Genomic DNA, 66633 nt, shown 5'->3' with positions numbered 1-66633 from the left:
AGTTATGCTTGGACCGAAGTTAAACCAAACCAATAAAATTAATCTTATCCCCAAATTGGATTAATTGCAGGCCACTTTGTAGATGAAATTCTCTTACCCTCCCCTCACTCGAAAATGTCAACTAGTAAGGTTTCAAAAATAGAAAACTTGTAAAGTCAACAAATTTTACACGAATGGAATACATCGTTTCAATTCTTTTTAAAGACCAAGTGACCACCACTAGTAGATAGTGATTTATGTTGCGTGGTCAGCTAGCCAGACCAAGACGAGAGGAGAGGGAAAATAAATACCATTTTGATTAGGATAATTTACGTGGTGTGACTGGTGTCTCTACTTATTTTTGGATAAAAATCGTAGATCATACGTAATAATGTATCATTTTCAGTATTGTTTTTCTCTCTTCTTTACTCCAGTTATCTTTAATTCTGTAAACAAGTGCTGATCACTAAATTTATCGACTACCTAAAACTACAAAGCTGGGTCCTGGCTTAGAAAGCTTCAGTAATCAGTACGCAACGCCTTTGCGCTAGTTACCACTCTTACCAGAACATTAACAAACACAATTTCAATTGGAAAGTTATTTAAGCAAGCTTAAATGTAATACGGACTACGGAGTAAGAATTTAAGCTTTCGCGGGTTATAAGTAAATTTCAATGTTGATAACAAAGGCCTTGAAACCCTTGATTGATACTCCTTACAATACTTCGTAAGTTCGTTTGATACTCCTTACAATACTTCGTAAGTTCGTATTTTGTTGTTAGGAGGTACTCCGTAACATATAACTAAGGTGTCATATTAGTTTATCCTTTATGTGTGTTCAATTTATGCGTAAATGACTAACATTTTAACCACCTAGGTGGCCTAGGACTCAATAGCATAAGCAAAAGGTTTTTCTTACTGGCCTAGCACTCAACAACATAATCAAAAGGTAAATTTTCTTACTCATATCATATATTCAAATGTTCTAAATCTAGAGGTGATCATCAAAGGCCCAACCCATTAGCCTAATCCAGCTTGGTTCAGAAAAAATACGAGTCTAGACAAGCCTAAACACATATTTTAATTCAAAATCGAATCTCAGATTGAAAAGCCTAGAAAGCCCAACATTATTTTACGGGTTGGACACAAGATTTTATACAAAAGCTTAGCCTGACCCATTTTTTTAGAAACTCCACAAGCTAAATCCAATTGAAATTATCACGCACCCTGACAAATTTCCTAAGACAAGTAATTGAAGAAAACAATAGCATAGCAGCATAAGACATCCTGAGTTTGGCCAGCAAAAGTAGCACATACCACATAGTATATCTTCCAAGATACAGAACAACTAACAGGTTTAATATTAATATAGTATACAACTAGTATACTACTTGCATGATACAAGTACAAAATAACTGGAACAACCAATTACTTTAGTCTTGTAGACTGTAGTTCAAATATAGAGCCAAACTGATGCTAATTAAATGTGTAGTTTGTCAAGCAGAGAAAAAAGGGTGATTAATTCCCAACTTCAGACTTCAGAGATGGTCTGCAATGCAGGCTTCCAATGCCCCCCACCGCCATGATGTCTACCTCCTCGCCTGCTGCTACCGCTCCTGCTGCTGCTGCTCCCAGCCTCGTTACCATCTTTCTCTGTCTGCAAAGCATATAGATGCGGGTGATCACCACTAGAATATGTACTCTGTTACATTTTTGCACCTTCCAAGGGAAATTGCATTACATGATGAAAATCTATATGCTTTTCAATCAGCTTAACATGTTCTACTGATAACCAAGTTAAAGTTTAAAACAAAACATTTTGAGATTGAGGAACATATATTACAATTAAATATATATATCAAGAATAGTTAAGCACTTAATAACTAGATTGTAGGAAGCATTCTGTAGCTCAAGGAGCAGAAATATCGTTTAGAGATTGCCAAATGAAAAATCTAATTGCTTAACAAGTTTCGTCTATACTACATCTACCTTTGGCTAAGTAAGAGTGAGCAAATCGACACACATAACAGACTTTTGCCTCTACTAATTAGTTGCTTAACTGTTAGGCGATTAGGTGAATTTGGCAAGCTCATTCGAAAATAGTTGTCACAAGAAACACCAAAATTTTATAAGCCCGTAATTTCATTAAACATAGACATGTAATCGCTTTCTTTCAACACTATGTGCTACCTTGACCAATGCATAATAGGACCTTGCAAATTGCAATTGCTCAAAACAATACGAATATATTACACTAATGCTTCATTTCCCTACACATAAGAGTCAATTAAACTTTATTTTTCTTTAACCATAACCCGTCACACTGCTCATACGGCCTTCGTGAAATAAAATTTAATGGTTTAGAGCTACGATATGAATCATGTACATTAAGTATTTGTCAATTATTCATTTTGAAATACAGTGAGTACAATTAAAGTTAAAAATGACGACCTATGATCCTATGGAGTATTTCATATTACTCCTATAAATATTATTTTAAAACCCTGAGATGACATGAAGAACACTAGCCAAGAACAATAAACAATTTAGATTGGTCCCTAGAATCCCTAAACATCCAATGATTTCACAACTATCAAGGTATGCAGACAAAATCATGATTAACATGCTTTTTCATAAAGGAATAAATCAGCTGTCCTCTCGACTATATATGATTCTGTTCAAAAAATTATTCAATGTGGACCAGCATGTAAAAATGTAAAATCAACATGAATTATTCACTAATCACATTTAATTATTAACCACGAATTTATTGAATTAAATAAAAAATTATTACCTGGGTTTGATCGAGTTTATTACTAGATCCCTTGTCAACAGGCAAAACACCACTTTCCTTGAGCAATTTCCCTAGTTTCACAGATTTCTTCGTTGTAAACTCCTTGATAACATCTACAAATTAAAAACAATAAAATATAATACTCGTACAATTTAATATAATAAAATTAAAATTAAGGGATTTGAACGATTTGATATGATATACGGAGTAGTTTTGAATAAATTAAAAACCTTCAAAGGTGATGAGACGATAGACGTGACCAATGTGCAACATGTCAGTAGGCTTAAGAAGTTTAAGTTGTTGTTTCACAACAACGTTACCACTGACATTAGGTGATTCTACGACAAATGCGACGTAGTGGCCAGGGTTTGATCTCATGACTTCATTAGCCTTGACCGGCAAGTACATTTTATCAACCTTGCCGTCTTTTCCTGGATGTTGAACCACCACGGCCGCCGTAACCTGTGTTGCCTGGCAATTCCCCATTTTATTTAATTTGTCTTAATGACAGGTAATTACTGTATTAGACTAATTAAAGAGAGAAGAATGAGTGAGTGCATTATATATTGGTCTGAGAGGAGATGGATTGGATCAAATAATGCAAAAAACCTTTCATTAATTTACTAGGGTTAGGATATTGGTTAATCTCTGTCCGTTACAATTTGGGTTATTAAAATGATATCTAATATTTCCAAAATTTGATTATTGGATAGGAACGAATTAAAGACGATAAAGGAGAAGATACGTTATACATGATGTCAGCGTAAGTATTAAGGTGAAATAGTAGTGAACTGGTAGGGAGAGGAAGGTGTGGCGCTTGTTGACAATAAATAAAGGAGAATAGGAGAAGGGTTAAGTGATTGTTAGGGAGGTTTCATATGGTTTCGGATTTTTATACCTTTGTGTCATGAATCAACAATATGTGCCTATGTAATCAGTTTCTTATACGAAATATAGTTTGACTAGAATTGAGTATTGTCCGCCAAAAATAGTTGTAAAGTACAAATCTTTAGACTTGTGTACTAATCATCATTTAGAGCAACCCAAATGTGTTGATACAAGATGTTGTGTGGGTTGCCACTTAGACTTTCAAGTCACAAACTTCCCTAATGGTTGGCTATAACAATTGTAGCAATTGCATGTGTAATGTGGTCCTTCGATGCAAGAATATTAGAATAATGTTATTTTTTTTTTCTCTCCAATGATAAACTTAGCTTGTAGCTTCACAGTAGATCTTAGACCACTATTTTATTTCTGTGTATAAAATAAAATTAAGCAAGCAACTGACAACATAAAAAATAAAAAATAAAAAAAAAATTCTGAAATAAACTTTTGCTATTGTTACAGATTAATTTTTACATTAATGTATTTTTTTCTAGCTAATTGGCTATTCTCACCAAAGATGATTTTGTTGGAAACCTTTGGGCTGAATTGTTGTATTGATATTAACTTTTGGGCCTACTTATGTGAAGTATTTAAGTATGAGAGTTTGTAACATATTATGGGAAGCTTTGGGCCTTTGGCATAGGGTAAAATATTGCATAGTATGTAGTTGGTATTTTGGTAGGTATTTGCATGAATATTTGTTCTTCACTTATAATATTTGGTTACTCATAGTCTCATACTCCCTCAATCTTGACTCCCCAATTCATGATGAAATTAATTCTTCCTAGCTATGATGCAAGCAAACATGAGTCATGTTACATGAGTTACATGATCACCATGAAGCATGACCCGACCATGACTACCGCCATCCGGACTCCACCCTAGTACTAGCCTCGGGGACGTCTTACCCCAACACAAGTCTCCAACAATAATCATAACAAACAATATTTTCTCTGATGAGTGGTGACCCAAAAATTCTCCAAAAATTAGGCAAAGAAACGAACCATTACATCAGAAAATAACAAGCAAGTAGGGAAATACCTAAACTAGCTATTCTTTAGTGGTTCCACAATGTTGAGCTTCATTGAATTTCTACCTGAACAAGCTTCAAAAATGCATTTAACCAAATATTCCAACCACTTTGACGGCCTTAAGTGAGACGAAATAATTTGACATCAAATCATGTTACAACAATATTTGGCAGCTCCAATGCATATACAAGGCCAATTTTCTCCATTACATAATGAGTTGCTTACTTAGCTTGTATCACGTGCATGATGAAAGTTACTTATGTTTTCCATTTATTCTCTATCAATTACTTTCGGAGTTACATATGTTATTCACTCTAAATTATATTCATGAAATTTATTCAACAAATTTTGGAGTATCTTGTGATCAATTTATTAACCCCTATAAAGTGAAAAAAAATTTATTCCTATAATTATACAAGTATTAAGAATTGAACTAACTATGCATACTCATATTCGAAGGTAGAGGTGTTACCATGTGTAATTTGCATTTAATTTTGATATAACATTGATGATAGAGTCTTTAGTCGAAATTAATTTACAATGTCCCAATAAACTTGCTTAGGGACCAATATATAATTTTTCCTCACATGTGTCACCCTTCTAATACACTCCATTCCAACTAAAATACTGTATTAAAAGTCAAGCCAATTATTTATTCTAATTATTAAACATTCTTATAAACTAGTAGTTCTAATCGATCCAATATTAACTGTGATTAAGATTACTAAGTAGTGAAGCAAAACAAGTGAATCAACTAACAACCATCCGAACAATACCATGATTCATATTTTTGGCCACATTGACGAGCAAAATTTATGAGATGAAAATTTAATTTCAATCCTAAACAAATTGAAACAAGCATTCAAATATGATCATGCAAAATTTATGAGATGAAAATTTGATTTCAATCCTAAACAAATTGAAACAAGCATTTAAATATAATCGTGCATTTACAGATATACCTTACGTATTCTTATGCAATGTGGTTTAATTACTTTGGTCAGTTATACTAGTAACTCGAAATGTGGATGAATAATTACCTAACCAATTTGAAATTGGTAAAATAGAAGCACAACTATGGTTAGTTTGATGTAGACTAGTTAAGATGACCCACTATTTGAGGTGGAATTATATGCTCACGAGTAATGAGCCTCATGACCTTTTACTCAATCTCCAAACAAAGTAGAAGAAAAAAGGTGCATGTTCTTTTTTTTTTTTTTTTTTTTTGGTATAAATCTTTCTCCTCTGCTGTTAAATTAGGGGGGTGTTTAGAGACTCTAGAGAGTAGAGTCCCTAATTGAATAAGTTTAGACTTTTACGGAGAATGACTAAAACCAAAAAGACCAAAAAAATAATAACGATATGACTAAATATCATAATTAAAAGCACTAGCACCTATACAAATCGATCAATCCAAATCTGTTGCATTTCTATTTTTAATCAATCTCAATTATTGTATTTTATTTTTCAATATAGGTTTAAATTAAAATTATTTCAACTACGTCACTAAATCAAGCAAAGAATTAAACACAAAAGCTAGTAGAACTAATAGTACAAATCAAAAATCAACAAAATCCAAAATCCCCACTAATAATAAATCATATTCTTGTTATTTTCATCTTTTTCAAGTTAGAGCTTGTTTTCCTGTAATAATAAAGGTCTCGAAAAGTACCAATATTTTTTGACACATTAAACCCAAAAAAAAAAAAAATAAGAAAAAAAAAAGACATGGTCAATAATAACATTTGTAGAACTACTAAGCCATTACTCGTAAATATTATAATTAATAAAAATTCATAAAAAAAGGGGAGGCAATATTATTGGAAGGCATCTTCGCATCTGTAACGAGTATAACTAACATTTGTAAACCCAGATTCCCCCCTTCACTCACTTTCTCTCTCATCTTCTTCTCTTTTTATTAATAGCGCTTTCAAATACAGATTTACAACTTTAATTACGCCGTTTCTTTCATCACCTAACTCTCTCAATCAACTTAAATCCTCAGCTTTCTCTTACTTCATTCTCTGCATTTCTTCCCAGATTTTCTCTCTCTTAAATCCCATTTCAATTTCTGGGTTTCACTCCAAATCCTCTGATTCAAACTGGGTTTTTTTTCAATCATTCTTTTCCTCTTTTTTTCTATGAGAAAATCAGGGGAAATGAGTAATCATAATCAGATTAATGTTCAATGTATGAAACAGAGGAAAGGGAAAGGGAAACGGAAAGGGCAAGGGAATGGGAATGGGAATGGGAATGGGAATGGGAATGAGAAAGGGAAAAGATTATGGAAGAAAGTCAAGTATCAATTAGTGGAATATCATTCATTACCAAGTTATTTGAGAGATAATGAGTATATTAAGGGACATTACAGAGCTAATTGGCCATTAAAACAGGCTTTTTTCAGCATCTTTACTCTTCATAATGAGACCCTTAATGTCTGGACGTAAGATTCCTGCAACCTTCTTGTTTCAATTATTCTTCTTTACTTTTGTCTGTTTTTAGCTGTTTGATCTATTTTTATTATTTTATTAATATTATATAACACGATCTTGATTTGCTATTTCTATTTTAATATTGTTTTCTTGGTGGGTTTCGGAATTAGTCTTCGTCTTAAATCTTGTTCACGAGGTAAAGTTGCGTGCATCTGAACCTCTCGAGTCTTGAATTAGCGAGTCTTAATAAGTGTAAAAGCAAATCTTGGATTTCTGTTTTTGGTGAGGAATTGCCCGATTAGATCATTTTTCCTTTGTCAAAGGATTAATGTGAAGGTTATATAACTAATATGAAAGGCCCATTAATATGAAACTAACTAGTAAATGATGCAATTGTAAATGATTCTACTTTTGCAAAATGGATTGTCCTGACATTCTGCAGACTCTTTTAGGGTAGGAACGAATGTGGCCAGGTGGTCCAAGCTGCATAAAATGTGTGCAATTTCTTTTTACTGTAGTTTAATTCTATAACCAAAATGTCAACAAATTTATGTACTTGCTACTTTAAAGATGGGTTATTTTTAGAACGAATTAGTTAGTTTTGAAAATTTAGGTGTAATTATTACCACATTTGCATACTTGGTTGTTGCTTTCTGTTACTCCCTTCGTCCATTGGAATTGCCTCGTTTGACTATTTTTGTGAGAGGCTTTTTGAGTCAAATGGAACAATTTTAGTGGCATGAAAAGAGTACATTACATGAAGTACTTGTAATTTAGTTCTTGGATTTCTTCTGTGAGATGAATCTTTTGATGGACTAATATCTGTTACTGGTACCATAATCATGACGCAGGCATTTGATTGGATTCTTCTTTTTCCTTTGCTTGACAATATACACTGCCAAGAAGGTTCCTGAGGTTGTGGATCTCCATTCTATTCAAAATCTTCCTGATGTAATCAGAAGAGCAGATCTGCACAAAATGCATGCTGATATATTGACATGCTTGCCTTCATTACCTGACATGTCTGATCTCCACAAGCTTCGCGAAGAACTGAAAACATCACTGCCATCAATGGATATGCTTCAGTCGCTGTCTGGTTGGCACATAATAGAGCTCCTCTCAAAATGTTTGCCAGAGCGCGTTTTAAGTGGAAACCACACGGATGTAAAGGTTCTGGTAGGTTCCTGATTTTTAGCCCTTGATAATGATGAATTTTCTCTGTAGGAGTAATACCAGATAGTTTGTGTTGGTTATTCATTGAAAGGCTTTAAGTAGCAGAAAAAGGAGGTTTTAAATGCAATGAACCTGTTTCTAATATTCTAAATGTTACTTGTATATAGGAAAACTCATAACAAATGTTCTTATTAGTCTTTTCATTCATAGGTATATTAAAAGGAATTTTATGTTGATTGCCAAGATAATTTTTTCTAGATATCTCTCTATGTAAGCAAGCATTCTGTATGTAACAAGTGTGTTCTGTTGCTGCAGCATAGCGTGACAGATGAGTTGGCAAATGTAATACCCTTAATAAGGCAACCAATAACTCGTTGGCCATTCTACGCCTACTTAGGAGGAGCCATGTTCTGTTTGCTAGCTAGCAGCGTATGTCACCTCTTAACCTGTCACTCAGAACGCTTAGCATACATCATGCTCAGGGTGGACTATGCTGGGATCGCGTCCCTAATATCAACATCCTTCTATCCTCTGGTCTACTACTCCTTCATGTGCTACCCCTTCTTTCGCAATCTTTACATGGGCTTCATCACTATTTTGGCAGTCGCGACAGTTCTGCTTTCTCTCCTCCCAGCCTTTCAGAATCCAGAGTTCCGAACCATACGAGCTATTCTATTTTCTGGAATGGGGCTGTCTGGCTTACTGCCAATTCTGCACAAAAATATCATATATTGGCAACAGCCTGCAGCACTCTACAGTACTGGTTATGAGCTTTTGATGGGATTGTTTTATTTCCTTGGAGCCCTGGTTTATGCAACCAGAATTCCTGAGCGATGGATGCCTGGGAAATTCGACCTTGCAGGACATAGCCATCAATTGTTTCATGTACTAGTGATTGCTGGGGCGTACAGTCATTATTGTGCAGGGTTGGTATATCTCCAGTGGAGAGACATGGAAGGTTGTTAGGCAAAGTTTCTGGAAAAATCTAGGTCAGTATCATTATTTGTAAACATTCTTCATTCTCAATTGTAATTAGTGGATTAAGGCATATGATGTTCAGTGCATCAACCTTTCTGTAGCTATTGAATAGGTGACACAGATTAAAGTGTTCCTCTTTGAATATTGTACTAAGGGCTTTTGCAGGAAAACAATTATTAATGTGCTTGTTAGTTTTTGCAAAAAAAATTCATGTAGATCATACATTTTCGAATCTCTTTTGACCTGATTTTTGTTTATGTGTTCATAATCAACATGTTGCCAGGCAAATATATACGCTACTCAACTCTTCATTTCTTTTCACTTACTCATGCTAAATCTATAATGCATTGTAACATCAGTATAAACACTTGAAAAAAAAAATGGATAAAATTTCTATATTAAGCCTAGTCTGACAATTGGAACCCACGTCTGACGTGAGTTTCCGATATAGATCAATAAGTCCCACTTTGAATAGGAAAAGTAAAATTGATGTGCTCTAATGTACGAAGTATAAACTTAATGAGTTACACTTACTCCTGCCTTTGTCAAATTTTTTTTGAAATAGAAACTCATTTAAAGGTTATGTACTTGTGCAGTTGGACATTTATCAATGTCTAGAGAAAATTATTTACTGAAGACAAGTAATTGTATCATTGTATTCAATTATTTACTGGGCTATGGAATTCTGAGTTGGCAGTAAAGAAGATATATACATAGCAGAAAGTAGCAGTAAGGCTAATAACTTGGTTTAAAAGTAAAGGAAATGGGTTGAGATACTGGTGAAAAAATGCAGAACAGCAGAAGCTCATAATGTCATATAGCAGCTGAAACAGTGAGCAGGACAGAAAAAACTTGCCCCTTGCACCTTATAGCAATTTCAAGTATTTGGAACTTTGGAAGTAAAAAAAATAAATTAAAGAAAAGTTACACACTTTCATTGAGATCATTTGGATGATTACATGTTTCAATAGATTTCATGTATGACAATCACGGTAATACAGTATTGTGTACTGATATTTATACTCCTATAATGTTATTGAGCTAATGTCTATGATCAATTGATTTTGGGATGAAACCTTGTTTTTTCATTGAGTCATAAACATCCCCTCAAGGCCTCGACCATACAATATTTTTATTACTGGAAAAAAAAAAAAAAATCATAGATACATTATAGAGATGTAGGGAGTCTTGTTTGCAACATTTTACTTACATCTTAGATTACAAAGTACAATCGCATAATGAGCTATTAGAGGGTTGATATGATAGCTTGATCCCAAAGGTCGAAAATATTATTGGTCACTTCACCCACCCTCATTTTCTAAAATACGACCAAGTACGTGACTACACTATTTCATTGATATCCGAGATCTACTAGGAGCTCCTTGATAATACTAAGACTAAGCTTTTGGGTAGTTGACCTTTAACTCTTTAAGGATGTTTAGAGGGATGCAAGTATGAGCTGACATATGAAGAGCAAGTTGTGAGAAGAAATCTGTCGGTTCATTTGGACGTGATGATAAGTGGTATATAATTAAAATGGACTATAATATTGGGCCAGATCTCAGAACATTAATGAGCAGTCCCACAACTTTGGGTATCTGGGTAGGAGATTCAGGCCCATGATTCATTTTAATTGTGGTCAATTTTTGAACAAGTTAGTAACTCGCCCTACAGCACTGCCCACCTCACCATTCTCTCCATGTGAAGAAGTTCCCTCTTTTGTTAAGGAATTAACTTGCTTGCTTTGCTTCACTTTACTTTACTGGTACCAATATTATTATTGAAGTTCCCCTACTTCCACTAGCCTGTTGTATCTCATTCATTGAATTATTAAAGCAACCAACATACATACTATGGCACTCAGACACGTAGAAACTATTAACTGGCTTGATTCACTACATAGCCAACCCGTACAAGTTTAATTATATACTATATCTATCTCCTAATCAATCTTTAAATATAGTATAATTAATCATTTTACACGAAGTTGAATTACCTCTAAAATAAAAACAATGTACAATCACAGTTCTCTCTTTCTTTTCCTTGAATTAGGAGCACCTATCATATAAGTATATTATACAAGAGCAAATTTCATTTATGGCCTCAACCACCTCACATCTTCATAAGAGTCTATGAATTTGAGACTATGCACTTAAGTCTACATCATAATTTATGGAGACTATTAATTATTCTAATGTGTGCACATCAAACGTCAACACGGGTGAATTGACGTGTGATGTGTACACTAAACATATATGTTTACGACGAATAGGGGTTTATTATGTGTACTGTATGATATCTATACGTAAGAAATTGAGATTGGATTTCTACTTAATTCCTATGATCTCTATTAGTAGCAAGATCAGGTAGGATCTTTATAATCTTTCCACAATAAGACCTGTAAAAAAGCCAAAATTGTTTCACAGGCAATCCCCTTTCTAACAGGCAATTTATCGTGAAAAGCGACTTATTTGTCCCCAAAATTTGGCATGCCCAATAAAACTGTGTCGGTTACCAAAGCACCAAATAGAAAACACAGTGAAATTCTAACATTCATTTCCACGCGTCCTCATCTTACCTGTTTCTACTTTATTTTCCAGCATGAACAACAACAGACTTAACCAACCTCTCTCACTCTTCTCTCAAGAGTCAAGACTCATCATCAGTCCTCAGTAATCAACATTCAACAAATTTAAATTTCTTTGGACCACTACTGCCACGATTACGAGTATGATTTTGGAATAGAACCTCCTTCCTGGTTTATATTTAGCACCGGTGACGTCTACGAGTATAACTTTAGTGGGACCAAACTTTAATTTCCTCTGTTAGTGCAGTTTTCTTCGTTCCTCAATTTACTGCTCCACTCCTTTTAAGAGAAAAGGCAACCCTCATTCTTTCCTTGCCTCACTCCTAATCTCTCTTTTCTTTCCCAAATTCTCTCTTTTTTTTTCATCCAAACACAAAACACACACAACTATGGTAAACCCAGAAACACCATATGAAACGCCACTTAAATCCAAAATCTCCGTCTTCCGCCAAAAAACGACGTCGTATTTCTCCGACGTCGTAATGTTTTTGGGTGGCTCACTTGTTGCTTTCCTTCTTCTATGGTCTCTCTGGTGCTTCACAGCCCCTCTTTCTTCTTCCTCATCCTCCACCTTCTCTTCCCCATCTCAACCCACCGAAACCCGACCCGACCCGACTACATTCTACGACGACCCGGAATTATCCTACACTCTCCAAACCCAAGTCCAAAATTGGGACGAGAAGCGGAAACAGTGGCTTGACCGGAACCCAGAATTTACGGGTCAAAACCGGGTTGTTATGGTAACCGGGTCACAACCCGGCCCGTGTAAAAACCCAGTAGGGGATCACTACCTGCTGAGATTCTTCAAGAATAAAGTGGACTACTGTCGGATTCACGGCTACGATATATTCTACAACAACGTGTTATTGGATCCAAGAATGTTCACATTTTGGGCCAAGTATCCGGTTATAAAGGCCGCAATGTTGGCCCACCCGGAAGCCGAATGGATCTGGTGGGTTGACTCAGACGCAGCCATTACTGACATGGACTTCACCCTCCCACTTGAAAAGTACAAGGCCCATAATTTAGTAATCCATGGTTGGCCCAAATTGGTGTTTGAGAAGAAGAGCTGGACTGGGCTCAATGCTGGTGTTTTTCTGATCAGAAACTGTCAATGGTCCATGGATTTGATAGAGAAATGGGCCAGTTTCGGCCCATTAAGCCCAGACTACGAAAAATGGGGGGCAATCATGAAGTCAGTGTTTACTGATAAGTTATACCCGGAATCAGATGATCAAACAGGGATAGCTTATCTAATGGTGAAAGAAGGGCAAAAATGGAAAGACAATATATACTTAGAAGATGAGTATTATTTTGAAGGGTATTGGGTAGAAATTGTAGATAATTTGGATAACATTACGGCGTATTATAGCAAGGTTGAGGCGAAGGAGCGCAGGTTAAGGAGGAAACACGCGGAGAAAGCAGGGGAAGACTATCGTGCGCAGTGGGAGTATAGTATGGAGAAAGAAGGGGTGAAATTGATGAAGAGACCATTTATAACACATTTTACAGGGTGTGAGCCATGCAGTGGGAAACATAATGAGATGTATAGTTGGGAATCTTGTTTAAAAGGGATGAATAAAGCATTGAATTTTGCTGATAATCAGGTGCTTAGGAATTTTGGGTATTTTCGTCCTGATTTAGATAAATCTTCTTGGGTGCAGCCTCTCCCTACTTAACTATTAGCTGCATTTTTATGTTACTATATAAAGTATATGCTTCATCCATTATTTTTTGTTTGTTTGGTTTATAGTTTTTAGTACTAGTATTAGTTGACGTAGTAAGGTTTAAGAGGATATGTACATATATGAGCATCTGAACAATTGGATTGGTGTGTAATTTGAGCTAGTAATACGGCAGAGGTAGTAATATGAATTTGCTCTTGCTTTAAGACTACATTAGATGTAAGTGCAATGCAGTAGCTATTCTAAGAAGTACTAGTACTTGGGCAGACATGAACAGTTATTTGTGAGTATGGGATGAATTTTAAAATAAATAATATGAGCAAGGAGACTTAAGTTACTGACACTGAGCTAACTGGCTGCTCTGTATTTGTAATTGTACCCATGCTATTAACTTTATGAATTTTGCCAAACAACAGAGAGATTTAATACGAAGTAAGAACACAGCTAGCTATATAGATATGAAATATAATGATTAACATGTCAATCACCAAATCAATCATATATACAAAGTATATACGAGTACTCTGCATTTATTTAATTAATCATTGATATACTTATTCTTGAGTTGATTGAAGTTTTCATTGGAGTGTAATTACACATTTACAGTGGAAATTAACTTTTTGAACATATAATCGAGTGTTAAGAGTTCTAACATATTAGCCAAATAACCTGATCTATGGATAATGTTGCATAATTATAGTACAAGAAAAGGTAAATAAATACTTAGTATTTACGTGAAAAACACTAATTTAATTCCCAGCTCTAACCTGTCCTTACGAACAGCTTTAGCTGAACCATGAGTTGCAACCATGATTCATAATTCAGTGTCATTTCAATTGGATGCCTCTGTAACATAACCTGCATAAGTGAGTATGAAAATTTAGCTCTCGAGTCAGGTAGAATTTGAAACACCATTGAAAGCGAAGCTGCGTAAATTAAGGACAATGCACTACTTAATCCCAGACAAATGTACATTATGAAGGATCTTTTACAATTTAAAGGTCTTGTGGCCCAAGCTACTAGTCCTACTATTGTGATTTGATTATATTATGATTATCATTGAAATTATGTCATGTTTTATTGACGCTAATTGAGTTATGGTGCACTTAATTACTGATATTCTTATGATATATTACTCGTAATGATAATCAACACAAAAGGCATCCGTTTATTGTGGACTGCACCTGGTAGTTTATGTCCTGTAGCACAAGTTTGATTTAAGAATAGAAGAGCTATTGTGGGCTCAATACTAAGGTGCTGTATTGGGCTTTTGGTTGCAATCCTTTGTTTCCTTCTTTCAAGGCCCATCAAATGCCCAACATCACAGCTTCTCTCCCTCATCTCACAGTCTCACCCCTGGTTAGTACTGCAACCTGCTTAAAGTATAAGACAGGCCGGGAAGGAGTGCTTACCATCTGAACTAAGGCTGCCTTTCAGATGATCCTATTATAGTCATCAGACCAGTACCAAGCTCGTCATGTCCGAGCATGATTTCTGTGAAAGATTATCCTTAATGGTTAGGCATCATCATCTATTTCACTACTTGAAGTCTTGCACTGAATTAACTACTGAACCTCATGCAGAAATGAGATTTACATACTTCTTTGTATAGGGCTAGAGTGTATAAACAGTATCCTTTTCAGCAGTGTATGGGTTTCAGCTCTTTGATTGTCATCCATTGCAAAGTCAAGTATTTGAGGTAGTATTATTATGGTAAAGTAAGAGGCAAAATCATTCGATCACAATTGGGTGCACTTAATAGTTAAAAATAAATACGGTATATAATTCATTATTAGTAATAAGATCAACCGAATTAGTTCTTAATGAGATCAAACAGACACATCATCTGTGTTTCTAAAACAAATTGACAGTAACCAAGTAACGGAGCTTCATGGCTAAAATAGCTTAGACCTTCAGGCTCACTGCCATTGATTTAGTACCTAGATTAATTAGGATGGGGTATGCAGTCGGTTCTATGATTCGATTATTCTAGAAAAACCCTCTTTTAAACTACTGTCAGGCTATTTCTAAGATGAAGGCACGATGGCAAAATCTAAGAAGAATTTCTATTTTTACCAAAGCTCGTAAATAAACCTGATGTCAATACAATTCTGGGTTCATAAACTTGGTATTAATTCATGCAGATACACTACAACCAAATTAAGGTCTCCTGCAGGCTGCAGAGAAAAATTTTCTTGGTTGACCGATGAATTCATTGATACGAAGTTATTATAAAACTCAAAAGATCTAACAGTCAATTTCTATACTAAGTTATTTTTGTTTCTTATCTTACGAAATGTCCATCTTCCTTGCTCAAACTTATTAGAGAGTTTAAGACACATAAATAATAGACTCATGAAGAATCTTACTGCAAGAAGAACAAATTTGACATAGCCAACATCATTATTAAGACAAATGCAAGCTAAACAAGAAAGATAACAGACAGCAGACTAGAAGGCATGACAGACAGACAGAGTAGTGTAAAGCAGAATCTAGATAAACCGCAAACAAGAACAAATTCAAATATCAATTTGAATTCCACAATCTCAACTAAAGAATAGGTATATAGGAGCATGAGATCAAGTATGCTGCTGCAAAATTTGCTAAGCACAGGCGCGCAGCACAGTAGTAGGTCAGTAGCACCTCAGCAACTTTAAAGAAACAAATCATTTAGACGGTAAAATATAAGCTATATATAATTATAATCAATTAACCATGTCCAATAAAGGTGCCATGCATGAGTGGTATAGACCATAAATACTTAAATCGGCCATGAAATAAGGTATTTGTTAACAAAATATCGGACGCTAAGTGATGGCTGACTCGGAAACAAACAGACTCTGGAGTGCCGGACCCCAGGGAACTTGAAGCAGTTGACATTGCATGATGCAACATATTTAAGTGCTTTGTTAAATAATTAGCTATAAAACAATAACACCTAGGTCATCTCGCCGCCCCCACCCAATAATTAACTAAAAAATGGTATTCTGGACCCAACAAGGCACCAATTAGTAGTTAATGGATTGCAAACATCAGCTCATTTTTACAGGTTTTATAAACTTTTGAGTCACCTGGAAAAAAGCATTAGCAATTTAGCATATTGTTTAGCAACGTAATCAGATGTTAGGAAGTACCACACCTTACAAACCAAATTATTGTGGGGAAAGGGGTCATTCGGAACCAAATAAGAAAAGCACTTATCAGTTATTGATTGCTTACTTCAGAGTTCTGAGCATCTGTACTGTTTTAGTTAAAATATTACTGATATTATGTTATGAAAAGAAAAGCAAGGCAATTACGAAGTATAACATAATGGTTACATGTTCAGAAGTGGCAGAATTAACAATCAAGATAATTAATTGAAGGGAAAGAGGCATTCTGGATCTATGCAGAAAGCACTTATCAATTAATTGGTTGCTTACTTCATACTCTTCATATCATCCCAACTTTTATATTAAAGCATGGAAATTACATGTTGGTTTACATATTCGAAACTTTTGAATGTTGGGAAATGTAACACCTAATGATTCATATAACAAAAATAGGGTAGATACCAAACAGCTTAGTGAAGAAGGATATCCAAGACCTAATATCACAACTTGTTTACTCTACTACGGAGTACTTTGTATTTCTTTGGAAGAATACACAAACAATGAGCAAACTGTTTCACCATATACACTCTTTTAATGAAATTGCTAAAAAAAAAAATGAAAGAGAGAGATAGGCCATTCATAGCCCCATAGGTTTGTTTGACAGCATAATCCAAATAAGGAATATTTTAGTAGTGTTTAATTTTTAAGGGTTATGTTAGATTCAATCAGTATTTCAATAAGAATGAATTTTCCATCCTAATCCTCTAATAGGGACGTGATTTGCACTATAACATTATACAAAGGATTACTGAATATTTTATTTCAAAGATTTGATCCCAAACTAAAAAATAAACACCATATTATGAAAGTCTACAAATTAAATTAAGATGCAAAGTCATTGAAGATTACTAATAAGTCACAATAAGATATAGATTGTGGCTATGGAGTTGCCTCAAGTATCTAGTCACAATATTTTGAATATTTTTTTTCTATAGATGATTACGCTTTTTATTTTTATTTATTTTGATAGGACGTTAACGGAAGTATTATTACTATTATTATCATTATTATTTAAGTTGATGAGATGTTTACGAATTAATTTCATTACAAATGGCAGACAACTTTCTATCAATGACATATTATTCGTCCTTAATAAAAGTAGTAGAAAAATTTTATAAAAAAAATTCAATATTTCATAGAAAAGTTGCTGATCTCATCATTTTAACCAAATTATCCACTAAAATGTCTCCTTTTCTTCAGCAGTCCATGAGTCTATTGTCTAACCAATCCATCCACTAAAGTTTGATCATTACTGTGTGTATTTGAAAGGTAAAAGAAAATAAAATAAGGATTTGTTTTGATTGACTGAATTGAACTGAACTGAATTGAATATTTTATGAGAGAAGGAAATTATGACTTGAACTGAACTTAACTTAACTTAACTTATTGGAACTGAACTGGACTGAAAATAATTTGAAGAGAACAGGTCCTGAGTGCTTATAAATTTTTAATTTAATTTTCTTCAATTTGAATAGTTCAAACAAGTTAGTACTTATATTTTTGTACTGTGTTTAAACCTAAGCAAGTTAAAACTGCAGAAAATTCATTCCAAATGCTACAAAAAGTCACGAAGTACAGAAGTATACATATGTAAGAGACTAAAATGTGATTTAAAAAAAAAAGGCAATCTCTTACATAGCACATCATCTTAAGGTTTTTTTTTTTTTTTTTTTTTTTTGGCGGGATCTGGGGGGTTTTTTTATTTTCCTAAACGGAGTAGTTTTTAGTTCTTAAATTTTATTTTCTAAAAAACTAACCACTACTAGTATAAATTTTTTTTATATTTTGTTACCAGTTTTTTAAAAAATAAAATTTAAGGAAAACACTATAATCACTAATAGTAGTGGTTTATAATTTTTCTTATAAAAAAAAAAATTAATTATAAACAAAAAATTATAATTCTTCTTATATTTTAAACATTCAGATTTATTATATTTTAGTAAAACAAAAATACAGTCAAATCAAAAGAGACCTGATTCACGTGATCATCTAGTAAATTACGTAAGAAAAATAAATAGATGAATTCAGGAAAACACTAAAATGGACTTAGCTTAGTGAGTGATATGAGCTTGGCACCTTCTAGAATAAATTGTTAGCCAAATGGTGTAAGAAGAATATAACATGTGTCAGTGTAAAATCAAGCTATCGAACAAATGATAAGACGGAGAAAGATGGGAGCACATTCATTCAACTTGTATTATTGAATTATCAGATGGATAATGTTTTTGAACCTTGATTACCAACTATGTAGCTACACGTTTAAGCATTGTACAGTTGGCTCAATTATTCCTTCCATTATGATCAACGACAGTACAGCTGAGATGCCAATTCTCACTTATCCTAAACTACATTAGCTCCGTCTAATTTTTTTTTTTTTTTTTTTTCTTAAAAATAAAATATTGGTGGATAAATCATTCATTTTTAATGTTTGCTTCATATACTACGTACTTTTTTTTTACAGACTAAATTACTCGTTTGATTGCTTTTTTGGTGTTTATAGAGCCACAAGGACAGGGTGAGAATCGATCTCAGAATCACTAGGGACCGGAAGAAAAGTTCTAATCACTTGGGCTATCCCTCACTCTCACTCATTCGATTATTAATATCGTAAATTAAGTGTTAGTAAAACTTAAGAAAAAAAAAAAATACGCAGTTATTACTATGAAACTACATGGAGGGAGTATATAATACGGAGTATATAATTTCAATTTTAACTCTTTTACAAAATTAGTGATTAATAATCACCTAACTCATTATTAATGTGCGATTTTCTAGCATCAACAACCAAAAAATCATACAGATAAGTTTAAACACTTGGGAAAAAAAATTAAAAAATAAACTCATCACATAATATTGGGAAGTAGTTGAAGTAGTCTTTATTCTCTCCTCTTGTTAGATCACCTTATTTTCCTGTTTTTTACAAACAAATCCATAAAATCCAATCATATACTAATCAAATTAAAAACATGTACCGACTTTTTCCAAATATTGTAAAACAAATATATAAAAATTGCAATGCAATAAGTTGCCGGATATTAGGTATAACAACACGTAGTCAGAATTATCAGCTACAGAACTTTATAAGACGAATCAACAATAATGCCAAGAATATTCGATTAGTTTAGAATAGCATTTATTTATATATTTATTTATTTTTATTTTTTTATGAGGAATAGAAAAGCATATTATTAGTTCACAAGTAGTGTAGATCTATTTAGACACAAAATTACCTCTTCTTTAATTCTAATAGCCCCTAATAGTTGACTAATATTTCGGTTAGATGCGCGAACTTGAAACCGCATTTTCTATCAAGAAAATAAAATATAGTTTGCGTACTGACTAATTCAATCTAATTACACCCTTCTAATTCAGCTCCAGCTCATTCTCACGTGGTTTCAAACTCATAAGTCATAACTTCTGCTTATTTGTCTCATACCCTAGTCAGCATTCACCACCCACCTTACATTATTTATCACATTTTTTTATAAATATCACCTTATTATAATTTTATTATATGCTTTTTATAACCCCTTATATAAGACCATTTCGGCTTATCAACAGATACGGTCATAGACTTCTCAGTTCTCACCCAAAGAAAAAAAAAACCTTTTTTCTTTTACTCTGAAATCTTAACTGAAACCTAAAACAATGCCAGAAAGATACTTCTCTGGGAAATACAAGCTCACCAAGCTCCTAAGCAACGGTGCCTACGCTAAGGTCTACCAAGCCCGGGACACTCGTACTGGGGAGACCGTGGCGATTAAGTCGTTCGAATCGGCCGACAACCTTGACGTGGTCGAGATACAGGCTATGAGCCGGCTAAATCATCAACATGTCACCAAACTTGTCGAAGTCATAGCTGCAGCTGGAAGCGGCCAAGTCTTTGTCATAACAGAATTTGCAAAATGCGGCGACTTGTTTGAGATGATCGCAAAGCGAGGTCCTCTTGCGGAGGATCTCTCACGTCATTACTTCCAGCAGCTGATCTCCGCTGTCAAGCACTGCCACTCCCGAGGGGTTTTCCACCGCGATATCAAACCCGAAAACCTCCTCCTAGATGACAAGTGGAGCCTCAAGCTATCAGATTTCGGCCTCTCAGCGATCTATGATGACCCAACTCAACCCGGACCGATGCTGACAGAACCTTGTGGGACTGTCGAGTATGCGGCACCGGAGGTGATCATGGCGGGGAGAGGTGGAGGGTACGATGGAGCGAAGGCGGATGTGTGGTCATGTGGTGTTGTTTTGTATGTATTGAGTGCAGGGTTTTTACCCTTTGATGGAGAAGGTGATTTAGAGGAGATGGTGGAGAAGATGAAGAGAGGAGAGTTCAGATTGCTTAAGAAGATGTCAACTGGTTTAAAGTGGTTGTTATTAAGGTTATTGGATCCGAACCCAGAAACCCGGATTAGTATTCATGAAATTATACAAGATAAATGGTTTCGACAGGGGTATGAAGAGCTAAGTGAGGAGGAATGATCAGATAAATGGAGTGAATGTGTATAAATTTTCTTTTATTTTGGGGGATTTATTGCTGAAAGGTTGTAAATTTTGGGGATTTTGAAGTTGTTTTTTTTTTTTTTTTTTAATTTAGGATTTTGGGTTGCTCAGCTCCTCTGTTTTAAGAGGATGAGATAATTAAAGCAAATGTTAGAAGAAATTATGTATCTAATTTTGTGTTAATAAATAATTAACAGTTAAGATACACTTCTTAAGTTTTGATTTCATAAATCATATGAAGTGCACATGATGTGTTTATCTATTCTGATCATTAACAAATTTAACATTAGCATATACAGTAGTGAAAAAATGAATATGACAAAAAGATTATTGAAACCCTACACAAAGTACTACTCTTTGTTTTATCTTCATAGCCTGTCAATCTGTAACTTCATGTTTATTTTTTCAAAGATCCAATCAAACATTACTTATCCAATTGAAATCATCAGAGAGCATCATTCAATATTACGGATCAGAATGATACTCTCTCCGATCCATTCTAATTGTTAGCCACACTTGCTTTTTTAGAGTAAATAAATGTTGTCAATTTTTATCATGAATTTCATATATAAAAAAAATACATAGCAGTCAAGAAATCTTCATAAATTTATTTCGTCATAAATTTTCAAGTTACAAGACTGATTAAAATGTTATATTAATAGTTGAGTATTTATTAACAAAAAACTCGCAAAAAAATGCAAACAAATAAAACAATATAGAACAGAATGAATATGATAGAAGTCACACCGGGACCAACTGTATTGCCTTGAAATCAACATACACTAGTTTGTTCACATGGTTATGAAGATCACATATGATCATAGGAGATTCCATAATCAAAAAAGATTCAGTAGGATATTCACAAGATTATTGGAGAGATACTAGGAGCTATTCTAGGGGAATATATACACAAGATATACGAAAATAATTTAATTCGAGTATATTCTAGCATACTCATGTTACTTAGATACCTAAAGAGAAGAAACCATATCTGGAAAACTAGCCAAATTATGGTGGGAAGAAGTAATCAAACAGAGGTGAACCAACACACAAGCTAACAACATGTCAAGCCAATTCGATTAGCAAAGCCTTCAATTCTATTACTTAACTCAAATTATATGTCCATCTTTAGTCCTCACAAACTATATTTAGCAACGGAAATTAAAATATATGGAGTACTCCGTAGTACTTTGGTGAACCATTTAGCCCGGACTCCGGGAGGGAATAATACTTTGGTGAACTTAGTTAACAAAGTGATAACTGATAAGAATTCCAAAAATGCCTAAGACTAAAAAGTAAAATGAACCTGCCCAAAAAAATTGTATATGTTCATCGTACAAATATAATAAAGACAAAAACACGCAAGATGACTAGATGAGTACTTGGTAGTTGGTACGGAATATGATAGAAAGTTTTACAACTATTCCGTATGAGTCTATGACCTTATTAATGATATTTGGGTTTACGTCGATAGATGAGCAAGAGGGACAAAAATGGGCTCGTTGGACTTTTCTGTTGGGCCAATAAGAGTTGTCCAACCTTCTTGGGCCAAAATCCAAAACAGAAGGTTGAGCTTTTTCTACAGAAAACGACAGCGGATAAAGGATAACCAGAGAGGATGATGGCTATGTTAATTAACACTAGCAGAAGGTTGACCAGCAAAATTATCAAACCAAAACTTCAAGGACCAACCCCTCATATATTTATACGACTAGTTGATTAATTTTGTTCTATCTTCATCACTTAGGGCCTGTTCTCATTGACTGAACTTAGCTGAACTGAACTGAACTGAACTGAACTCAGCTGAACTGAACTGAACTCAGCTGAACTGAACTGAAATGAATATTTTATAAGAGAAGGAAATTAGGAGCTGAACTGAACTGAACTGAAATGAATATTTTATAAGAGAAGGAAATTAGGAGCTGAACTGAACTGAACTGAATTGAGCTGAACTGAACTGAACTCAGCTGAACTGAACTGAACTGAATTTCAACGTAAGAGAACAGGCCCTTAATTTGATTGATGATATATTATGATATTCAATCATTAATAACTACATTTTGTTAGTCTTTCAAGTTATATTATACAGAAGGTCAGTCATTTGACATTAAAGTGATTTGTATCCCATAATCTGTATGAATTGTAACATTCTTACCCAAATTGTAATTTATATAACATGACACTTATATAGTTATATACTTAAATAAAAAAAATAAATTTGTGGTTGGAATTTTGATATGTAACTTTTTTTTTTGAATTGCACTCAAATACGACCAATAAAACATGAACAGTATAACTCTGCTCCTATAGATATAAACATGTTAAATTGGCCTAAAATGAAATTGACCAAATTTCCTATACCTCTACGACTCTTCTTGAGAAGTTGAGGTGCTTCCAATGAACATGTCAATCCACAAAATCTTACATTCAAAACAGCAAGATTATACTATACGTTCAACGATGCTAGTATAGCACATGTATATAGCAAATAGCTATCATCACCCAACTGGAAGCTTCAATTAATTAAAGGAAATTTTGACTTTTACCACCTCTAAAAAATGACTTATTGAATTTACCACCTCCATAAAAAAAAGATTTATTTTACCACCAACAAAATTTCCAAAAATTCGATTTTACCACCAACTAACGGATTCCGTCCATGAATCCGTTAGTAGGGCCCACCTTTTTGACGTTTCTTCTTCATCTTCCCCGATCTTCCGTGCACCACCACAGTGCCACCACTGCCCTCTCCCCAACCCAGCACTGCCCTCCCCGAACCCACCACCGGCGTCGCACCACCAGCCCCAATCCACGTGAAACCTCCCCCTCCCTTTCGCGCAACCTTGTCGCCCCCGAAAACAATGAAACCCAAAACCCTCGTTCCCCAAAACGGCCATGAATCTGGCCACAAATGGCCGATTTTGGGGCTTAGTGGCCTTAATCGGCCGATTTCGGCCTTTTAAGGCCGGATTCGTGGCCGTTTAGGGGGGACGAGGGTTTTGGGTTTGGTGGTTTTTGGGGGCGATATGGTTGCGGGAAAGGGAGGGGGAAGGTTCAGGTGGGTTGGGGCTGGTGGTGCGACGCGGGTGGTGGTTTCGGGGAGGGCTGTGGTGAGTTGGGGGGAAGGCGGCGGTGGCACAGTGGTGATGGCTGGGGTAGTTTTAGGTTTTTTAATTTTATTTTTTATTTTTTTTTAATTTTTTTTTTAAATTTGCCCAATAATATGGCGACACGTGTGCAAGGTAGGCCCCACTAACGGATTTATGGACGGAATCCGTTAGTTGGAGGTGATTGGTGGTAAAACTGATATTAAATTTTTTTATGAGGTGGTAAAGTAAATTGTTTTTTTTTTTTGAGGTGGTAAATTCGACAAAGTCGTTATTTGAAGGTGGTAAAAACCAAAATTTCCTTAATTAAAACTACATCAATCTCAGATTCTCACTCTACTCTATAGTCCATATTTATACAACTATAAAAGTACTCAATCCCAGTCTCTTATATAATGTCTCCCTTCTAGTTTATCCTTTTAAATTTGTCTCCATTAATATTAGTTCAAAAGATTTATATACCATTATAGCCATAATACTCTCTTCTTTATTTCCCACTTCACATGTTTCAGGATTAAACTACCTAACAACTAATATTTCGTACAATTCTTAAAAGAAAATAATACGGAGTAATAAGGCAAACATTAAGAGATAAATTAAGTGCGAAGTAGAGTATATGATTAGGCAATATAAAAAAAATGAAAGCTTTTAAATTGTGCACTAAGTATTACGCAAAAGAGATCATCAACTACATCACCACTTAGATAGCCGCCAACTAGAAGGCGGCTAGTCAAAGACTCAACTCTAATGGCCCACCGACAACACATGAAGCCGAAATAGCCACGTGTTAAACACTTATCCCATACATCTATACTTACTAATATACTAAAGTAATTCCCAAAATAATTCTTAGCTTACACGTGTTAACACCATATTAAAAAATTTCCCTCCAAAAACCTTTTTTTTTTTTTATAAAAAATAAATAATAATTTTATTAAGATTAAAGATGAGATAGATAATTTTAATACATAATCCTGGCTTTCAATTTGATCAAAAAAAAAAAAAAAAGTATGTTATATACTGATAATTCCAGTTATCGACAACTAAATAAATCATTATACAAATTTTATTTTTCATGTTATGCATAAAAATAATCCAACCATGTATTAATTGAAAAACCCGGCATTAACTAGTATTAAAATAAATCACGCCTTTTATGAAATGAAATATAAAAAATAAAAATAAAATACGGAATTATAAAATGTACAGTCCTATACTAAGGTCAAGCACTATGATATTGACCGCTCACCTTCTCAAACACGTTCCATTTATACTAGCAGCTGCCCGCCTTTATAATAGAAGTATAAGTCATAATTCATAAAAACCTTGAACTTGTTCAGACTTCAAAATCCCATATATTTACTCTTCCGTCTTCACTTATTCGTCATCTTTTACCAATCATATCCTACTATTAGACTAGCAATTTAGAAGAAGGTATGAAACATCAAGAGCACAAGTCAGAAGATCGCTATGATCTTCACTCAGTTCACAAATCCTCCGCCTCGAAAATCATGAAGGTGAAACCATTATCAGCATTAGGACCCTCAGGTCCTCCACAACCAAAGGTTTATAAGGTTAAGCCTATCCATTTCCGAGAACTCGTTCAGAAGCTCACTGGAGCACAACCTGAACAACTACAACAGCCTACGTCTTACTCTCGGCCTCAAGCTCGTCCTAGGCGTAGTAATCTACAGGTTGTTGCTCCACCTCCTCTGCCACTTCATCCTCATCAACTTCAACTTAACAGCCAAACTGATCTAACCAGCTTTTCAGAGAAGCAAGTGCCATGCAAGGTAGAGCAAGATCAGAAACCTTTCTCAGAAAAGACGATGCAAAATGGTGTTGGTACAACTGAACTCATCCTATCCCCAAATTTTCAGGCTTGGTTTTCTTTTGCTATGTTAAGTCCTGGATCAGCTGCTCTGTCTCAGATATAGCAATGATCATTTCATTGAAAAATATTAATGTATTTATATACTTTTAGGTTACGTTTTTGCTGCTATTTTCACTTTTCCAAGGCCTGATGTACTTTTAGTCATTTATTCAAGCCGGAAAGTTAACCGCTTAACCCTACTGTTTTTCTAAAATCCTTCATTGTTTACTTGACTAGTTAGCTTACATCAGAAAATCAATACAATTTCCTGTACCAGATTCAGCTAAATACAAAACATTCATGAATTCCTCTTATCTATACTTGATATTAACTTTAAATGTTTTATCTGCCTGAACAAGTCTTTGTTCAGCTTAGATAGCCTGAATATGAGCTTACTGCTCCTCATTTTTCTGAATATATTTTTAAAATGTGAAAAGAACAAAATCCAAATGTAGACAAGATGTATGATTCACACCTTTAATAATGACTTTTAAAACTGCAAAAAAAAATTGGTCAACTTATAGATACGTAAGAAAGCAATTTTGCCCGTTCTGTTATAATATAGTGCTAATAATACTTGTTAAGTCTCTGACCAAGAATAAACTGTTAGTAAACGTAAAGAAAGAGTTTACTTAAATTACCAGGAAACCTAGTTAGAAATAAAATGAGAGGTCTGAATCTCCGAGTTAGGTCCCATTTAGACTTGCAACCATAAAGAAAGGTTGGGTATTGGTCAACTACCTAAGTATTTCTCACAATTGGAACACGCAAGCTGCCAAGATATGAAGACATTTCCACATTTCACACCTTATCTTTGAAACTATTTTTTTTTTGTTTAAGGCAAACAGGGAGGGCATTTTTCAATTAATTCACTTGATCGCTTTTTCAACAAATTTACTAGCAAAGTGAAAAAGCTATATTAAACAACTACGCACTTTATTTTATCTACAGATAAAGAGGGCATCATCAAATTCATCGAGTGGAAATCAGTAAAATATCATGTACCATACAGCTCTGCAGATAATTTTGAAAGGAAGTAAATACCAGCCCTTGTTTAGAACTTCGGTCTCCGATGTCTGCATGCTGATAAGTGATAATCACTCTCCTTAATTGTGATCTCATGTAATATGATATGCAAAGGAAAAGACACCCTCCAAGAGTCCAAGCCTTAGCAATTCTGCCATACCAATGCAACACAAAAAGTAAAGCTTTAGATTTTTATTCTTAGTGAAACCATCCTGACAAGATAAAGCACCAAGAGTGCCACATACCTTATTATCCCAATAGTTTCCTAGCTTTGAACCCGTTACATTGAGGAATATGTGATATGTTGGTGATAAATGTTGCTAGTGACAAGCCATTGAGAGTGTTGCTTGTAGTTTTCTACAATCAACTCCTAGAAACTTGGAAATTTCATCATGTCTTGTGCTTTTTTCTTCTTCCATGAGTTTTGTATTACCACACGTGGTGAAGACAAAGGTGAAAGGCATCTGAAGACGCAAACAACAGATAATCAGTAACCCAATAGTCTCAGTCAATGCTCATTAAATTACAAATGATGATCACGAAAAGAGCAAGCAAGTGTTGCTCAATTTGATACATTGTTGTGTCTAAGGCTATGGTGAAATGTACATACTATTAAAATGTATAGACGCATGTACCGTGCATTGTACAGACCTTTCTCACGGAAATAACATATTATACAAATGTAAAGAACATACAGCTGTAGTAAAATGTACATACTATTAAATTGTAATGAACATATACCTAAAAAAAAAAAGAACATATTTGCACCAAAAAAAGAGTGAAAAAAACAAGTGTCCATGTTCTTTGAATGTCAATATAATATACTTTTATTTGTAATATAATGTTCGTTGCGTATTGCAAAATGTTCTTTGAAATTTGTCTTTAAATTATGATGGGTATATATAAATAATGTTCATTACATAATATTATCATGTTCTTTATTAATATTGCATATGTTCTTTAGATATAAAAAATAAAATAAAATTTAAAAAAAAAACATAAAATTAGATGTTCTTTACAAAACAATTATATGTTCTTTACAAAATAATTGTATGTTATTTAAAAAATAGCTACATGTTCTTTCTGCGTTTTTTGTCTATACCAAGCATGGTACCACCGCTTGTATCTTCTTCCCGTGGGGGAACACTTGCACTAACCACTTACTAGTGTAGCAAATTAAAGATGAATCCATTCAAACAATTTCAAAGGCCCTAGGAAAATCTACTCTTACCAACTTATCCAAGTATAAATGCAGTTTTTCTATAGCAATCATGGTTGTTACAACCATTACATACAAATTATCAAGCTAAGAACAGCAACACTTGCTAAACAAATTGCTCTCCACTGATTCCAACAACAAGGGTTTTTCATCACAAATTTGACTCGGCTAAGGGTAGCATCTCCTAAAGACGAGGAGACGAGTACACGACTGTAAATTAATTAGGGAAATCAAATCAATGGATACTTTCAGAAAATGTTTGTGTATGCAAGAGTCATAATCGATTGATGCAATGTAGCTAGAATATCAAGCAATTATTATCGTTTCAAACACAAAAACTTAATTCGTAGATGCAGTTTCATTGAATTTCACATAATTAAGTACTACTACGGAATAGATAACAAAGCGGCAACAAATTATGAAATCGCAGCATAGATTACACTCAATGTATGTGGGCAAAACCCTAAATTATAAATAAAATTACAGGAAAGTAACAATATTAAGGAAATTCAATAACATACCAACCTAAATTCCCAGAAAATGGCTAGTAAACTGGTGGTTCTCACTGAGGAATTAGAACAAACAGCTGGTGTGCATGACCCGCGTAGGATTTCAGATGAACAATGCGTAATTGGTGAAGGAGGAGGGTATAGGGGACCGAGAAAATGGGATTTGCAGAAGGAGGGAAAGGAAGAAGGAGAGAGATTTGAAAAATACGAAGTATAGTGTTGAGATAATAATTAGGAAAGTTTGTATAATATATTTAGTTTCCTAATTAAGTAATTATTATCATATTTATCTTATTCCTATTCTAGTTAGGGTTAGGAATATCTCTTGTACCTATATATATACACCTTACATGTGAATGAGAAAGCTGAGCCGTTTTATTTGAGTTTGACATGGTATCTAGAGCTTAGGTTCCGAAATCAATTTTTTTCCGCAAAATACAGTGAGGCAGAGAGATGGTGAAGGGTGATGATGAAACACCACCGCCACCACCATCGAATGATCTTGAGTATCATCTTGGCTCTAGTGATCATTCGGGTATCGTAATTACACCGATCAAATTGACAGGATCGAATTATGATGATTGGTCCAAGGCTGTGCGCCGATCGTTAATTGCGAAGTGGAAATTTGGCTTTTTAGATGGTTCCATTCAAGTACCGGCTCTGATACCATATCAAACTCAAATAAAACGGCTCAGCTTTCTCATTCACATGTAAGGTGTATATATAGGTACAAGAGATATTTCTAACCCTAACTAGAATAGGAATAAGATAAATATGATAATAATTAGGAAACTAAATATATTATACAAACTTTCCTAATTATTATCTCAACATATAGGGTAAGCAAAAGAGATTTGATAGATGAAGACGAATTCTAAGCGGCTTTTTCTTTAACCGCCATTGTTGGAAGGTTTTAATTTACTGTATCAGGTAATACGGAGTACAAGTTTTTGTTGAGAGTCCCAATTTTATCACCTAGGTTAAAATTCGTTTATCAATAGTTAGGGATAGCTCAAGTAGGTTAAAGCTTCTTTTCCAATTTTAAAAAAATATTTAGTTAGTATAGTATTTTTATAAACTCAATTTTAATTAAAAATTAAAGTGTTACTTAGGTGTTGTCCTGTGATGTTGCTTAGAGTTTTTTTTTTTTTTTTTTATTTTTTTTTTTTTTATTTTTAATAAAGTGTTTGAATTTTTAAGTATTAATTATTTAGAAATATAATGTTAAAATTTTGAAAAGAATTGAAAGAGTAATTTCATTTGTTTTTAGTTTGGGTGTTTTTTTTATTCTATATTTATATACATTTATGTGGATGAGTGGTGCATAAATTATTGCTAGTTAAGATGGCAAGACATGTGGTATTCATTCCACGATGTAATTAGGGGTTCAATCCTACGATGCCATTTATTGTTGAATAGTGACATGACACATATTGTACGTTGTTTATAAGTAATTAGGGGCTAGTTCGCTAATGTAACCTCAAAACCTCATAAGTTAAATGAATTCTCGCTTTTTCAACGTCAATTAATAATAATAGATATTCAATATATACTCTAATACTCTCTTTATTCCACCATACAATGCCTATGCATGATCTACAAAACATGATTTTGACCATCGTTATTTGTAATTGCGTATTGATAAAAATTTATACTAGTAATTAAAAAAATTGATCTCATTAAATTACAAATTCAGATGAAACTATCAATATCTCCCAAGACTATAGACTTTTCCATTATACTAGGGAAGCTAATGCGCGCGATGCGCGCGTCATAGCTAGCCATATCTAGAAGGTTTTTTTGGTTTGGCTTTTAAATCACAAATTTAGTTAAATCAACAATAAGGGAAAATATATAAACAACTATATTTAGGAGGTATAAATGTTCAAGATAACTAAACATTAATGAAAGCATAAAAGTAAATAAATATTTTAGAGGGTATAGTTGTCTAAACACTATTTATTAAAAATAGCCTACATATTAATGAGGGTATGTATGTAAATACACATTTTGAAGGGTATAATTGGCATTACACTATTCATAAGAGGGATTTTCTACTTTTTATAAGGTAGGGATAAGGATATTAACGGGGAAAAAAATAAAAAATAAAAAATTATAGTTTGACTATGAAATGAACATTATATTATAAAACAAGGAGAGTAACAAAATTACTTAATTTATAATAAATCACTCTATGACAATAGGCCTTAATCGTTATACTCCTTACCATCAAATGAGTTTTTTTTTTTTTCCTTATATTAAACAAATTTCCATAATTTATCAATTTATCGTTAGACTAATGGTCTGTACACATTTACTGAACTGAGCTGAATTGAAGTGAACTGAACTAATTAGAGCTGAACTGAATATTTTATGAGAGAAGGAAATTAGGAGTTGAACTAAACTGAATTGAATAGAACTGATTAGAGCTGAGCTGAATTGAACTGAACTGAACTGAAATTATGATGAAGTGAACAGGCCAATTGCCATTTGATGTGTGGCGTAAGTGAATCCTGAATGCACATTATTATAATATATGTGAAATTATGGTTACATGATAGATAATATAATGGTATCTATCATAGGTTTTCAAAATCAATTTGAGTAGTACGTACTGTACTATTGTACCATTAATTTCTGATATGAAACGAAGTAGCAGTCAATTTTTAACAAATCCAAGAGAAATAATCAAAATGAAAGATATATTGAAGCAAACAAATCAAATTAAGAAAGTGATATACATACTTCAAACGAGCATGACTGCATGAAACATTTTCTACAAATCACTTCCAAAATATACCTCTTATAATTACAGGCATTTAAGTGTATTTTTTTTTTTGGCTAGAATTAATCATTAATTGATATGAGTATCACTTAAAAAAAAGCACTCCATAAAATAATCAACATAATTGTGTGTGTTTGTCATATAATACATTCTTCTTTGATTCGAACATGCGTACTTTTCAGTACTTCAAGTTGATAGTCATAGTCTTATACGGAATACTACCGTACTACTTATCAAAATATTGAATTATGATCCACAAAGTCTTCCTATATTGTCTTCTATAATGGAGTTTTTTTTTTTTTTTTTTTTTTTTTTTTGAATAATTCTACTATGGAGTATTAATGGAATGGATTTTATATTATCATAAATAAATTCATGAATAAACAAGACTTCTAATTTTTATTAAAACGCTGAATTTACCAATAAGCAAAATTTTCATGTTAATTAAATCAGTTGGACACATGATTTTACAAGTTTAAAATTTACTTCGTATCTACCAATTATTTAGCTTTGAAAATTCATTCTATCGTGCAATTTGAGGAGTACTCGTCAATGAAAATGTATTTGGAATATGCATGGTTAATTTTCAAAAGAAATAAAACCAAGAGGAGGTGGCCAATGAGAAAGCAGACTTTGATGTCATGTCGTGTTTTTATCACAAGGGGGGGGGGGTGCTCTCAACTAGCAAGATTCAAGGTACCACGATTTTTTTTTTTTTTTTTTTGGGGAAGATTTTATGAACAATGAACTTCTGCCAACTTGCGTCCACCCTATACAAGTCCAAATTTTTGAGTTTTCAATTCTCATTCATGGATGAGACATCTAATTGTTTATTTCAGATGATCAACAACACAAATAAATTTACATTCATAGCAACACTAAAAATATTTCCAAAGTAACAATAAGGGCCCGTTCTCTTCACCTTATTTTTAGTTCAGTTCGGTTCAGTTCACTTCAATCAGTTCATTTCAGTTCAGCTCCTAATTTCCTTCTCTCGTAAAATATTCAGTTCAGTTCAGTTCAGTTTAGTAAATTAGAACAGACCCTAGGTTTAGATAAAATATTGTCTTTACTTTAAATTATTTGTAATGATTTGACATAAAATATAAATATAAAATGTCTAATTAATACAAATAATTTAAAACGAAGGTAGTAAGTCCAATTTGGAGAATGTAGAGTAGTAATTAGGGATTTAGGGGTGAGCAAAAATTACTGGTACTCTGACTTGGAATCGGAACCTGCTCGGAACTGCAGGTTCCAGAACTGGTACTTGTAGATCAGTTTTCGGTTCTGGGTAATAAAATTTTGGATCCGAAACCTGTAGGGTACCCTGTTAGTATAGGTTTCCTATAGGGTACATGAAACCGGAACCTATAATTTAAGCCCAAATATAAAAGCCTTATATCAAAATTTTATAAAAGTTGTCACCTACCTTTCTCCCTCCTCTTATTTATTTTTCATCCTACTCTTAAAGGTTTAATTAATGGTATTAATATAAGCATTTGTAATTTTGTATTACATATTCTAGACAATCAAGTAACTATTAAGTTTACTTTAAAAGACAGTTTACCCTGTTCTGGAACAGAAATCTGCAACGCTCACCCCTAATAGTGGTAGAAGACAAAAAATAAGACAAGGTTACTTTCCGGTTAAACAAATGAGGTAACCCGAAGTTGTTGCGATAATCTCTTCCCTTTTCAGTTAATCATCAACTGACGGTGCTAATTCTATCTCATCCCTCCCTTCCCTTCCACAACCACACACTCTCCTTCCTCCTTTTTCTCTCTCCTCTGTAAAGTCATGTCATGGCTAACCTCCATTGCGAACTCTCTCAAGCTCGACGACTACGAAGAGGAAGATGATGCAACCACCACAAATTCCAGAGAAAATCAACCATTTCGACCTCAAAACCCTAACAATGGCGACGATCAACAAATCAACACTCGTAATACAGACTCCGCCGATTCATCCTCACCCTCCGATCATCAAACCTCCACTCCTCGAGGCGTCAAAGACGATCTCTCCGAGTTCTCCAAAACCCTAACTCGTCAACTTTGGGGCGTCGCCTCGTTTCTCGCTCCTCCTCCTCCTTCTCAGATCTCTGATCGCGATCCGCAGATTGATGATTCCGATCCTGATACCGGTGATCTTGCTGGAATTACAGGGATTCGGAACGATTTGTCGGAGATTGGCGGGAGATTTCGGTCTGGAATTTCGAAGTTATCGACTAATAAAGCGGTTTCTGAGTTTTCGAAGATCGCTTCGAATATACTGCAGTTTGCTTCGGAGGAGGATTTGTCGATCGAGGATTATGCTAAGCGAGGCGTTGTTGGTGCGACTGAAGAGGTTGTTGCATTTGCTAGGGATGTTGCTATGCATCCTGAGACTTGGATTGATTTTCCTTTGCCTGATGATGATGAAGATGAAGGTACATTGAGTTCTGCCTTCCTTTTCATTACGATATTGCTTACAAATTACGAAATTGCCAAATGCCAATTGAGTTAGATTTTGGTTATGAAATTGATTTTTTTCGATGATGAATTGTGGATATTACTTGTTATCAGAAAATACTAGTGCTATAGATGATTGAACACCTTGCTGGTTAATATTGAATGTCATTTCATTCGATGATAGGCCGTGTTGCGAAGGACTGTAATATAGATGATTTATTAATTCTGTTGAGTAGAAGGTGTTATGCTACAATTTGGCTATTGTTTGACTTTCTGGAAGGAGTGTATTATTGTTTCTATTGAGAGTGGTTAAGAAGTTTCTAATGTGTGGAAGAATTTGATTGTTTGTAAGTAATGTACTCACATTTGTTGCTCTACTACTATACTATTCAGTTTCATACTCTCATTATATGAAAAGTTGCATCTCTATTTTCCCCACGAGATCATGCTATGAGGATGAAGTAACCTGAATTGTCGAGTTCTATATTCAGAGCAAAAGCAACATTTTATCCTCTTTTTTTTTTAGTTTTTGCCGTTCAGTATTTTGCTGCCCTGTTTCTACCTTTGTTCTAAGTAATTTGCTTTATGGAAGTTTTGGGGTTTAGATTTCTAATGTTTTTTCTTTCTAGTTTGGGGTTAATTTTAATGTTTATTCTTTCTAGTGTATCTTGCAATTCATGATGTTTCCTCCTATTTTCAGATTTTGACTTGTCAGATGCTCAGCAAGAACATGCATTGGCTGTTGAACGTCTTGCACCTGAACTGGCTGCCCTTAGAACTGAACTTTGCTTGGGCTACATGAATGAAGGCTCCTTTTGGAAAATCTATTTTGTGCTCGTGCACCCTAGACTTAGCCGACAAGATGCTGAAATCTTGACTACACCACAGGTAGGTTGTTATTTTTGTCATCAAATTCTTTAATAAGCTGCTGAGCTATTTACAATTTAATTGCAAGTCTGTGCATTATATTATTGTGAGCAATGGTGTTGATTCTTGAAATCAAATGCATGAAATAAGGGCTTTAGGAAGCCAATTAACCAGTTTGGGTATCTGCAGTCTAATGCAGTTATCTTGTGTTTGGTATTTAGTGAAGCATAAATAATAATAGAATATGTAGGAACCTTAGACAAGCTGACAATAGTTTTTTTTTTTTTTTTTTTTTTTAGTGGAACAAGTTATGTGAATTGAAGACAAAGAAAGGGGGTTTTTATTCTAACTGATATTGAAACAAGAATGTCATCTTATTGTATGGATTTTATGTCTTAATTCTTATGGATCTTGGCTATCTTGCCTATTAGTATTCACAGGATCAAACCCATTTGGCCATTTGTACATCAATTAGGCGTTGAGGGAGGGCCTGAGATCATAAGTAGGGACAGGGAGTGTGGGAGAAGGAGTTTGAGATCCAAGCCATGGTGTTTGGAAAGTCTTGGTGCCAAAATTGTTGGAATGACTTGAGAAAATGAAGTTATTCATTATAAAGTTGTTCTAGAGGTAGCAATAGTGATTTAAACTGTTTGAAAAGGTATTAATCTTCAACAATTTTATGCTACGTAGAGAAAAATAGTCACAGCTTATTGTATTAATTAGGTAGTAATTCACAAACTTTTAGATAAATAAAGACAGGGAGACCCGTTTTGGAGAGTGGTGGAAAAGTCCACAGCTCTGTGTTAAATAAGGACAAATTTCTTCCCTACTTATCATGCGACTTTGGTAACGGATGTATGCTTCTTAAGCCATTTTGAAGGCCAAAATTGAACTTTGATTTGATGATCTTAAAATATGGGCAATGACATGCAAGCTGCAAAGTGTTTACAGAGACTTTTCCGTACCTTCGGTAAAATGTCAACAAAACAGGCATCCCATGGCCATGATTGCCTTATTTTTATACAGATCAGTATGGTAATTGTCCAGATGTATTCCCTCGATTAAAGCCATTTTTCATCCGAGCAGACCAAATCTAGCAAAATTGTGAGCATCTCTAGGGCTGAATTGGAGGAAGTTATGCCAAGTGCAAAGAATACTTGTCTTTGCGAAGGTTACAACTTACAAGGGATATAGGATATGTGACTAATTGCCTATGAGAGCCCTTAAATATTCCTTTGTGAACCACTTACCCCTAGGAGGAATTTATTGAATCAAAAAGCTTTGTTTCATCCGCATTTGGTTGTTGTCTCTTGATTGAAAGTTCTATCTTTCCTATTGAATTTTTTTGGAACACCAAGTTGATTCCATTAGTTGAACTTCCATTTGATGCACTCTTTATTACACTTTCCTTCACAGACTACTGTGTGTTACTGCCATACTGATCTTCACCTGGTATCTGCAGATTATGAGAGCCAGAGCAATGCTAACCCAAGAACTCCGTACCCCTGGTAAATCAAGTTCATATGACTCCAAAAGTGGCAAGGAGTCTATTAATGCCACTGAGCTGTCACATGAAGAGCATCTATCCGTTCCAATTGCTGATCCGACTGAGTACATCCCAGTTGAAATATCAGCTGTTGAGCCAGCCTCATTTGTGGTAGAAGATGTTGAAATAGATAAACATCCAATTACTAGCACTGAAATTCCCGTTATAGACAAGGCAGTTGATGGTGAAGTTAATAAAAAGACCACGGACAATGAGGAACCAACATCCAACACCAGCAAAAGTAATGTTGATGTTCCCGAGGAAGTTTCAAAGAAGCAAATGGACATCAATAAGCCTACACCAGCCATTTCCAAAAGCATAGATCAGAAAGATGAAGAGGACGTTGATGATTGGCTGAAAGAAGATAGTACTGAAGGAGGTTCATTCAAGGGAACATCCTATGAAGTCGGAAACGACGATGATGTATCATTTAGTGATCTTGAGGAAGATGATGATGTTCCCACAAGCTATAAGAAATCTGGGAATGTAAATTCTTCTGCTAAAGAATCTAGTGATTGGATTCAGCTAAGCAGCCAATCATCTGATTCTTCCAAGGATATTAATGCAAAAGGTGTAAATCGTTCTGGATCAAACACCGCGAATTCTCATGAGAACAAGGAATCTAATGACTGGCTAGATGTTGAAGATATTGATGATGCTTGATGTCAGTTACAATTCCATATTTTTATGGGTACTGTACTAGTGTGTACTATCCCTCCTTTTTAGTTGTCTGGTTTACTTGGTTTCCATGACTGTCTTATGTAAATATAATGTATTTTTAGTTCACGAATTAGTTCTAATGGAATAATTTTCAACAGCTGTAAGAAATTGTCAATATGAATGCCTCTTGTATATCAGCCCTCTGTCTCATGACTCTCATCTACAGTTATTGTTATCGAATTTATGTATCTGTTGCTCAAGAAAAATTTGCTAATAGATACTGGACTCTCAGTCAGCTCATCATAGTAGCACAGACTATAACATAAGTACAAGGTAAGAATTTTCGGAGAGAAACTAATGCCAGTCAGTCGGTCACATATAACTGTTAAACACTTAATGATGTATAAAATCTATTTGCATTATGTACAGGTTAACTAGAGAGGAGAAAATCCTCATATACTACTGTTACACTTACACCTTCCTAATAAGCAGAACCTATACTTGTGTATTTACAATTTACAGGAGACTGTGGCTTGAGATAACTTTCTTTATGACCAGATGGGTCCAAAATTGCCTGAGATCCTCTCAAGTCGAGACCATAGAAAGCTACCTAGAGATAGTAAACTTGGCTTATCGTCCTTTCCATTTGTGTCATTGTAGTTTCTGTTTTTGTTGAGTGATTTATCATGCAGCACAATTGTTCCACCAATCTCTTTTTCCATTGCTTCCACCATTTCTTTGCTTATCTTGAACCCGGAAGCATCTGTAACATAAAATGTTCCAGTCGCCTTTTCACCTCTGGTACCAATCTCAGCTCTTGTTACAGATAACCCATTCTCCCGGAAAACCCTCGTGACATCTGACAGTAGTCCTGTTCTATCCTTAGCAGTAATATCTAACTTCAAACCCTACATAAGATATAAACATTCAGTTTTAGTTACGTTTTTAGACCAGTAATCATGTTCATTTGATAGCAAGTCATACCTGTGTGCCTCTCCTTTCCACTGCAGCAATCAAGCATTGACTTACTTTGCGCCTCTCTTTTTCAGTGTTAAGCGTACATCCATCTTTGCGCCGTACATAATATTCCTGAGATGAGCATGCATGCATAGGTTAACATTCTCTTAAATCCTGTGCACATATTCAAAAAGAACAGATGATGTGTATGCATTCGCACCAATTTTCCAAAAAATGTCAACAAGTAGGTTTTTAAAACAAATCTACAACACAGAATTGCAGGACTTAGCATCGGCCAACCCTATAAAAAGTAAGTTTGTACAATCTGCAGCATATATCTAACCTAGATTATTAGTAGAATGGAGCAGAAGCTGAAGTTGATCCGAAAAATGGGCCTTATTTGGCCAATATACTAGTGGTGACCTAAAACTGATAGACAGATGCTAAAAAATTGACCAATTAGAGGTGTGCAATAAGAGCAGGGGAAGAGGTTCACCTGAACTGCAATGGAGGAGTTGGAAGAAATGGCAGCATGAAACACCATGTACTGCATGTCAGTTAGAGCACAGACTGTGTCAAAAAGCAACTTGGGACGATCTCTACACCTTATATTTACCACAGAATACCCCTTCTCTTTACAAGTATCTATTGATACATGAGTACATTCACAACTCATCTCATGAAGCCTCTCATACTTCATGTCTTCAGCATCGCATACACTGCCCCCACAATTACAGCAAGTCATGTAGTCCTCATCAGCCAACATGAGTTGGTGGAGCCTCCTTTCAGTGTGGGTCTGAGTTGCAGCAGGGATTGTCCATCTCACTGTCTGCTTCTCACCGTTCTTATGATGAGCCTCCACGACAGTCTGTAATTGTTCTTGTATATGAGAAAGGCGTTTCTGATCAGTGATTGGTCTGCCCATCTCCTGGTCATCCAAGTAGATGATACAAGCACCCCGGTGTTTATGGGTCCATGCAACACCAGCGCTGACATGACACCCCAGCTCAGCAAGCACAGCTGACACTTCAGACAGTAAGCCAGGCTGATCTGTCATAGTTATCTCCAAGGCCGTGTGCTCCATTACCACATGTCGAGGTCTCACCTCCCTCCCAGGACATACTTGCTCCTCTTCTGAATTTCTCTTGGTACATACAGCCTTCAAAATTTCAACCACAATTTATGTTAAACTCTTCATTTCCCTTCAAGTACTCGTGACATAAACGTTAGAATGAAATAGCAGTAATATGTGAAATGTGAAAGAATAGTGTTGAGGAAAAAGAAAGTACCTTCTGAATGTACTGAATGAGAGCTTCATCAGTAATCTTGTTGCCAAATTGATCCGTCACGTGGAAGACTGAAAATCATGCAATTAAATTAAACCCACATGGCTTAGCTCCAGAATCAATTTTTATTTTTATTCAGCTACTGATCTTGTCTAGTTATTTTGGGTCATAAAGAATAAAGAGATAACGAAATTGACATGAAATATAATACTAACCGTCCATAAACCATCCACCATCAGAGCAAATGTAGGATTTGGAGATATAAAGATCAAGATCAGTTAGGATTTGAACAACTTCTAGCAGAATCCCATGCTTGTTTGCACTATCAACCTGTGTTTCATGTAAGCAATTAACTAAACAAGACCACATTCATATAATTTCCATCACAAGTAAATTTATACAATTGCTTTCAACATCCAACAAATAGTGACTACTTGATTTCTTATCCACACGTACCCCGACCCATCACCTAACTTATACGTGAAGTCACATAAATCAGTTCAATCCAAACTAAGACTGACCAAACTTGAAAATTAATGTAACCAATATTGATTGAATTAGTAAGATGATGAACCTGATTATTCCCAATTCGAATAGTACCAAACTAACCTGAAACCAAACTGAATAACTTGACATACACCTCAATATGATCTAGACCCATTTGCCATCACTATCTAATTCTTTCGTCTAGGAAAGAGTCTCTACTTCAATAATTCTAAATTGCAATCTAGTTTTTAGGAAGTTGTCAATTACAATGGTTTACTCCTATAATGGCAGGAACACTCAGCATGATCCACTTGTGAACATGTTTCTTGACAACCAAACAATCGTTTAGAAATCTTTTTACTTGCAAATTGTAATCCGTACAATCTGGAACATTTAGTCATATACTATTAACAATCATTCAATGATGATAAGGATTCCTTGTTCTATCAGCTCATGGTATTAAGAATTAATTAATTAATCATTGTGATAATAATGACAACCTTCTTGCCATCGTGGACTTCACTATATGTCTATATCCCTATAAATAATACTTGCAGTACTCCTTCAATCCGAAATTAATAATCCAAGTAAAAATGTATGATGTTCAAGAAATACTAAAACATCTAGCGTTAACAGCATTTTATTTGAATAATATCTTAGTAGGACGGAAGAGTATAATGTATAAATCGGCTAATTGGTCAATCACAAAAGTAGTACTCCGTAGCAAAAAAGGAATTTCTTTCGGGTTATTAATTACCCTTTTGAGTACCAAACTTCACGACTAATACCACATTTAACATTATCAATTTATCCAACTAGGATCCTTGAAAACTTCAGCCACAAATCCACCCTACTACTATACTATACCAAACTATCACAATTAGTGTTTGATAAAGTAACACCACAAAGCTTTTATAATGTGGTGTTTATAATTACAACTATAACTTAGACGAGGATTTCATAATTAATAGTTGAATACATTCAATAATTCAAATGGAATCTGACATGTAGTATCTGCTTTTGGTGGTTTCCAACTCTATTAATGGATACTATATAGAATCCATAATCATAGACCCATCAATTGGAATTTTAATCAAGAACCATAATTAGATTAAACAAATGTGTAAATTTCTAAAAAAAAATTAAAATTAAACAAAAATAGGCGGTGGGTCAAGAATGTCTAACCTTGATAAGGGTGCAATTTTTACTGGAATCATTGTCAATACAAACCCTACAAAATCAAACCCACAAATTAAAAAACAGAATTTAAGTTTGAAAATTTAGAAACTTCAATCATAATTAATCTGCTAATAAATTTGGAAGCTTTTAAAAAAAAAAAAAAAAAAACCTTGGAGGGTTGATACGTTCAATCAAAGATTCGAACGCAGGATTGTAGTATGGCCTGTAATAGCAAAATTGTTCCATTGATTTCTGACGCTTTTTATATTTCCTCTGTTTTTTTCTTTCTTTTTTTTTTTTTTATAGTTTAGTTAAAGGGAATTCCCAATTTCCCAGTAAATATATTTACTTCTAATTCAATTAATTCAAAACCCAAGAATTAAAAATGAAAAAGAGGAAATTCTAAAATGAGTTTGAAATAGAAGGTTAATAAAACAGAATTGTAGGAAAAGAGGAGAGAGAAAGAAAGAAGAAAAGAGGTGATGACATAAAATTGAGAAGAAAGAGAAAGAAAGGAGGATGGATTTGTTGTAGCAAAAGGTCTGATATTGTTGGGAGATGGGAAGAAGAAAACAGAGGTTGAGAGGAGAGAGAAAGTAAAAGGCAAGTGGAAAGAGAGATGTGGTTTATATATATACCATCATTTTTTTCATAGGAATTGGATTTCCGAGAGTGAAGGGGAGTCCAGTCAACTATGAATCTAACAGTTTTTACCCTTTTTTTACTCTGTTTTTCTCCGTCAAACCAATTAAAAATAAATAAATCATCATTTAGGATTTTTTTTTTTGTTTTTTTTAATATAATTGAAAGATAACCACAAATTCTTATACTAGTATGTGATTGGCCAATTGTTGTGTCATTATAGAAGTTACTTCGTCAGTGTTATAGGGGTTACTCAATCCGTGTTATAGAAGTTACCCAATCAATATTATACGGATTAAACCCTGTTCTTTTGAGCTGATGTGGTATGATATGATCTGCTCCGTTGAGTATTAATAATCTGCTAAGTGTTATCACATGTTCTATTCTGTTGACACCTGCTATGCTGAAATCTACTCTACTCAAAAGCTCAATAGAATAAGGCTCAGTCAGTATTACAAAAATTACTTTGTCACCGTTTTAGAGGTTATTTAGTTAGTATTATACGAGTTACTTTGTTTGTTTACAAGCACTCACATAGTGTTTTCAACCACATATAAGACGTGATAATACATTCATGACAAATCTTAAAGAGATTTTAAAGTTACTATATTTTGCCAATATTATGGCACAAAAATTAATAATTTCACATTTTTTACTTCGAAAAGTTGTGACTTTTAAATTATCCATCACCATTTGTTGCAATCTATTTCATAAAGTTGAAGATGTTTTGTTCATTGTACATCATTATTTTTTTTAAATAATTGTTTGGTCACATGTTGATAATCTTCAAGAAAACCATTCGCTAGGCATTGCATTTGCATTACGAATTGTAGCCTTATTTTCGTTTTGGTTTTCTTATGTTATTCTTTTTTGTACGGAGTAATTTATATCGAAAAATTTTATCAATAATTACCATTGAAATGACCACTTTTGATAACAATTACTAGAGAAAACCATGCAATAACCAAACATGCAAACAGCTTAAACAAATGAGGGGTTAATTAACTAAAATTTTCAAACCTAAGGTATAATGTCAATGATCATGAAAATTGTAATTAGAAATACTCGTATATGAGTTTTACAGTTGATATTTTTTGTGATTTGTTTTGTTTTGTTAAATACTCCGTAGCAATCAATGCAATCATCATTGATATGAAGCAAAATTTAACAATCACACATAAATATCTTGTAAATAAAAAAATAAAAAAAAATTAATCAAAGAAGATAGAGCCTCAAATCATGATGGACCCACCCTTTTTTTCCACTAAAAGCGAGTACTAAAGGGGAAAAAAAAATCAAATATGTAAATTTAACACGTGAAGAATGATTAATTAATTTAAGAATACTCTTTCTGATAATCTGATTACATAAACTCTTCAAATAAAATGAGCTGTAACCTTTTTTTTTAATTAAAGTACTATAAGATTTTCATACACTATTTAGTTATGTTGAATTCAACCACGAAGTAATCTTTCAATTACGTTCCCTAAATTAGAAAGATACTAATTACGTAATTAGCAAAATAAATGTGATTATGCTAAATCACTACAAAATTAAGTCAATATAGCAACAACTAAAATTTGTTGTTATTCACCAAAAATCCGTTGCTAACTCTAGTTAGCAACGAATTGGAAACAAAAATTTGTTATTGCTAAAAGGCTAGTTGCCATGAGATTTTGGCTACTAGTTGCAAAACAATTTTGTTGTAATATTGCATGCATTTAAATATAGTTTCCATGTTGATTGATGTTCTTGGTACATTCGTTGCCAACTTTGACAATAGATTAACATTGGTTGTTGCTAAAAGTAGCAACAGATTATTCATGTTGGTTCCTAAAAATAGCAACAAATTATTAATGTTGGTTCCTAAAAATAGCAACAAATCATTAATATTGGCTGATATCAACACTACGAGAGATAAACCTAATCTTTATTAGCTATTCGGTTCAATCCGATCTGTTTACCAATCCGAAACCACACTCGGGTCAACTCGCAAGGCTTTACATGTAAGGCTCTTTGAATCTCCAGTCTCAAGAATCGCAGTTGGTAGGAGTCGAACTTGTGACCTTAAAGTCACATGGTGAAACTCTTACCAACTATACCAAGTACTATTTGTTTACTTTTATGCACATAATTGATAATAAGTGAACAAAAGATTAGAGACAGAATTGAAAAATCTGTCTCTAAATTATGGAGAAATAAAAAATCCGTCTCTAAATTAGAGACGAAATTGAAATCCGTCTCTATTTAATGTTATTATAGCAACAAATCATAAGAAGAGTATTTGTAAAGGCAACAAATATAAAAGTGGCCTACATATAGATCGATAACAAATTATAACACAACTTGTTTCCAATGGCAATAAACTAGAATTTGATGTCATTATACCAACAAATACTAAGAAGAGTATCTCCAATGGCAACAAATAAAATTTCGTTGTCATTAACTGACATTGGTAAATGGCAACAAATAAAAAAAATACGTTATCATCTAGCAACAATAGTTTAGACGACTTGTTTCTAATGGAAACAATTAAAAAATTCATTGCTTTTGTTTGTTTCTAAATCAATACAAATAAAATATCAGTTGTCATAGTTTGTTGCTATATGTCAACAAGACAAAAATATGATGTCATCTAGTAACAACTAGTAAGACAATTGTTTTAAACAGCAACAAATAAAAAATGTAGCAATTAATTATTAAAAAGTAAAGCATAAAATGTCACTTTTAATTAGACAATGAAAAAATTTATTTTCATTACTTTTTAGCAGGGTTTAAAAATTTGTTGCCAAACTTAATTGCTAAAAAACTTGAATACTACGGACTCACTTGCGTCGGCAAAGCCAATGAATAAAGTTGAAGAAAATCATATAAACATACATTTTTTTTTTTTGGTCAAAAGAACGATGGTCTCTTGGCTATATACCACGTATACAAATTATGCCAGGTGGCAAATTGCCACATTTACAGCCTGTATATCTATGCGGCGGCTTGGCACCGCTGCTGTTTACACGAGGCTACTAAGCAAACGAATCAGTCTTCGCAATTTATTTATATTTCAAATATTTATAGCATTCAAATAATGCTCAAATTTTAGATATACTACAACTTCTGTTAATTTTATTTTATTATTCAAATATTAATCCATTTGCCAATTGCCATTCACATTTAGATACATTCTGTGTTTCTGTATTGTCCCTTGCCAAAGCAAAATTTAACTACATTGTGTATTTTCTAGAGAAACTTAAATTGAGTTATTCCTAATGAATGTTGTACGTTTTTTTTTTTTTTTTTTATTCTTTTCTCAAAAATGATAATGTTCGTCATTGATATGATTAACTTATACATTATTCACATATGAAGTATGGGTATATAATATGCATTATTCGGTGTATCTTTTGATGTTGATATTACGCACAAATTTGTATATTGCTACAGTATAATTAATTAAGTTATGTGGGTTTTTTTTTTTTCTTGATTTCTATCTAATTATAGGTTAAAGCATTTGCTTCATTAAGCATGTATTATTTATAGGCCTTAACATTGTTCTATTCAGGGTATGGTCAGAATTTTATTCTCAATTTATAAGCATCTTGACAAAATTACAGCATGCACAAGGAATTTAGCAAATTAAATACGAAAGGAGTCATGTACTTAAATGTAGAAAAAGTTGACAAATGAGGAGGGAGGTATTAAGTTTTTCAACATATTAATGAATAATGACTCGTATACTATATATGTGAATATGGTCACATAATATTAGGAGATCCGTCCCTTCTTGTTACTTAATTAGTTGGATGTATAATTGAACTAATTCAAGTATGATGACTATAGCTAACGAATTAATTAAACTCTTTATAAGTTAAAGTAAGTTTGTAAGTGAGATGCGTGAGGAGCTGAGGATAGCTAGGTGACAACCTATTATCCTATTCTATTGGTCTCAAAACACATAATTTGTATTACTTTTCATCATACATACATTTAGGGTCTGTTCACATTTGCTGAACTGAGCTGAACTAAACTGAACAAAACTGATTGGAGCTGAACTGAACTGCAATAAATATTATATGAGAGGGGGAAATTAGGAGCTGAACTGAACTGAACCGAACTGAAATTAAGTAAATGTGAATAGACCCTTAATGTGCGAAAAAGAAAAAAACACTATAACCCGAGTTTGAAATAGCCAAGGTATCTAAGATTTTTTTCACCTTTTTAAAGTAAATTTTATAATATACAGAGTAAAACATTTTAGAAGAGGATCTCATAAATTTAAGGTGACGTAAATAAAGTAATAGTGCTAATGTTAAAGGTCTGTTCTATTCAGCTTAGTTTCACTTCAGTTCAGTTCAGTAAATCAGAACAGACCCTAAGTTGTGAGTCGAGACACTATATAACCTTTTATATACTCCGTGAACAAGTACTATAACCATTTTTTAATTAGGATGCTCAGCCGGTTTATCGGAGCTTGTATCTTAGCTTCGACTGCATCCGAATTCGACTATGGTCGCACACCTGACTAGTACGGTAGAACTATAAGAGGTGAATAAAACTATTTAAACATAAAAATATGCAATTTGTAGGACTAGTTGGAGTGACTTCTTTGGGTTGGATGTGCGCTAATATTTGCAGGGTTAGGCCCAAAAGAGTGCCTCAGAACTTCAAAAGCCAACAACAGAATAACGTCCAAACGGCAGACCCATACATGATACATCCAAGTATCCAACAAATTGTGAAACAAGAAAAACGGCGTATAATTATCATCATTTTTTTTTCTTTTGGGAAAGTCATCATCAATTGTTTAATCATAATAATTTCCAGATTTTGGAGCACCGCAGAAAATATATACAGTAAAATTATATAAAATCACAAAAATTTGAAATATAAAAAAACGAACATGTTAAGAAAAAAACAGATCTTGTATCAGACATTCAGACGCAATCCACCAGCATCACTGCATCAGATATTATCCACCTACAAAAATATTACAATGTATTTTGTATTTTTCAGTTTTTAAAGTATTATACAGAGTATTTTTATTTTTTTTTGAACTAAAGTTTTTTTTCTAGAACTTTTTTGAAATAAAATATAGTGAGTATGAAATAGAAATTAAAAAAAAAAAAAGTATAAATAGGGTGGGTAAGAGAGAAAATTAATAAAATATTTGTAAAAATGGGGATAGCAGGAAAATAATTAATAAAATAATAATTGGTGCTTATAGCATTCACAATGGTTAACTACAAGAGATGTAGTTTTGGCTTACCATAAGCGATAAGCTCAACAATAACAAGCTACATCAATTAAATGCAAAAAAATAATTCCTCGAAAAAAAAAAAAAAAAATCGGCGCTTCCACTACAACGGAAAAGACTTTCTCAGAGGGTAAGGGCATTCGATGCATCTGATTCAATTCCCGATCCGCCCTCTCTTTGTCAAAAGAAGAAACTATTGAACAACACATGCATTGGTCTTTGTGATACTACATAGTTTTGTAGTTTCATCAAAGCTATATTAATTGTAGCTCCGTTATTAGCTCCATTATTGGTAAGCTACTAGCTTTAACTATTTATAAAATGCAAGTCATGACCACTTATCAACCATTGTGGTTTAGAAGGAAACCTAGCCTGATACCATGAGAGAAGTATTTGCCGTGGTTTATCATTCAGAAAAGTGTGCAATATACTACTATACAATGAGTCTAGGGTTAAGCCTAAGGTTAACAAAGTAATTACATATTACAAATATACATTGATATATACTCTAACACTCTTATTAAATAAAGAAGTATTGCAATTGTTGTAGAACGGAGCTAAAATAAGATAAAAGTATTGGGACGGAAAAGTATTGGTGCATGAGGCCTATGTCCAATAAAACAAATAGGAAGACAATTTTGAAAATAATGGGAACAAGAGAAAAAGTGGTGGTGTAAAATTTGATGGCAAAAAGTACTACTACATGCATAATAGTACATTTAATCTATCACTATACCATTAAGGGAGAGAAAAAAAAAAAAAAAAAAAAATCCCAAAATGCCCTCCTATGTGCTTGTGAAATACATAGTCCTATACGCCTAGATACACTCGATTATTACAAAATGAAATAAGTTCTTCGTTATCACTCTTAAGTCTTAACCCCTAAGGCCCTAACTAAAAAAACGGATGAAGTATTATTACGGATTTATTATTATTATTATTATTATTATTAATTTATTATTATTGAGTACTCCATAGTCCGTATTACGGGTATTATTATTTCCGTGTATTTTATCAGAGCGAGTTTGGGAAATTTGGTTTAGCTAAGAGAGGTTTCGCCTTCTTTTCCACACAATACCAAGACGACTCTGTTAATCTTCCATTAATCCTGTACCGCAATTTCTGCTCATTTTCCCTCTTTCTTTCCAGGTTTTACCCCTCTTTCTCCCTTTTTGTTTGTTAAATTGTTGCAATTTGACAGTTTCCAGATTATGATGATTTCACAATTAACAATAATCCGCTAAAAATCATCAACAATAATCTCGAAACCCTAGTTTTATTTTTGATTTGTTTGAATGGATTTGCAATTGGTGAACAAGGGTATTGAATTCACACGTAAAAAGAAGAGATGGGTTCTTCTTTTAGCAGCTTTTGGGGTAACTGGGTATGGTGCTTATAGGGTTTATAATTCTCCATCTGTTGCTAGAAAAAGGAAGAAATTTGTGAAATTATGTAGTGCCCTTGTTTCTATCATTGTTGCTGTTTCTGATTCTGCTGAGACTGTTGGGATTCTTTCTAAAGATTTAAGGGAATTTCTTCAGTCAGATTCTGATGAAATTCCTAATAGTTTGAAGCAGATCTCAAAATTAGCTCAATCAGAAGATTTTTCTGATTCTGTTGTTAGGATTACTGCTGCTTTGACAAGGGGGGTTTTCAGGGGTTATCAGGCAGAATATTCCACTAATGATACTTCTAGGGGTGATTCGAATTCGGGTTTTTATGACCGATTTATGGATAAGCTGTTATCGGAATCTGGCTCAGGGTTTGCTTCTGTGGTTATTGGTAGTTTTGCCAGAAATTTGGTGACTGCATTCTATTCAATTGAAGAGTCTGGTAGAGAATTGAATTCGAGTGAGAAGACAAATGCTGATGGTTCGGGAAAGGAGGCTCCATTGCCTAAATGGGTTGATGCAATGTGTAGTGATCGTTGCAGGGATCTCTTTGGTGAATGCATAGAGAAGTTTGTTAGCACTGCTGTTGCGGTTTATCTTGACAAAACTATGAATATTAACACCTATGATGAGTTGTTTGCTGGATTGACGAATCCAAAGCATAATAAACAAGTGAGAGATTTGTTGGTGACGGTATGCAATGGTTCGATTGAAACCTTGGTTAAGACATCTCACCAGGTTCTAACAAGTTCAGAATCTGGTGAAAAAGTGGGGTCTGATTCTTCTTCTGTATCTCGGTTTGTTGTGACACGTTCCAATTCAGATGTGGTGTCAAAGACTTTATGTTCGGTGATTGGTGATGCCCATAATGTGATCAATGTTAAACAGAATGAACTTGGACGAGGAAAGTTTAATGATTCAAAAGAAAGTAGGAAGTCATCTAGTGGTAGTTGGATGTCAACAATGTCTTCAACCTTGGCTGAGCCAAGTAATAGAAAACTTGTCCTTGATGTTACTGGCAGAGTGACGTTTGAGACTGTGAGATCATTCCTGGAGTTTTTGCTTGGGAGGTTGTTTTCCAGCGTGAAAAGAAGTGTCCGCGTTGTGAATAGTGTTATCATCGACACTGGTCATCAAGTTGTAAGATATGTTACGGCAAAATCTTATATCGTTGCTACTATATGTATCTCACTATGCTTACATATACTGGGCGGCCCTTGGCAATTGATGCCTGCTTGAGTTAGTAAGTCTCTTCCTTGTCAGTTGAAATTCCTCATAGCCCTCTATTGTACGTTGTAAAATTTTTAATTTGATTATTTCCAAGTCCATGAATGTTTTATTCTACCTTGGTAACAAAACATCATTGTCAGTATTTTCCAGTGTGCTGCATGTTTAACTGACCTTGATGTAAATCTTGATGTATATATGAGCTATAAATTCTGGAAATTTGTGTAGTACTTTTTGTAAAACTTTTCACTTTTGATTTGCAATTGATATAAGATTCTCTTTTGTGCATTATATCTACAAGACTGTAATACCGGTATTACTTTATTATGCTCATAGTTATAGCATTCTATCGGTAAGATGTATGAATAATTCTCTCTATATGGCGGGCTTGAATTTTACTCCGAGTTATCGAATCCTATTGTCATTGGATTTCTAGGTTGGGTTATGAATATGCCTCCAAAGGTTGAGCAGATATTTGTCCTCAAATGCCTAAATCTGACAATCCTACTTGGAGATTGCGGTTGAATTGTGCAAGCACTCTAGCTTGATTCACCTCAACTCACTCAATTGATGATCGCTTATTCAAGAATAAAATTGATGATTCTGTAGTCTGCTTTGAGATCCTGCATTTTTTGGATTCCCTTAAGCTCTTTTGTGTCAAAACCCAGCCTTCAGTCTTTGTGTATTGCTGTCTTAGCGCACTGCTTTAATTATTAGAAGTTTAGCATGAGTTATTAGAGTGGAATGTTTCAAATGGAGTACCACAACAAACATGGTAAGGCATATGTACAAAACTACATAACATTAGGCTTACAAGGCACGAGTCAGCAGAGTATGGACAACATTGGTGGTTGACTAGGAATTTCCCAAAGAACAGTGTCCCTGTAGTTTTTGAAATTGGGCTGATTCCCTCCACCACAGTATCAGCTTTTGAGTCCAGAATGCTTTGTATTGCAGAATGTCTCCTTTTGAGGAATCTGAATAAGCGTTCACAATTCTTTCTCCAATCTCCATGATTGAGAAGCAAAGTATGATCAAATTACGAACATAGCAGGGGGGATTTGCTGATGACATTGACTTGCTGATAATGGTTGAGCATGGCAGATAGGTTACATGGTTTTCTATTGCTTGGCAAAAGCGGTGCAATGGAAGCAGGATTAAGCATTAGAATTACTTAAAAAGTGTCACGGTTGCAGAAACTGAAGCAAAACTCCTAGCAAAGTTAGTGGAAACTGGACAGCACCTTAGCATAGCTAAATTTTTAGGTAGAGAAGTATGGCTGATAAGTGTTCAATGTATCGCCACTCGGATTAATAGATGTGAGAAATGTGATCTGATTCATTGATGTCGAACTGGTCAAATCTTTCTTTTTGGGTCCAATAAATTTTACACTACTTGTAACAGGCAGTAAATATACAGGCATATAAAACCTGTAGATGCCAGAATTGTAGGTGCTTCTAGTTTCGAACATATGGATAGAGTTTCTGAAGATCATCCTGTTCTTGACATTTGGATCGAGATTGTCATTTGTCCATCTTAAATGCAGTGTTGGTAATTTGGTATAGCTGTTATTATAGAGCACATTCAGCTGATTTCCGTTCATATGTTTGAGGGTTTGCCAGGGAAACACCGCCTTGGTAGGACTTCGTGAACGAGGCATGAATGTGTGCCTTGCAATCCGTTAATTCTATCATTGTTCTTCGTATAAATTAAATTGTGTGCATGAGCTTGACATATGCAGGGTTGTGGCCTTGTGGGTTCAACAAGTGAAAGTGGACTGGACTTCAGCAGTTCAATTGTGTTTATTTGCTTTTTTTTTTTTTTTTTTTTTTTGTCTCATTCTAAAAGTGGGCTGATGTTTTCTCATGTTTCCTGGCCTTAGCATGTTTACGATATTGTTGTTATTTTGTTTCGTGTACTAACCTTAAAACCCACCCTACTGGCCCAAGTTTCAGATACTCCAACACATACAAGATACAACCCAATATATTTTCAAAGAGCATTTTATCACCGGGTCAGCGGTTGTGCATAAAACTGGACAAGTCATATCGTATTGAGCTCGTGCCAATCTTCCATCATTAAGAATGTAAGACTCACACTCTCCACCTCATGCGTTGTATAGTGTGGGATCATGCCTTGCTAGTGACTCCTTAAAATTTTTAATAAATATACCCCACAAAACCCTAAACAGTTGGGAGTACATTGTATGTTTTTTTTTGTTGACAATGTACATTGTATGTTGAGGCGAATTAATAGCAAACAAGTGCTTTCAGTATAAACACGTTTCAAATTTTGCTGATTTGTAAAAGAAAATTAGAAAAAGGAACTTTGAAACACTATTAATCCTATTAATATCATGAAAAAGGCTCTTTAACCTTGCACATCAATAGCCGCCGGAAAATTGGCCTCTAGCAACTTTATCTGGGAGAAACCGTTGCTTCCGTGACCAAAATCACCTCTTTTAAAGTACATCACACTATTTTGTGGATAAATTAAAGGTACAAGTTTTTGGTTGTTGAAAATTTTATTCATGATAGATTGATAGTTACTCTGGTTGATTGTTCATAGAATCCTAATTTTTTTCATTTAACTGATAATAAAGTGCTACATACAAATCTCACGTGGGTAGAATTCAAGGCTACCTAGTACCTAACTCAATTCATTAAGATTATACTTTCATTTGACTAACTTGAGATTGAATAACCCTTTTTGACAAAATTGTTACGGAGTATTACTGTACAGAATATATTTTCAAATTTACTATTCAATCGCATTTCTAAATAACATTAGGTCTTCCATCTCCTTAGGATTAGGCTACTAGCAATGTGGCATGCATGATCCTCATCTACCTGATTCAATGCTAATTTTCAATAATCATATACAAACTCAAATACTCCCTTCGTCCTTTAAACATTGGTTATCCCTTTTATTTCACTTTAAAACATTTGAATTAATTTTCCTTCGGAAAAAAAAAAAAAGGTTTGAATTAATTGAGTAATCGAATAAGAATAAATTCTTTTCAGTTTATTCCAATTACTTATGGAGTATTATTTATGCCTGTACTTGTCTAAATCAAACTATATCACATCAAAGTACACCATAACTTCTTATATTTGCCTTTTATAATAAAATGTATGGTAGGGAATAACGTATAGAGAAATTATGGTGACCATATGATTAATATTAAATAAATTAGGTAAACATAAGTAAACTAAAAATAAATTAGGGCAATTTTTTAACATCACTAGATAAGTTGATATATCCACCAAAGTATTGTTAATTATGGAGTAAAAAGAAGGGGTAAACACAAAATTGGATGAATATTATGTAAGCAATATTCTTTAATTATTAAATTGGGACAGTAGTCAACCAATCATTGGGCCTTAGATACTTTGCTTTCTGACCGACCATATCAATGGTGGGGTCCTAATCTTCATTTTACCAACTTTATTGCATGGTGCATCACTTTTTTCTTATGTCGTCTTTAATTCTTTATAATAAGCTCATCATATATTATTAATTCAATGATCATTAAATTTCACGTATTCAATTCCATCCCTGTTATATATAGCTCCTCACATATGTGAAGGAGTATAATGTCCTTTCCCTCTCTTCAAAAGAGATGTTGGATTAATCCGATTATAGATAAACGATCTATTTTTTCGGTTTACTTGTAATTAGTAAGTAGCATGTGATTGAAGGTCATTTTTTACTCGAAAAGATATGTAACAAGTAATTAAGTGGGTATAGTAATTGAATAAAGCTAAGAATATGAAGTAAAGAAGCATTAGCACGCGAGACCAAAAGTTTTTGCTAATTATAAACCAAACACCAACTTTAATTCATCTTTACAAGAGAACAATTCCATATTTTAACAGGAAACTTGAAAAAAAATTTCCTATCAATGGAGTTACAAAGAAAATACCTCACCCCGCCCAATCAAATAATAATAAGATAATATAAGACCATCCGAAAAACTACACTAATCTCTTATGATCTATATATAGATCGATCATACATCTAATTCATAATATATATAGCTGCCTCGTATAATTAATCACCCTTGTCCAATTTTATTTATTAGTACGAGTGTTCATCATATATCTATATATATATTATTTATTGATTTATATATTGATATAGATGATCTGCATAGCCTTAATAATCGAGGATTTTTTTTTTATTTTTTATTTTTATGTACTTAGTTATAGTGAAGTAATATAATACGTTGATTAATTGTATGATTTTATATTTGCATGGCCGTGTATTAAGTTGCTGGTCGTTGAGAACGAACGTTGTTGTTGTTGAAGTTGCTGAAGTTTCCAAATATTGCTGAGATGCATTAATTTCCTTTGGAGTATGAATGATTCGGCTTTGAGCCGTTCATTTTCTCTCCTTACATGTTGAATTTGATGGGTCATTAACCGCAGATGGTTCGACCGCTCCCGAGTTTGGATTTTAAGTTCGTTCGCATTGTTCCTTAGATTTTCTAGGTGTTTTTGTTTCCGCATCCGAGACCGTCTAGCTGATTCCCGGTTCGATAGCATCCGCTTACGCTTTCGCTCATCGGAGTTGTTCTTGGCCGGATCATCATCAGGACACATACGTCGATTTGGGTTTTGGTTTGGATCATCAGAACCAGAAGCTGAACCTGAACTTGAACTTGAGTTGGTAGGGTTTGAGTTTTGGTTTGGTTGATCCTGATTAGGGCTCAATTCTTCATAACTAGGGGATCTTTTTGGACGTTCTGAACCTAAATCGGTACCAACATGGTAAGGACCTAGGTCAAGTTCGTCAAAAGGAGGTGATTGTTGGGTTGGACTTTCAAAATCGGCATGGTATTGACTTAAGTTAAGTTGGTCAAAACAAGTTGTATTTGTGCTTTGACTTTCTGAACCTAAGTCTGAACCAACATGGCAACTACCTAGATTTGCATTGTCAAAACTAGGCAATACTTTGTTTGGAAATTCCGAACCTAAGTCTGATCCAGCACGGTAACAGCTTAGGTTTGGTTGTTCCGAACCTAAGTCTGATCCGACATGGTAACAACTTAGGTTAGGACGTTCCGAACCTAGACCAAAACCGGCACGGTAACAGTTTAGGTTGGACTTATTACTAGACTTGGGTTTATTTGAATCATTAGGTTTATAAAGAGTGGAAGTAAAAAAAGATTCAAGATTCTCCCATGGGGTGAAACCGCCGTTAAAGGGGTTACTACTACTATTGCTAAAGACGGATTCGGAGGGGAGAACGGTGGACATCATGGCTGAGAAATAGCTTATAGGTAGGGGGTAGAACGAAAGAAGAGGAAAAGGGGAGAAAGGAATTGTAAGGGAGGATTATTTATGGACACAAAAAAGCTAAAGTTTTGATCGTGGGTTCCACAATGCAATGAAGGGCAATTTGGTCATAAGTTCATTACTTTTGAATCAAGTGGCACTTAAAGTGGGGCCGGTCATAAATCACAATTGCCATCTGCTTTTTTATAAAGTGATTTAGGTTAATTAGCTTACTCAAGAAGGAACGAGTAAAGTGGGCCATTAATTTTAAACGTGTCGGAAAATGATATGTTACTCGTGTGAGAAGCCAAATAGCTTGGAAAATTGCTTACCAATAAATTTCATTCATTTGTATTAACTCAGCGGCTTGTTACGGCCAGCATTAGCCATTTTACGACTAAGGTCTTGTTTAGTTTATCTTATTTTTACTTATTTTAGAAAAAATAAATTCAGATCAGATCAGAAAAATTAAGTTCAGAACAGAAAAAATAAGTTTAGATTAGATCATCGTTTTATATGCACTTTTTTATCACTAAATATCTTTAATTTCGTAAAGAAAAAAATTATGAAAATCACATATTAATAAAATACACAATATTACGAATCTAACAAGACCCCACTTGATATATTTTTTCCGTATAGATTACCGTATATTTAAGGTCAAAGTTTGGTCAAATATGACATTTAAATTATATCAGATCAGACCAAATCAGACCAGATCAGATAAGTTCAGATAAGCAAAATTAAGACGAACCAAACAAGGCCTAACTATAGAGTTGAAGCTTATGGCTCAGCTCAACTCGGCTATGGCTCCTTAGCTTTTGAATAATTAAATTTTATCATCAATCATTTGGCTTCTTAGCTTTGCACTATTTTGTTTTTTAAAAAATGATGCCTTCATTTTAGGCTTTTTTTTAAAAAAAAATTACTTGCTTTGTTTTTGTAATTGCATGTTATAAAATTTTATACTAATGTCACTATTGCTATTGACTGATTGCTGAAATTTTGGAAATAATGAATTTAACGTAAATGCTTACGTATTGCTAATTGCTATACCTTAAGCCCAATTATTAAATGAAAGGGAGACTTATAAATTATAATTGATCGAAGACAAAGTTTACTCAGCTATCTCGTCGTATGCTCATATTGTCATGCATACGAGATGTCACTACTTTTTTTTTTTCTTTTTTTAATACTTCATGATATAGGTTTTGAATTCCAACGGATAGTTAGCTAAGTAATCAATTAATATCTAAATATAAACTATATGTGTATGTGTGTTAAAGTTTTTCTTAAGAATAAGACATTGATGATTGATCAATACGGAGTATTGTTTAATAGGATTCATGAAATGTATATCAATAGATATAGTAAATTTTCTTAAAAAATTAATGCTTAAATTCAATACTAAATTTTGACAGAATTTCTCGAGCTAGGGATGTTGGTAAATATCTTGATTCCAAAGTATATTGAAGGCAAAAGGGATATAAAAGATTAAAAGTAGAAGAATCAATAAGCTAAGATATATAATTCTTTGAGGAAGTTACACTTCAAACACTTTGCCCCTATCCCTGCCCCTATATATATTCCAATAATAGTTTTATGTCGTTTCGCTTACTTTGCCAGACATACTGCATATTACTATATTAGTACTTGTATATTGTAAGCTTTGTCAAAATTTTATGTCCAAACGCATGGTATCAAAGATCGCAACTTTATTGATAATTACTCGTAGTTAATTTGATAGACGATTAATCAACTTTTTTATAATCTAGTGGTCGTAATTTGGTAGTTAAGGAATGAAGGTCGCATGTTTAATAAATACTTATTATTTGCTATCACGGATAGATTTTTCTTTGCAAGAAAATATAATTTATGCATGTAAAAATTAAATATGTAATGGCTTTATTATTTTAGGAGTATTATACGTAAGTAGATGTGATGTGGATGATGTATGGTGAAATTAAAGTGCTTTAAGAGATAAATTTGTGCAACATGTGTTAGAAAATTAACATAGAAGACGTCGATGGTATGGTGGAACTACTTTAATAAACAGAATATGCGGATCAACTGAGGAAAAAGATCAAACGAACAAAACTCTTTATATTTTGGTATACCACTTCATGAACAATAGCCAGTAATGTTAATGAATCATGATCAATCACAATCGCGAAAAATCGACTCACATCATACAACCCTCTAGAGGGTTGTATGTGTGCATGTTAGCTTCAATCTTAACACTGTGATGAATATATAAAGTGATGAAGGAATCGACAAAAGATTCATCATATAAATCAATAATGAATCAATCAATTCAGAGACATGTATAGTAGTAAAGAAGAGATAGGGAAATAAATATAGGCTGAGATGAATGAATTGAACCAAAAAAGAAAAGCAAAGGAAGTAAGGTTTAAAAAGATGTTAAGAACGAGTTACAAACAAACACATAAACGATCAAAATGTAGGGAAGCTAGATAAATTGGTCAGCATGAGGCCGACATGCATGTAAAAGAGCCAACTACCAAATATTATTTGAACTTTGTTTTTTAAGTCTAATTTAATTTAAAGATAAAGTAAATAACACATGCTATATAAAGTAAAAATAACATATGCATGATCATGTATATATTCATGCATCTCCCCTTGTTTCTCTACATTTAGTAACTTAATTCATTATTTGATTGTCATTATATTCTTTTTCTTCATCATCTTTGTAGATTATTGTAGGTATGGAGCTACATACTTGATCTATCTCCATTCTAAAGCTTATTTTTTTGTCAAATTGCTGACATAGTTGACTATAACTAGCTCAATAATTCATTTAAGGTTTGAAATTAAGTGTGAAAGCAAGGCTCCCTTAGATTGCCCACAAATTGATTGGATAATATATAACTTCTTTAATTTCAAACTGTTTTTTATTTTTTAAAATTAAATACTCATGTTTTTATTTAAAACAAATTTTAACAAGGCTATTAAGATTTTAACATTGAAATTGATTGATTGTGTGTTTCAAAATGATTTGGATCGGCTAATATAAATTATCATGAAAACAACTTATGTACGTGCAAAGTGAAGGAAGTTTAGTAAAGAGATAAATTACTATGGGAAAGGATAAAGCACCACTAGTCTTCCATACTTCTACTCTTAAGTTCTATCATAGATGGAGGGTATTGATGAGTTGACTTCAATGGTTTACCAAATTAGCAAATAGGTCATCTTACTAGCAATTCTTCTAAAAGCATTTTTACAGTTGCAACTACAATAACTACTAGCTCGCTCTCTCTTAAAATGGTATTACACGCCTAAAGAAATTACTGGTGTCGCATACTTTTAATTTGAACACAAACTCTTAATCACGAAGAAATTACCAAATAGAGCGATGATCCAAGTGGCTAATAACATATGCAACGTGGAGCATAAGTATAAATTGTTAATGATTTGCGAAGGATTAATTAGTGGTGGAAGACTCTCCGTTGTTGCTTTATAATTTCTGTCCTTTAAGGGCGCGATGTTCTCACTTGATAGAGAATACTCCTAGATAGTTAGTTGTAGTAGAGTATAACTTTAAGAAACTGGTACAAACAATAATCTTAACAAGGCAAATATAAAGCAAAACACTCCATGTGAAAGATGCCCTCGTTTCGTGATTGAGATTCAAAGTAGTCCTTTAAAGCTGTTACTAATACAGGTGTGTTCTTTCTGTTTAACCGTTACTTTTTCCTTACTAGAGACCGCAAACAGGTTTTTTTTTTTTTTTTTTTTTTTTTTTTTTTTTTTTTTTTTTTAAATAAATAAAATTTCTAGACATTTTTTTCCCCTTTTTCTATTAAAATTTTCTAGACTCTATTTAAAGTTTAAATATGAGTGTGGACCAACTCGAAATCTCGAGATATTGGCATTTGACAACCATTACCGTGTTATGTTTTATTTTTACCTTTATCAATTTCAGTATACACTTTATAGGTATCAACTACTCTATATATTAGGGTCTGTTCTGATTTATTGAACTGAACTGAAAATTTTATGAGATAAGGAAATTATGAACTGAATTAATTGGAGGTAAATTAAACTCAACTGAAAATAAACTAAAGAGAATAGGTCCTTAGTTGGTTAACTCGTTACAAATGGTATTTAAAATTTAAGATTGAAAAATCAATCTCAAGATTTTTTGTACTTTGTGCTTCAATTAGTTTATTTTACTAGCTTGTAGTTTGTTTTATTCAGCTACATTTTGTAGGTAAATTAGCCCTAGAATTTATCATGTTACATAATAACATAAAGTGGCTTATTAATTTCAATTTCAGTAACTTTACCCCTCTTCAACTAACTTATAATATTTGGCAGGGACACCAAACTTTTGGAAATCAACTAACTTTCCATCTTTAAACCTACTTTTAATCTTTATCTAATTTTTTAACCATCTTTATCTAATCACTTATATTGTATTGTCCAAAATTACTTGAGCTTATATGTTCTAAACTCAATTCCATTATAATACAACTACGGAGTAAGGCTCCGTTCTCTTCACATTATTTTTGTTGAACTGAAATTATTTTTATTGAAACAAAATTGTATTTGTTGAACTTAAACTATTTTTACTGAACTTAAATTAATTTTACCGAAATGAAATTATTTTTGCTGAACTGAAATTATTTTTTACTGATTTTCTATTATAATTCTTCTTTAAGAAAACTGAATTTTACTGAACTGAAGTTATTTTTACTGAACTGAAATTATTTTTACTGAATTGCAATTAATTTTACTGAACTGAACTTATTTTTACTGAACTAAAATTGTTTTTACTTAATATTATTTTTATAAGGTGAAGAGAACATGGCCTAACATATATACAAATGTGTGTAAAATTAAACTTGTGGAACTTTTTTTTGTCTGAAATAAGTCAAAATGAATGAACAAAATGGGCCTTAAACTAACCTTTTAATTTTCAACCATTTTTGTAAACTGTTTTACTAAACAAGTCATCAATTCAACATCAACACGATTATTTTTAATATGTTCATTTTGAGGGTTTTTTTTTAAAAAAAAAAATTGAAATAACTCATATCCGGCACATAATATTTTTAGCTGACCATAATTATTTTCTAAAAATTCCAAAAAAAAAAAAAACAAACAAACAAATAAACAAAAAGCCTTTAGATCCATTTTATTAAGTTGCTAGGATAGTACATGTCACTTTTTTAATAGTACACCATTTAGCGTGAAATGGAACTTCCTATGCTCTCTACAACCAAACACTTTTTACTCTTCCAATTCATTTCTCCTTGGAATTTTTCCATTTTTTGTGTGTCGCAAAAAGATTTTACAAATATAGTGTTTCTTTATAACGCATATATAGAAGATGTAAAGTTTTTTTTTTTTTTTTTTTGTTAAATACCTTTAATTTTCAAGAGTTAAATGTTAGGACTTAGGAGTTGAAGAATTAACATTTTCGTTTATTTAGAAAACCTTAATTTAGGAAAAGTGCAACATGGGCTTTATCTTTATTAACTAGTATTTAGAGTCCTGTTTGGACTAAAACTGCCACAAGATATCTGGGCTTAGCATAATGGGCCCAAATCTTATTTTCGGTTTAAAAATGATTTTGAGCTTTATATTCTAAAAGTAGTGAGTTCTCTAATGGTCTGTCCACTTCAGCTTAATTTCAGTTTAATTCAGGTTTAATCAGTTCAGTTCAATTCAGTTTAGCTCCTAATTTCCTTCTCTCATAAAATATTCATTTCACATCTATTCAGTTAAGTTCAATTCAGCTCCAATCAGTTAAATTCAGTTCAGTTCAGTAAATGTAAACAGGCCCTAAGACTCTAGGTATCTAGCTCCATACTTTTCATGAAGGTGATTCAATATTTTCAGTAGTGATAGGCATTTAACACTAACCACTACAATTGCACATCATTGAACTATCAACTATTTCCTCCGTTGTTAAATACTTGCTCAATTTTCCTTTTATGGCCGTTTTAAATACTTATTCCATTTCCTTATTTGGAAAGCTTTTATAATATTTAATTCATTTCTCTCAACTAGTGGGATCTAATTTTATTACTTTTGGATTCTTTCTCCTCCAATTTACTTTTCACTAACCCTACTATCTCTATATTTTATTATTTTCTCCGAATTTTTCCTAAAACTCCGTGAATATAGAAATGGAGCAAGTATTTAAAAATAGAGGGAGTATTAGTTATTTTTACCATAATATATAGACAAACTACAATAATATTAAAAATAAGTTGTTGAATCAAAGATACAAAAATATGAACTTAATAAAAAGGTAAAAGTAACCAAATAATAAAATTCAAAATTCATAGTTTAATTTTACCTCGAGTGAAATTTATTTATGACTCTTAAATAGTAATCGTGATAAAATATTAAAATACATAGATTAATACGGAGTAGTAATTTTCAAAATGTAGTGAGTAGTGACTACTTGACAACAAGGTACTTACTCAAATCTTCAATGTAACAGCTTGGACATTGGTGTCTTATTTAGCAAGAGATTATAAACATAAACCTATGATTGAGATTAGACCAAACAATTATGGTGCCTTTAAAAAAAAAAAAACAATTATGGTGGTAGACTTTTCCTAGGAAAAGGGGAAATTATACATATGACAACAATGTACACGTGGTTCCCCTGGCCTGAAAAGAAAATGAGATTTCCATAATCTGTTGTCAATTGCTAGATTTGGATGGTACATAAATAATATTTCAGCCATGTAAGAAGGTTTGGACAGTCATCAATTGCAACCACAACCCCTTAAAAATCAAAAGCTTATATACCCCGCATTTTACAAGTAGTCATCAAGTAATTGCTAAACTCATCTCTTCCATTAATTGTTGTCCCTTCAATAAGTAATGAGGTTTCATATTGAGCATAGACTAAGAATAGAATTTGTCATACTATAATATTTTCATAGTACTAATAAAAACCTAAAAGAGACGGGTTTATCACAAAGGTATATAACTATATATAAGCCTATTATCCATAGGAGTATATAATATTGTGGACAAGATAAGATATGCACGGGAATATAACGTATTAATGTTGTATATATGTGTATCGAACTCATCCTATGATTTTGAGGTTATAAGTTCAAACCCTGTCATCTACATATGTTTCATATATGAGTATAAATATTGTATTAATATATATGATTATTAGATATTATGGAAATTTTCATACGATATGGCTTACCATATTGGAATCCCATCGAAAAATAACTACTCTCAATCGAATAGATGCATTTATTTAAATATGGAGGGAGTTGCGCCTCCTGTGAGTTATCGTGGGATTCCCATTTTGTTGTATTTGTTTGTTAAATGCCTTGGAGTGTCTGCTTCTTCACGGGTTCACAAATCTCCTGGCCCATATATTTAAGAGTTTGAGTGTTCCATTTCCATTTTGGTTAAAAGCGACATTGATGATTAATAAGCATTCTTTGGATGAGGAATTTAGAATAACAAGATGAACATTAGAGAACGGGTTACTGCGTTCTTTTTTGTTATCCGAAGGAACAATGAACGGAATTCTTTTAAAATTTCTGTCCTTTTTTAGTAGAAAATATTATGATTGTGTTAACTGTTGAACGGAATTTTGTTTTATAGGATTTTTTTCAACCATTTGTTTTGGTGTGTGAAAAGACATGGAGCAATAATTGTTCTTTTACCATAAAAATTAATACTATGGAATACATTTTATTCTTTTCAGAACTAGTGGTTGACGCACATGTTAAATTACAACTTTAATTACTGTTAATATTTTTATTGTCTACTACGGAGTAATATTATAGTAAATAAATTGATATTATACAATTAAATATGCAATATGACTAAATAAATAACACTTTCCTTAAAGACGATTACATTATTTGTTATTAAAATAAGCAATTTGGCAATATGTCACCAAAAATGACCTAACTTGATTCGATTCAATTCTGAACTCGAAACCAACTCGAACAAGTCTTCAATGACCTGATTTAGATTGACTTGATCCAAGCGACTTATTGCTAGATTTGCCACCTCTAACTACCATTTGACAGCTACTCGCTATTGTAATAGTCGTTTACGGTTGAACTTAAATATAGCTAAGAGCTATCCACTACCTTGTTGACCATGCCCTAATTACACGTAATAAAATTTATAATAAAATGGCTAATACTTTGACACTATAAGAATTTAACAAGTCTTCAAGTGATTATGTTATTTATTTATTTATTTATTTATTTTTATTTAAATCAAATCAAAAAAATTTCAGTATTATCTAAATTTCACTCTTTCAATCAATTCCAAATTGAGCTTAAAAAACAAAAATAAAAGGAGGGAGTCATATACACACCAAAAGAATATATGGTTGATACATCATACACCATACATGTGAATACACAAAGAAAAATTCAAATAATTTTTTTTAAAAAAACAATCAAATATTAATGGAGTCAAAAAACAAATTAACCTCCGGCTCTTATGTTTCCCTTCCCTTCAATCCTTCATCATCCTGAATTGTTCGCCATTTATCTTATAATATGTTAAATTAATAAAATAGAAGTTATTATCCTATAATTTTCCTAATAATAAGACTCCGTACAATGTTAGAGTATCTACTACCTCCATTTCATATTATTTGCAACGATTTGACATAAAGTAGAGAGGAAAAATGTCTAATCGTTGCAAATAATATGACACGGAGGTAGTATAAGAATCAGTTATAAAGTTGAAATTACACAATAAATCAGGACGTAACAAAAGCCAAACTGAGTAGGGTCAGGAATTCCAAATCATGGAGAAGTATTGCCTCATAGTCTCATACAGTATATTATTAGGAGTAAAAACGTTGATATAAAAGATTGAATATTACTGTGTGAATGCTGACATTCATCTTATTTAGTTTAGAGTCTCTATTCTCTAATGTTGTCTAGTCTAGACTTTAGACTCCTTTATAACTTTATATTATATTGATTCAAACTTTATTAAAATGCAACTTGATTGATGTTGTTGTATGTTTAATTTGTAGTATGATTATGATCTCCTTTTTTCACGTACAGTCAAATTGAATTTGGATAATTTCAATATACAATGTTTGAGGACATATATTTGATTGAAGTACACTATGTATATACGATCACGGCGTTGTTAACAAAAACTTAAGTATTGGATATCTTTGTAATTAACATGTTGTTAACAAATACAGATAATGTTGTGTGTTAAAGTTCAAGAAAGATAACAACTAGTCTTGGTAAAATTATATGAGAATTCTAAGTCAAAAGTTTATTTTAATTTACATTATTAATTAGCTTCTAGATTTAACAAATATTCGTTGTATGACTTGTATCTCTACAACCATGTGTAATTAGAGATTATTTTTAAAGAGACTTAGTTAAAATCAAGTTGACATCTTTACTTTGATTATATTAGTAATTAAGCTTCTATCCTTAACTTAATCTATGGGTTTCTAATTTCTTATGACTACGGACTTTTGGTTAATTAGACATTTTTATAGTAAAATAAAAAAGATTCAAAATTTCTACACTATTTATAGAAGAATTCAACCATTCAAATGGAAAACAGTAAAATTAGTTAAATTAAGTGAACTTTAGGTTGTAAAGGGTTAAGAAAGAGGTAGATTCCATTTACATAAGCAAATCTATTTTAATTCTTAGCACGCGCTTTAGAAAAATTATTGACATCATATCATATATCGCCGAAAGAATAAAATAGCTAAGGACAGTTTTCTGTTAAGAACAAATCGAGCATGAGCATGCATTCAAAATTAAAGTTATGGTCAAACCGAATTTTAAAGGACTTCAACCCAATGCAACGAGCTTTCACTCCGCCGTTGATTCTTGTAATTTATTCTCCAACGGTTTATTTGTGTTCTCCAAAAATCTCATAATCGTTACTCGTATTAGATTAATTATACGAGAATTGCGGACAAACTTGTAAATTTAGTAAACTTAAGTTCAATATTGCTACACAACTTGAGAGTTGAGAGTTCATTACAAAATAATCTCAGTATTAATTAATAAGGTTATTTATTTATTTATACGTAGTATGTATTTAATTTACCAATTCAATTGCAATACTTCGTATAATTTCATTCTAATTAAATTAATTGACACATGATTATTATGTCTTGCATTTCTAAATTCATAATAACAAGTTTATAAGATTAATTTAATAGATTAAGAATTATTTTATACATAAAAAGAATGTTGTTTTTTCAAATAATAATAATAATAATATGAATAATAATAATATACTACGTAAATAAATTGTCTTTATCGTCAATTAGAATTTTTTTTAATTATTATTTATTTGTTGAAAGTTTTTTCCCATAGTCAAATTTGTTTGATATAAAAATGAAATGTCCTTGTATTTAATTTTTTAATAATTAAATATTACATAAATGTTAATATACAATTGTTAGTTTGTTACATACTAATTGTTACAAATGAAATGTCCTTGTATTTAATTTTTTAATAGTTATATTAATACATAAATTTGTAATGTATTAATGTCCTCGTATTAAATGCCATGAAAATGGTACTCGTAACATTTATAAGATGTATGTAGTATTTAGAATTAGTATGTAACAATTGTATATAAAGAGAAATTTGGAAAGAATTCCACAAAATGGCATGTGTCAATTTAGATTTGTCTTAGCCCCTTTACTTTTCATACCAACATCCATCAATACGTCATTAGATCTCTATATATATATTTATACATACTCTTCTAGTCTCCGTTGCATTAAAGTGAAAATCGTTTACATCCAAAACGTATTAACTTATGTCATGTTTACAAGCATGCATCTAGATGAAGAAAAATCTACTTTTTTTTTTTACTCATTTATTAAGAGTAATGATATATATAATCCTTAGGGCTGTATAAGCATTAAGTATACTTTTTAAAATGGAATTAAGTTGAGAATTTATGACAAAATCACGCACAGATCGGTGTTATTAGTGTTAATTTTTTCTCAATATTTCCTTTTTTAGCTTATTATAAAGGGCTATATTTATCATTTTCCATTTATTATTTATCAATCTATAAGATTGAGCAAATTAAATAAGGCTACATGTCAAGTGCTTGAGAGAGATCATCTAGAGAAAATAGAAAAAACTGGCACATCCTTTGAATTGAACCTTCCAAGACGATCCACACACGTACTCACTATTTACAATTGTCTCCATGCAAACGTGAGTGAAAGTAGTCAATCCACCTTATTAAGGATAAGGCATTCGAATTGATAACTATCATTGAAATTTCTATACAATTTTAATTAATTATTTAATTTATAACTATCATTGATTTGAATGAATGATCGGTAAGTTCACTAGAAATTGTCTCCACTTTTTAAATAGTTATTCTAAGTGATAAATGTTACTGTATAATCTATCACATCTTTTTCATGTGGTCGAGGAGAATTTTGGGGTATAGCTTACATTTTGGTCTATATCGTTATATGCCCTTGTAAAATTAAAACAAAAGAAAATAGAAAAACTTTTTCCATTAGTTCAAAGTCTTAAGATTGTGACAGTAGTGTAACAACACATCATTAGTGTTATTGTACATTTGTACTAGGAGATCAATATATTCTCTATAATCTTCATTCTCACCCGAGCAAGGCCATTGACTATGGAATTTTATCAAATAAAGTAAAGACATGGTGCGTGAATTGTGAATAGT

General features: G+C 33.1%; 6 protein-coding genes and 2 pseudogenes across 6 annotated transcripts; 6 read left to right on the top strand and 2 right to left on the bottom strand.

Moving 5' to 3' along the window:
- Positions 1 to 6518: 6518 nt before the first annotated feature.
- On the top strand, positions 6519 to 9445 carry LOC145563039 (heptahelical transmembrane protein 4-like). Its single transcript, XM_081623443.1, has 3 exons — positions 6519 to 7132; positions 7973 to 8297; positions 8610 to 9445. The coding sequence occupies exons 1-3, from the start codon at positions 6831 to 6833 to the stop codon at positions 9258 to 9260; spliced, it is 1278 nt and encodes a 425-aa protein (XP_081479569.1). The 5' UTR covers positions 6519 to 6830; the 3' UTR covers positions 9261 to 9445.
- A 2775-nt stretch (positions 9446 to 12220) lies between these two features.
- LOC145563038 (putative glycosyltransferase 7 pseudogene) lies at positions 12221 to 13853 on the top strand (annotated as a pseudogene).
- A 6491-nt stretch (positions 13854 to 20344) lies between these two features.
- LOC145562921 (CBL-interacting serine/threonine-protein kinase 14 pseudogene) lies at positions 20345 to 21175 on the top strand (annotated as a pseudogene).
- Positions 21176 to 25617: 4442 nt separating this feature from the next.
- Positions 25618 to 26481, top strand: LOC145563037 (uncharacterized). The gene has a single exon (XM_081623442.1). The coding sequence runs from the start codon at positions 25740 to 25742 to the stop codon at positions 26238 to 26240; it is 501 nt and encodes a 166-aa protein (XP_081479568.1). The 5' UTR covers positions 25618 to 25739; the 3' UTR covers positions 26241 to 26481.
- Positions 26482 to 33399: 6918 nt separating this feature from the next.
- Positions 33400 to 37435, top strand: LOC145561856 (uncharacterized). Its single transcript, XM_081621971.1, has 3 exons — positions 33400 to 34143; positions 34866 to 35053; positions 36495 to 37435. The coding sequence occupies exons 1-3, from the start codon at positions 33516 to 33518 to the stop codon at positions 37239 to 37241; spliced, it is 1563 nt and encodes a 520-aa protein (XP_081478097.1). The 5' UTR covers positions 33400 to 33515; the 3' UTR covers positions 37242 to 37435.
- Positions 37436 to 37617: 182 nt separating this feature from the next.
- LOC145561857 (ACT domain-containing protein ACR1-like) lies at positions 37618 to 41541 on the bottom strand. Its single transcript, XM_081621973.1, has 7 exons — positions 41316 to 41541; positions 41153 to 41198; positions 39697 to 39811; positions 39485 to 39552; positions 38692 to 39354; positions 38223 to 38327; positions 37618 to 38146 (listed from the first exon to the last, which is right to left on the bottom strand). The coding sequence occupies exons 1-7, from the start codon at positions 41390 to 41392 to the stop codon at positions 37787 to 37789; spliced, it is 1434 nt and encodes a 477-aa protein (XP_081478099.1). The 5' UTR covers positions 41393 to 41541; the 3' UTR covers positions 37618 to 37786.
- Positions 41542 to 48046: 6505 nt separating this feature from the next.
- LOC145563036 (protein PHLOEM PROTEIN 2-LIKE A10-like) lies at positions 48047 to 49954 on the top strand. Its single transcript, XM_081623441.1, has one exon. The coding sequence runs from the start codon at positions 48332 to 48334 to the stop codon at positions 49664 to 49666; it is 1335 nt and encodes a 444-aa protein (XP_081479567.1). The 5' UTR covers positions 48047 to 48331; the 3' UTR covers positions 49667 to 49954.
- Positions 49955 to 53360: 3406 nt separating this feature from the next.
- Positions 53361 to 54979, bottom strand: LOC145563035 (uncharacterized). The gene has a single exon (XM_081623440.1). It carries the CDS (start codon positions 54916 to 54918, stop codon positions 53887 to 53889), a length of 1032 nt encoding a protein of 343 aa, XP_081479566.1. The 5' UTR covers positions 54919 to 54979; the 3' UTR covers positions 53361 to 53886.
- Positions 54980 to 66633: the final 11654 nt, after the last annotated feature.

This window comes from Chenopodium album, chromosome 10 (assembly GCF_948465745.1).
Source record: "Chenopodium album chromosome 10, dcCheAlbu1.1, whole genome shotgun sequence".
NCBI lineage: Eukaryota > Viridiplantae > Streptophyta > Magnoliopsida > Caryophyllales > Amaranthaceae > Chenopodium > Chenopodium album.
This window is presented reverse-complemented; position numbering and strand designations above follow the sequence as displayed.

Excerpts from the sequence above, each read along its gene's own strand:
- LOC145563037 (XM_081623442.1), top strand. The coding sequence starts at position 25,740 with ATGAAACATCAAGAGCACAAGTCAGAAGATCGCTATGATCTTCACTCA.
- LOC145561856 (XM_081621971.1), top strand. The coding sequence starts at position 33,516 with ATGTCATGGCTAACCTCCATTGCGAACTCTCTCAAGCTCGACGACTAC. Across the intron at positions 34,144-34,865 it reads TGATGATGATGAAGATGAAG|ATTTTGACTTGTCAGATGCT; the intron begins GTACATTGAGTT and ends TCCTATTTTCAG. Across the intron at positions 35,054-36,494 it reads AAATCTTGACTACACCACAG|ATTATGAGAGCCAGAGCAAT; the intron begins GTAGGTTGTTAT and ends TGGTATCTGCAG.
- LOC145563035 (XM_081623440.1), bottom strand. The coding sequence starts at position 54,918 with ATGATGTCCACCGTTCTCCCCTCCGAATCCGTCTTTAGCAATAGTAGT.
- LOC145563039 (XM_081623443.1), top strand. The coding sequence starts at position 6,831 with ATGAGAAAATCAGGGGAAATGAGTAATCATAATCAGATTAATGTTCAA. Across the intron at positions 7,133-7,972 it reads GAGACCCTTAATGTCTGGAC|GCATTTGATTGGATTCTTCT; the intron begins GTAAGATTCCTG and ends ATCATGACGCAG. Across the intron at positions 8,298-8,609 it reads ACACGGATGTAAAGGTTCTG|CATAGCGTGACAGATGAGTT; the intron begins GTAGGTTCCTGA and ends CTGTTGCTGCAG.
- LOC145561857 (XM_081621973.1), bottom strand. The coding sequence starts at position 41,392 with ATGGAACAATTTTGCTATTACAGGCCATACTACAATCCTGCGTTCGAA. Across the intron at positions 41,199-41,315 it reads GAACGTATCAACCCTCCAAG|GGTTTGTATTGACAATGATT; the intron begins GTTTTTTTTTTT and ends TTGATTTTGTAG. Across the intron at positions 39,355-39,484 it reads TCATTCAGTACATTCAGAAG|GCTGTATGTACCAAGAGAAA; the intron begins GTACTTTCTTTT and ends GAAATTTTGAAG.
- LOC145563036 (XM_081623441.1), top strand. The coding sequence starts at position 48,332 with ATGGATTTGCAATTGGTGAACAAGGGTATTGAATTCACACGTAAAAAG.